This window comes from Mustela lutreola, chromosome 1, assembly GCF_030435805.1.
Source record: "Mustela lutreola isolate mMusLut2 chromosome 1, mMusLut2.pri, whole genome shotgun sequence".
In the NCBI taxonomy this organism is placed as follows: Eukaryota; Metazoa; Chordata; class Mammalia; order Carnivora; family Mustelidae; genus Mustela; species Mustela lutreola.
In genome coordinates this window covers 135,151,636-135,223,509 of record NC_081290.1, presented here as the reverse complement: position 1 = coordinate 135,223,509, position 71,874 = coordinate 135,151,636, and the positions used below count along the sequence as shown (strand labels likewise).

Genomic DNA, 71,874 nt, shown 5'->3' with positions numbered 1-71,874 from the left:
TGCAGCAACCCGTTAGCAGGGGTAGCTGAACCCAAGGGAGTTCTAACTGTGTGCACAGTGGCTCCCAACACGCAGGGCTGCTGGGAGAATGAGTGAACGGCATCCACCATATCTGGCCAACAGAAAATATAGAAGGTGGAGGAAAAAAAACAGTCTGAGGGCAAATCATGCAGGAAGACCAAAATAAAAATAAAACAGGAGCCTCACGTAAATGGCTTAACTAAGTCCACTTACTTCTGGGCACCTGTTGAAACCATGCCCGATAGGTTTAATGAGGTTAAAACTAGCAGGAAATGTAAAACTTGTTTTTCGGAAAACTGTTTCTCCCTAATTATCTATTGCTTCTTTTCAGGCCCCACTAACAAATATACTAGCTGTTTCTGCAGAAGACTGGACTCAAGGTCAACAGACATGATTACAGCCTATGAGCAAGCAAGGCCCCAAATTCCTTAACTCAAGTGGTCTTACCACAGACTAGTCCTAGACTATCTGCTAGTTTAGATCAAGAACTAGCCACCCTAGGCCAGCCTAAGCCAACCTGAACTCAACTACCAAGTCAGTGGCCTGCCTAGATGAGCCTAGAAGTGTCCAACAGTTACCTCTGCTTCATTATAACATTTAACTCTTCATCCTATGAAGAATGCAAACTTTGTTAACACAGCATATGAGGCACGAATAGACATACTCTCTAAGTACACCTGTGCAACCTTATGTCCGCCCTTCCAAAACTTCCCTTTCTAAATATTCATCCTAAACCCTAAATAAAAAGAACCTGCTCACCCCTGTTTGAGTAGTCAGGCTTTGGAAATTATTCCTCATGATCTCTTTATTTGCTGCAAATAAAGATTAATTTGTGTGACAACTCTAAGAGTGTCATCTCTATCGGTCACTGACTAAGGAGTAGACTCCCATTAATCCAGTTACACTAGCAACTTCCTCTCTTAACCCAGTAGATTAAGGGTAGAAATAAATTCGGAGGTCAGAGATCTACCTTCAAAAGCCTGTGGGTTTTGGTAAACTGAGAAGTTATCAGTGACGTTTCTTCCTGGAACGGTGGCACAGAGAATTATCTTCCAGGAAGCAAGTGAGGGAAGCAGGGGACAGTTAGCATAAAGCCATGTTAAGAATTTGGGTTCTTGGGGTGCCTGCCTGACATGGCCGGTTAAGCATCCAACTCTTGGTTTTAGCTCTGGTTGTGAGCTCAGGATCCTAAGATTGAGCCCTGGGGCAGGCTCCACATTCCGCATGGAGTCGGCTTGAGATTCTCTCTCTCCGTCTGCCCCTGCACCGGCCCCCCATGTGTGAAGTCTCTCTAAGAAATAAATAAATCTTAAAAAAAAAAAAGAATTTGGGGAACAGAGAGCAAATAGACATTACAATTCCTCTGCTCCACCACCCATAACCCCTGATTTTCTGATTCATTCATTTTGAGGTGGGGCTCAAGAATTTTTATTTTTATTTTTTAACTTATTTGACAGAGAAAGATCACAAGCAGTCAGAGAGGGGGAAGCAGGCTCCCTGCTGAGCAGAGAGCCCGATGCAGGGCTTGCTCCAGGACCCTGAGACCATGACCTGAGCCGAAGGCAGAGGCTTAACCCACTGAGCCACCCAGGTGCCCAAGAATTTGTATTTTTAATAAATTCCTTTGTGGTCCTGATGCTGTTTTTCCAGAGAGCACACTTTGTGAATCATGGCTGCAGACCACTGCTTGAGGATCCACAGTGTGTCTTCTTCACAGCTTCACCCCCTACTCCACTAGGAATTTTTTAAGAAAGAGAATCCCAAGAAGACTCCCTGCCTGAGGGCGGGGCCCACAATGCTTTATCCCACAATCCCGAGATAACTACCTGATCCGAAATCGAGGGTTGGACACTCAACCGACTGAGCCATCCAGGTGCCCTTAGGGAGGGAGAGAATCTTAAGCAGATGCCACACCCAGCGTGAGCCCTACTCTGGGCTCCATCTCATGACCCTGAGATCAAGACCTGAGCCAAAATCAAGAGTCAGATGCTTAACTGATGGAGCCACCCAGGCGCCCGCGGGATTGTTGTTAATACTTTCACTGAAGATCCAGGTTTCCAAGCCCATTCAGGTTTACTGCTTCTTCTTGCTCTGTTTAATGTTAGGAGAAAATTCTCTGTAGGTTTCTTGGGTTTCTGCACATCTCGTGAGCAGAGGCACTGACTGCCTTTTGGTTCTGGACTATTGTTTCAAGGGTGTATACAGGAGGAAGTGCTTAGGAAGACAGATCTAGAATTGCCCTCCAAAGAGTGAGATATGATTGCTGTATAATATAATAAAAGATGATGCTTTCCTGTGGGGTGAAGTTTGGGCAGGTTTGCTTGCAGCCTGTTAGAGAAGACTGGGAGGTTCCTTGAAGTTGAACTTGAGGTTCCTTGACTGACATGCAAATTCACTGTGTGCACATCATTCATCTAGGTCCATCCCATGGGATGGGGGAGTAAGGGCTGAGGGACACCAATGCTAATGTAAAACTTATCATGAGTAAGAGTGTACTTTGTGTATGAGGGTGGTGTCTTCCATGGGCATCCGTGAAAGAGGGGCAGGCTAACTTGTTAGCTCAAAAATAAGGTGAAATCTCAGATCCTTCATAATTCTGTCTTGTTCTATTTTTAATCTTCATAGATCTTAAAATGTACACTCTCAAAGGTTTCACATTAAACATTTAAAAGGGTTTACTCCCAGGGCTCCTGGCTGGCTTAGTTGGTGGAGCACACAACTCTTGATCTTGGGGTCATGAGTTCGAGTCTCACATCTGGTGCAGAGTCTACTTAAAAAAAAAAAAGTAATGTTTACTCCTCTAGATCTTGATTTTTAAATGTCCTTCACCAATCAAAGGAGGCAGGGTGTCATGGAGAAACAGCCAATTCTAGATGGGTATCAGGCAAGGGGAAGATGTGAATTCTCTTATGTCAGAGCAAGAATGTGCTCTGAGGACTTGTTACAATGTGAGGAATTGTTACAATGACACAAAAGTCAGTGTAAAGGGGCTCAGTTGGCCAAATGTGGAAGACTTTGAGCCTCAGAAACAAAAGTAATGGATTATAACACATTAGATAAAAAAAGAATTTATGAGTCCAAAGGTGACTTTAAAGAGGTAGGGGGAGAGTCAGAGAGGTTAAATTCTTCTTTAGAGAAGAATACCCCAAGTAAATGTAGAGGCACAGAAATTAGAGGACGACCATTTGCTGTGCACAATGCGATCACTAATTCAAGCAAGAATCGTCATTGGTTAGACTTTGAGAAAACATTGTTAGGGAATGGGGTATCCACTCCACAAATTACTTTTAATTATGAAGAGAAAGGGGCCTTCATTATGGAGACATTTGTAGACACCACCTAAACCAAGGGATCAAACTGACCTTATGTGTTCACTAGCGAGATACAGTGGGAAGAACACGACACCAGCTATGCAATATTCCGCCAAAAGTGTTTAAACCTGAATCTAATCATGAGGCAGCAATTAGGTTAATTTAGAGTGTGGAACACTCAACAGGACAACTGGCCTGAGTCTTTATAAATGTCATGAGACAAGGGGTTGCATGGATGGCTCAGTTAAGTGTCCAGTTCTTAATTTCAGCTCAGGTCATGATCTTAGGGCTGGGAGATCAAGCCCCATATCCAGCTCAGTGCTGGGCATGGAGTCTGCCTAAATTCTCGCTCTCCTTCTACCTCAGCCCATCCCCACTGTGCATGCTCTTAAAAAAAAAAAAAAAAAAGGAGGGAGGGTAGGACAGACAAGAACACTGGTTTTTTTGTTTGTTTGTTTTTGTTTTGTTTTATTTATTTTTTAAAAAATATTTTTATTTATTTATTTGACAGACAGAGATCACAAGTAGGCAGAGAGGCAGGCAGAGAGAGAGAGAAGAGGAAGCAGGCTCCCTGCAGAGCAGACAGTCCAATGTGGGGCTCCATCCCAGGACCCTGGGATCATGACCCGAGCCAAAGGCAGAGGCTTTAACCCACTGAGCCACCCGGGAACCCCTGTTTTGTTTTGTTTTAAAGATTCTATTTACTTATCTGTTAGAGAGAGAGAGAGAGAGAGCACAAGCAGGCAGAGCCAGAGATGGAAGCAGGCTCCCCGCCAAGCAAGGAGCCTGATATGGGACTCAATCCCAGGACCTTGGGATCATGACCTGAGTGGAAGGCAGACACTTAACTGACTGAGCCACCCAGGTGTCCCAAGAGCACTGTTTTAGATTAAAAATAATTTGGGGAGTGATGAGGACTTTCAATATTTTGATGATGCTGTTGCTTTCATAGCTTTCCCATGTCAGTCCCCATGAAACTGCATATACTGGCTTGAAGTTTATTCTTTTTTTAAAAAGATTTTATTTGTTTATTTGACAGAGGGAGAGAGACCACAAGTAGAGCGGCAGGCAGAGAGAGTGGGGAAGCAGGCTCTCTGCTGAGCAAAGAGCCCTATGCAGGGCTCGATCCCAGAGCCCTGAGATCATGGGCTGAGTTTAAGGCAGGGGCTTAACCCACTGAGCCACCCAGGTACCCCAATAAACTTATTTTTTAAAAAGTCAAGGAAGTTTTTCTTGATTAAAAAAGACTGAAGCATGGGGCACCTGGGTGGCTCAGTCAGTTAAGCGTCTGCTGCGGTTCAGGTCATTATTTCAGAGTCCTGAGATCAAGTTTCACGTCGGGTTCCCTGCTCATTGGGGAGTCTGCTTCGCTCTCCCTCTGCCCCTTTGCTTGTGCTCCCCTGCCAATAAATAAATAAATAACATCTTAAAAACAATAAGCGCTTTAGCAAAACAAATTAAAGATAAAATAGTTATATAGAGAGAAATAAAGCCATATGGCAAACATGTTCATTGGACCATCTAAGGGATTGGTGTATTGGTGTTAATTGTACTAAAAATTTTTCTACAGGTTTAAAATTTTTTTAAAAAGTGTGTAGAAAAATAGGAGTGTCTGTACCCAGAGGGATAGATTGGTGGAATTAAGTGCAATAGTGAGCTGGAAAAAGCTCAGAGACAGCCACTTAAGAAACAATTATACCCTCTCGTATTGTATATAAATTATCTTCTATAAGAAACTAATTAGGAAATATTTTTAAATTACACAGAACAATCTCCTTCCTATCTTTGCTTGCACTTTCCTCAAAATCAGAATATTGAAAAAGTGTTTACACTATGTCATGTCTGTGGATTGAGTAAAAATATGCCTAAGTTCTAGGCACTTCCATCAGTCTATAAAGCATAACATACTTAAAAAAATAAAAGGAAGTATGATTTTGCGGTCAATAATTGATACCTTCTCATTATGCTCTTGAGTTTGTTTATAATCTACTACTGTCCTTACCTATTTGCTTGTTGTGGGATGCTGATCTAATGCTAATATCATATTAGTATTGTACCTATTACCAGAGTATCATACACACTCTTTTTGTTGTGAGCAACATCACTGTGACTTTCGGCTTAAATTTATTTGGCAAAAGAGGAAACAGTTTCAGAGGAATTAAGCAACTTTTCCTGAGGCACCTGGTCAGTTACTAACAGAGCCAAGATCACACTGATGTGGGCTGGCTGGGTTTGACAGCCCGGAGGGTTGTCTCGTAGGAGCATCCAAGAGGGTCCTAGCTTCATGCAGGATAGAAATCAAGGGCAAGCAGAGACAAAGTGAGAGCAGAGTTTATTAAAGACATATAGAGGGTGGCTCAGTCGGTTAAGCGTCTGCCTTCAGCTCAGATCGTGATTTTGGGGTCCTGGGATTGAGTCCCACATGGGGCTATTTGTTCAGTGGGGAGCCTGCTTCTCCCTCTGCCACACACACACACACTCTTTCTCTCTAATAAGTAAATACAATCTTAAAAAGAAAAAAGATTCTGTCTGTCTCTTTCTCCCTCTGCTCCCCTGTCCCCCTCTCCCTTTCTAAATAAATAAATAAATAAATAAAATCTCTTAAAAAAATAAGAAAAAGACAGAGTATAGATATTGACAGAGTCTCATTTTTTCTGCTTGGGTCCTGGGGGTTTTTATTGAGGGCAGTGGTCTGGTGCACCTGCCTTCTTGGTAATCCAGGAACAAAAACGACTGTTTCGGTGCCCTCCATAAATCACTTATGCCCTGGAACCTGGGATCCTGATGAGTCAGTGGTCTGGGAAAACATTCCTGATTGACCCTTAGATGTTATCTAGTGTGCTAGAAGACACAGAAGAAATCGTTAACTCCTTCATCTTTACAAAAAGAACATATATGATTCGTTCTCTAAGACGTGTGTAAGGCCTGGGGTGTGGGTCCTAGCAAAAATAGAATCCAGAAAAGGAGCAAAAAAAGCAATTTTTCATCGGTCCCTGTAGTTTCGTTGTCTCAACACCAAGGTTCAAACTCATTCTGTTTCTCCTGTATGTGGCGTGTTTCTAATTTTTCCATTTGATAAATACTGCTTGCATGGAAATCTCATACATGATTTTCCTCTTCTTTGACTTTCTTTGGGGACATATTCTCAAATCAGCAATTGCCAGGTCAAGGGGTTAAAAAAAGTTACAGACCTACAAGTATTTTTGAAAGAGACAGACTGTAGTGGCAATGCAGAGAAGTGAGTTGCATCCCTGTGGCCCCAAGTCAGCGTCCTGAGTCTCCCTTTCCCCTTTTCTTTATGGGAGACAGTTCTTTCTACAATACAGAATTCTTGTGAAGCATCCATGGTATGTCTAAATAAAGCACAGAGCACAGAGTCCCTAACCTAGTAATGTACCCAGTACATGTGGTTTTTATTGAAAATGAAAAGGTAGAAAAATACTGGAGGAAACACTGATCTAACAGGAAGGGTATCCTTTCTCCAGAAACTCTCTTTTTCTACCGTGAATACATTTCCCATTTAGGCTTTTGCTCAAAGTTGACTCCAAAGAGTGAAATATCAGTGCCGATATGGGAAAAAAATTTTTTTTTTTTGTTTTCAGATTTATCCATTTACTTGAGAGAGAACGTGAGCAAGCTAGAGAGTGCAAGTGCATATGTGGGGAAGCAGGGAGGGGCAGAGGAAGGGGGAACTAGCAGACTCCCCGCTGAGCAGGGAACCAGACTTGGGACTCTATCCCAGGACCCTGGCATCATGATCTGTGGTGAAATCAAGAGTCGTTGGAGGTTTAACCAAGTAAGCCACTCAGGCGCCCCAATATGGGAACATTATATATATATATATATATATATATATATATATATATATATTCATATTCATATTTATATTTCTCTATCTATCAGAGACAGTGAGAGAGGGAATACAAGCAGGGAGAGGGAGAAGAAGCAGGCTTCCTGCTGAGCGAGAGCCAGATGCTGGGCTCCATCCCAGGACTCTGGGATCACCACCTGAGCTACCCATGTGTCCGCGGGGAGCATTTTTCTTTTTTCTTTTTTTCTTTTCTTTTCTGTTGTCTTCCTTCCTTCCTTCCTTCCAAAAGATTTTATTTATTTATTTGACAGAGATTACAAGTAGGCAGAGAGAGGCAGGCCGGCGGAAAGAGAGAGGGGGAAGCAGGCTCCCTGCTGAACAGACAGCCCCACGTGGGGCTGGATACCAGGACCCCGAGATCACAGCCTGAGCCAAATGCAGAGGCTTAACCCACTGAGCCACCCAGGAGCCCCAGGGGGAGCATTTCAAAGCCCATATGTGAAGTGAACAAAAGAGGCAACGGAGAAGTTACAGAACACTTTTGCTCTCAGTAGTTAAAAGAAGGAATGCACATATACCTAAATGTGCACAGACCACTTCAAGAAAAACCAAGGGCTGGAAACTTTACAGCTCTAGGTCTTGGGCATCTGCTGCATGGTCCACTAGAGGACACGATATCCCCACATTCTTTTTTGAGATCATGTGAAATTTTAGAACCATAGGCCAGTGTGACTGTTCAAGATTTCCAGCAGATGGCGCTAGACTCCATTCAGCGCACAGTTCTGAAGGCCCGAGATTTGGGTTCCGGAAGAACAAAGCCTTACCCTGTCTCCCGAGGGGATGGTCATCCGCACAGAAACAGCGCAAAAAAAACCTGCGTTGCTTTTCTTCTCCCGGAATGGTCGGATGTCTGGTTTCCACGCTGGCTGTTGTCTCTGTGCTCTAGGATTCTAAGGATCCAGCAAAGCGAGCATCTACAGTCCACTGAGTGGAGGGACAAACGGGCGGGCTGATGAAGAGATGACTGGGTCTATGGAGAAGACGGAGGCAAAGCGCACGGCTGTCGGTCAGCTCCTCAGAGGCCACTAGTCGGGTGTCAACTAAAAAGAGCAGTTTTTGCTTGAGATTACCCCATCTCAACACATCCGAATGTTTTTAAAAACCACACACCCAGTTTCTACTAGTACAAAACTGCTATACACCCACCAGACAAATCGGATTCTACCCCTCCCTTTCCAGTACCGGCCAGAGCGTCTCCCCTCCCCCTGACTCTCGACCAGGACCCCAGGAAAGGACACTCCCTGCCGGGTTTTGAAGGGAAATTGAATTACTCCAACCTTCACAGTGATGGGGAGGTGGGTTCTTCCCACAAGGAAGAGGAAACACATCCGCGCTGCAGGGAAGGCGGGGTGGGGGTGGGGGGTACTCAAGCCCGGGCGGGTCACGACGGTGTGAGAGCTGCTCTTCGCGAGCAGAGCTGGAAACCCAAGCAGAACCGAGCAGGTGAGCAGGCCGCTGCAGGTAAGCGGGGCCTCGGGAAGATTTGCAGGCCTGCATGGATGCCAGCGGGGACGACTGCGCCAGCCGAGAGCCAGGGCTGGGAATGGGGTGTCCTGGCAAGGGCACTTGGCCACAGTTTCAGGGTTCACGGAAGTGTTCCTCAGTCATCTGAGTAACAGGGAGTGCAGGTCTCGGGGGCCCCCAGCCTCCGCGGGTTCTGGAATTCCTCCTCCATGGGCCAGAAATGCTGTGCTGGGATCCCGTAGGCTAGACCAGACTCAGACTCACCCTGGGTAAGAGTTGGGGTCATGGGCAGGGATTTAGACTTTATTGGAAGACCCAGAAGCACCTCATTCCCCTGCATTCCTTCTAGGAAGTAAGGAACTCTGGGCTCTGACAGGTTCTGATGATCGAACCGACCTAATCAGGGGGACCTGGGAAACTTTATGTGCACATTGAAGGTTTGGGGGGAGAAAGATGTGATGAGGTCTTTAAAAGACCTTTAAAAGACTTGGCTTGCAGGGTGGATACTCAGTCTCATCCAGAGGAGATGCAATTCTGGAATAGCCGGGAGGGTTGTTCCATCTGTGGCTGTGGCCAGGACCCCACATCTCTGTGTCCCCTACTAGACTGGACAGTGAGTAAGGAGGGGATGGGAGGAAGGTGGGAGTGTGAGCTGCTTCTGAGTGGTGACTCCCCCACTTTGGGCTCTTGTTGCTGAACATTGTATCTGGAGATGGCTATAGGTACAAATATATTATTATGTAAACATCCTTTTTATTATTTTACAGGACTTCAATCCTGTTGTGAGACACTGGACAGATTATATAACCTCCTAGAATCTCTTCTCTTCCATACAACAGAGGCAATAATAGTACTACTTCCTGAGTCATTTTATGTCCTAAGTAGACAGCATGTAGTAGTGAATTAATCAAATACTTAATCAGTGAATTAAGTATTCAGTGAATTAAATAAGTATTTGAGAAGAATCCATGGAAAGTGTTCAGGGAATGGCAAGGAGGCCAGAATGCTGGAGCAGAGAGGACCAGTGATAGAGAATTTGGAGGTGAAGACAAAAATTCGGGGGGAGGAATACATGTTGGGTCCCATAGGTCAACTTTACTGAGTCAAGTGGAAAACCACTGGAGGGTTTGGAGTGGTTTGGAGTGGAGGGATGACATGATCCATACATAGTTTACCAGGAATATCAGCTACTGTGTTGAAAATAGATGGAAAATAGAAAAATAGAAGGGATGCCTGGGTGGCTCAGTCAGTGAAGTGTTTGCCTTCAGCTCAGGTCATGATCCCAGGGTCCTAGGGCCAAACACCGGGTCAAGCTCCCACTCAGTGGCAAGTCTGCTTCTCCCTCTCACACTGTGCTCGCTTGCTCTCTCTCTCTCAAGTAAATAAATTAAAAAATCTTAAAAAAAGAAAGAAAGGAAGAAGCAGAGGAACCATTGGAAGTTACTTCATTAATTTGGGCAAGAAATGATGGAAGGTGCCTCAGAGCACGTGGGTGATTATTGGGAGTGATGAGAAGTGATTGATTTCTGGGTCCATTTTGGCAAGAACCTCTACAGGACTTGGTGATCCTGGGACATAAAAGAAGGATCACGGATGGCATGGATGTGTTTAGCCTGAGTAACTGCTAAAATGGAGAAAGCATTAACAGAAAGGAAGGCTACAGTGGGAGGTAGGTTACATAGGAATAGCAGGAGTTCTGTTGAACAGGTTCGAGGTGGCGATGCCTGTTTGAGGTGTGAGTGGAGATATCAAGGAATGGTTGGATACGGATCTGAAGTTAGGGAAGAGATCCAGGCTAGAGGCGAAATAACAAATGACTTTTTAGGATATGTATATCCCATGCGATATTTCAATTACAACAGTTTGTCCTGCATTTTTCTTTGCTAAATCCGGCAACTCTAGTTGTGGGGTACTTGGGAGGTAGTGATTAGGTTCTCTAGCAAAAGACACTGGAAAAAATGGCCAAAAAAGAAAAAAACTGTTGGTGGTCTGAAAACCAGGACAAGAAGGAGTTTCAGGAACAGAGTCACCAGCTGTGTCGAATGCTGCTGATAGATCAAGTGTGTTGAGGACAGAAAATGACTACTGATTTGAACAAAGTAGATATCATTGGTTAATTTTTGGAAAAGGGTATTCATGGAATTGGGACAAGGTAAACTTACTTTCTAGTGGATTCAAGAGAGAAATGGAAAATAAAGAAAATTTTCACAAGGTTTGTTTTGTTGTTTCTTCTTCTTCTTCTTCTTCTTCTCCTTCTTCTTCTTCTCCTTCTTCTTCTTCTTCTTCTTCTTCTTCTTCTTCTTCTTCTTCTTCTTCTTCTTCTTCTTCTTCTTCTTCTTCTTCTTCTTCTTCTTCTTCTTCAGGCTCATTTCATGACTGTGAGATCAAGACCTGACAAGGTTTGTTTTGTTGTTTCTTCTTCTTCTTCTTCTTCTTCTTCTTCTTCAGGCTCATTTCATGACTGTGAGATCAAGACCTGAGCTGAGATCGAGAATTGGACACTTAACTGACTGAGGCACCCACACACCCCACACAAGGAGTTTCTAGTAAAAAGACCAGAGGAATGAGATGGAACTAGGAGGAATGAAATCTGGAGAGGATTTCCTTAGGGGATGGGAGCCATGACCCCTCATTTATATGCTGATAGGATGATGTAACATAAATTGATACAAGAGGAGAGGAAATAACTGAAGGTAGTGAGTTAGAATAGGGAGGTGGTGAGTGAAGGTACACATACTGCATACACACATTATATATAAAAACAGAAACCTACTCCCCATGCAGACAATGTCCTTATTCCTTGAGAGATCAAAAAAAAGAGGCCAGTATGGGCTACTTTTGCTGTAGGATTTTGGCCTCTCAGGTCCTGACAGACTTCTTTGCTCTCCAGTGCCTTCTATCAGTAGTTTTGTGTATTCTATTTACATTCTCAATGGAAGTGTTAGAACAAAAGTTTCAAACATACTCAGAAATAGATGAATTAATAAATGGACCACCATGAACCCATCGTTGAGCTGCAATAATCGCCAACACTTTGGCATCTTCTGTCATCTGTAGTCCACCCTCTTTCCTCCTTTTCCTCTTAATTATATTGAAGCAAATTCTAGACAATATTCCCCATACGTAACGTCGCATGTATATATTTGAGCTTTATCTTTAAAGAATAGGGACTGTCTTTTTAAAAAAGGTGTCTTATTATCGCACACATACAAAATTAATTAATTCTTTATTTTACTCACATATTTAGTCAGTATTCATATTTGCATGGTTTTCTTGTTGCACTGGATCATTAAAAATAATTTTTTTTAAAGATTTTGTATTTATTTATTTGAGACAGAGCAAGAGAGAGCATGAGCAGGGTGGGAAGTGGGCATGAGAAAAAGGGAAGGGGAGAAGCAGGCTCCCTGCTAAGCAGGGAACCCAACTCGGGGGTTGAATCCCTGGACCCTAGGATCATGACCTGAGCCAAACGCAGAAGCTTAACCGACTGAGCCACGCAGAAGTGCCCCACATCAGGCAATTTTGAGTAACAAAGTATTCTCATTCACAAGACTGTTGTGGGCCGTATTTATTAACAGAGCAGAAGTATATGGTAATGAACCAAAGCTGGCCAGCAAGTCAGTGTTGAATACCTTTCTTCAGTGGGAGTCCTCATCCCTCCCACCCACAGCCAGGTGACAAATCAGGATTAGCAGGACGAGACCCACAACTGGGGAAGTGGGAGAATCACTCAGACTGGTACAGTCTCCGTGGTCCCTCAAAGGACATAACTAATTACAAGATCACCATACTCAACAAAGGCCAGAGCTATAGTATTCCCTTCTGGTATTTATAGTATATTTTTAGTTCCTCCCAGTCCAGATGCAATTTACCAACTAGAGGTCATTTTTGTCATAAGCAGTGTTGCCTGGCAACATAGATGATAGACCACCTTATGAGCTTGCTAAAGAAACAGCTAGGAAGTTACTTAACTTACGCTTTAACTGAAGATCAAATATGTGTGCATAATAGGAAAGAGTTTTATCTTTCAACAAAAATAGCCATTTGAGGGATTGTTGACATAAAGTAACTACAGGTTTTTGTACTGTACAGTTTGGTAAATTTTGACAGGTACACATCCATGAATCCATTACCACATTCAAGATAGTGACTACTTATACACATATCAACCTCAGACATTTTCTCAATTCTCTTTTATAATCTTTCTCTACATTTTACAACCACCCCACCCCATCCCCAATGACAATTAATAGTTCATTCCTTTTTATTGCTGAATACTATTCCATTTTGAGGATATACCACAATTTTTTGATCCAGTCACCCATTTGTTGGCCATTTGAGCTGTTTTTAGTTGCAGCTATTACTTTTATTGTTGTTACTGTCAACAACAAGCAAAATGTATACTTCTATATTTCCCACTGCCTTTTTTTCATTAAAAATTTGTATTTACTTAGAAGCAGTCAGAGTTTGCCACCCCTGCACCTGCACCAGGCAAGGTTAGTGGTTATTGAAAATACCACCAGGACAGGGCTGTCTAAAGACACATTCGGTAGTGTGTTAACTATGCCAAAAGACACTATAGGGCAAACAAATCTTACACAGCCTTAAGTTTCAATTTTTTCTTTGAAAGGACTGAGTTGTATACAGGGGGTTAAATGCTTGATAGACAAGAAAAAAAAAACTGCTCGAGAACCAACTTACCATCATCGTCATCTTCCTCATCTCCCTGGTCTTCCTTCTTTGTCTTGTGTCTTTTCAGCTTGTATGACTCCCTTTTTTGCCATCTCAGGCTTCCCTTGCGTGTAGTGTGCAGCAATATTCTTTTCATTTTTTCCCTCAGCTGAGTGGCCTTTTCGTGAGGCTGCTTGTCATCTGCAGCAGTGCTGCTCCATGTCCTTCCCTGTCTTCTCTGCAACGTCACCAATGGATAGGGCAGGATGTTCTCCTTTGATTTTTAGCTGATGCTCAGAACAGAACAAGGAAAAGGCAGAAGGAGGCCAGTTGGGTGCATTGAGATCCTTGAGCTTCTTTTTGGCTTCCCCTGTAGGAGGCATATAAGTTTTACTTTATCAGGTTGCACCCAGGCAACTTCAACTAATTTCAATAGTGAAGCATCTGCCTTTGGCTCAGGTCATGATCCCGAGGTCCTGGAATTGAGCCCCTCATTGGGCTCCCTGCCCAGTGGGGAGCCTGCTTCTCCCTCTCTCCCTGCTTGTGTTCCCTCTCTCGCTTTCTCTCTGTCAAATAAATAAGTAAGATCTTGAAACAAAAAGCTTTCATTTCTCTTTCATAATGGGCCTTGTCCACCTTTGCCGTGTCTTCAAATTTTGCTTTCTCTTTGGTAGACATGGTCTTCCACCTCTCCAAGCACTTCTAAGAAAACTCTTGAGAGGTTGATAGAAGCATCCAGGTGCTTGTTCTTGTGCTCCTCTCTGCAAGTTTGCACAGATGAATGCATATGATGACATGTTGTTTCTCAGCTTCTTAGGATCTTCTCTGCCCGTAATTAAGTATTTTCCTCAGCGAGGCACAGAATGACCAATGCCCGGCTGGCTCTCACTTACCTCGGGGCCATCTTTGTGGAGCTTAGTGTACTGCAATGGCCATCCTACTGCATTTCTTTCTTTCTTTTCTTTTTAAAAGATTTTTATTTATTTATTTGTTTGACAGAGAGAGATCACAAGTAGGCAGAGCAGCAGGCAGAGAAAGAGAGAGAGAGAGAGAGAGAGAGAGAGAAAGGAGGAAGCAGGCTACCTGTGGAGCAGAGAGCCCAATGCGGGGCTCAATCCCAAGACCCTGGGATCATGGCCTGAGCTGAAGGCAGAGGCTTTAACCCACTGAGCCACCCAGGTGCCCCACTACTGCATTCTTAACTAGAATGTATCTATGGGGAAAGTTCCACCTCATCAAGTTTTTGATTTCAGCTAAGGAGGGATTGTACTGGAAGGATGGCATTAATGCTCAGTGACCTTCAGTTTCAGATGAGTATCTTCTTGCCCATAGGAATGAATTGGTGACGTGGATTATGGTTCTGTCCTGGCCAATGGAATTTCATTGCTCTGCTTCAGTTGGGCTGGGAACTAGAGGCAAGAGGAGGAAGTGCCAGGGTCATCACTACTTGGTATGTACTGTGACTTCTTATCGAAGCTCCCCCTGGGACTTAAGGGGATGAAGCAGTAGTTAAACGTGGGGGCTGTGGCTCCCTAGATGCTACCTGCCAGGAAGGAGGGTGAAGGCTGAGGAGCCCTCTCAGCCTCTCACTTTTCCTACCTCCAGGACAACCAAACATTTCTAAGGGAGTTTCCTCACACAGAAACCCTGACTATAAAATGCCCTGTGCAGCCTCCCTGGCTGAGCTCCAAGCCGAGGCCAGCTGCCCCATCTGCCTGGATTACCTGAGAGACCCAGTGACCACTGACTGTGGGCACAACTTCTGTAGCTCCTGCATCCACCAGCGCTGGGAAGACCTACAGGACATCCTACCCTGTCCCGTCTGCTTCCACCACTGTCCTGACAGGACCTTCAAGAGGAACGTGCAGTTAGGTCATGTGACTGATTTGGTCCAGCAGCTTCCCGCCAGGAGGAGCAAGAGGAGACTGCAGGAAGGGAAAGCCCTGTGTGAGCAGCACGGTCAGCCTCTGTCCCTGTTCTGTGAGAAGGACCTGGAGCTGCTGTGTCCCCGGTGCAAGGTCTCCTCCGGCCACCTGGGCCACCCCCTGACACCCATCGAGTGAGCTGCAGCTGACCACAGGAAGAAGCTCAAATGCTACATCCAACCCTTGAAGAAGCAGGTTGAAGATGATGAGAGGGGGTTAGAAATGCAAGTCTCAGAATCATTTGGATTTCGAATGAAGATAAGAAATTACACTCTGATTTTAAACAGTTTAAGAGGTTTATTTTTTTTTTAAGATTTTATTTATTTATTTATTTTTAAAGATTTTATTTATTTATTTGACAGACAGAGATCACAAGCAGGCAGAGAGGGAGAGAGGAGGAAGCAGGCTCCCTGCCAAGCAGAGAGCCTGACGTGGGACTCGATCCCAGGACCCCGAGATCATGACCCGTGCCAAAGGCAGAGGCCCCAAACCACTGAGCCACCCAGGCGCCCCTATTTATTTATTTATTTTGGAGAGAGAGAGAAAGAGAGAGAGAGAGCGCGCGAGTGAGCACGAGAGGGGAGAAGGCCAGCAGGAGAAGCAGACTCCCTGCTGAGCTGGGAGACTGATGTGGGACTCCATCCCCGGATTCCGGGATCATGATCTGAGCCGAAGGCAGTCAAATTTAAGAGTTTTCTTAAAGAGCGGCTCCTGGGTGGCTCAGTGGGTTGAGTCTCTGCCTTGGACTCAGATCATGATCTCAGGGTCCTGAGATGGATCCCCGCATGGGGCTCTCTGTACAACGAGGAGCCTGCTTCCCCTTCTCTCTCTCTCTGCCTCTCTACTTGTGATCTCTGTCAAATAAATAAAATCTTTAAAAAAAAAGAGTTTTCTTAAAGAGAAGAATTAAAATTACAGATTGAAGAGAAAGCCATTCAAAAGAAACTGAATGAGAACAAAGGAAAATTCTCACAGCATGTGAGCATTCTAAAAGGCCCTTGTTTGAAATAATAGCAGATAGGTGTGTAGTCAGAACAGGAGTTGCTCCCAGGTTTTGAAACTATCTATAATTGGGGCACCTGGGGGGCCCAGTTGTTTAAGCATCTGCCTTCAGCTTAGGTCATGATTCCAGGGTCATTGGATCGAGCCTTGTGTCAGGCTCCTTGCTGGGAGCCTACTTCTCCCTTGCATGCTCCCCTCCTCTCTTGTGCTCTATCCCTCTCTCTCTCAAATAAATAATCTCTTAGAAAAAAAGAAAGTACCTATAACAGGCTCAAAAACCTAAACGAACCAGCCTTCTTTTCATATGAATTCAAGAAAAAATATATTGGTTCGCCTAAATAATATTTTAACCTACAGAAAATTATCAATCCGTTTAAGGCCAGTTTGACCCTAAATATTGAAACTGCTCACCCCAGTATTAGTATCTCAGAAGACAGAAAAAGTGCAACATTAGGAGAGGTGAAAACAAACTTTTCTTACAGTCTCAGCAACTTTACTTTTTTACCAGCTGTCCTGAGTCTCCAGAGGGTTGTTTCTGGCAGGCATTATTGGCAGGTGGAAGTAAGAGGAAATGGTCAATGGGCTGTAGCTGTCTGTAGGAATCTTTTCCCAGAAATGCAGTGACTTCCCCGTCCCCAAATGATGGATGCTAGTAAATCTAGTTCTGTCTGGTCCAATAAAGTCCAAGCGGATTGACATTTTTCTGGACTACGAGTTGGGGAAGGTTTAATTTGAGTAACAGTTCTCATATCTATACTTAACACTGATACATTTAGGGAAGAATTTAGGGCTTATGGTTTTTTTTTTTTTTTTTAATTTAGGGCTTATTTCTATATTGGACCTTACAGTATAGTAACTCATGAATAAAGAAATACCTGGGGACTTTCGCAGGTTGATTATTTTTCTTTCTGTTATTCACACATGCCACTTGGAATGTTAACTATATAATTACTAATTGTTGGAATGATATGATCCCAAGAATTAATGGTAATTTGGGCTTCGGTCGCATGTGGGTTTTACCTTTCTAAAAGTGATTCTGTATTCGCAGGAAATTGCAAAGATAGTGCAGTGTGTTGTGTTAATACCTAAAAGATAGTCATCTCTCAGTGCCTCTCTCTTTCAGTAACTACGATGTATTACTTAGCACGAATACCTCATATAAATGGTGCAGGAAACAAATGTAAAGTGCTTTTGTAATCCCAAAATCAAATATATAAAAATTACAGGTTTTGGGATGCGTGGCTGACTCAGTCCACAGTGCATGTGACTTGATCTCGAGGTTGTGAGTTTGAAGCTCAAGTTGAGGATAGAGTTTACTTAATAAACAAAATTTTTACATTATCTTTTCAAATTTTCATAAGTGCATTTGCAACATTTATAATTTTCCTATGTATTCTCCATTTCTAGAAATTCACCAGTTGATTGAATCAGTATTAAATTCTATGCTTTACAATATATTGAAGAAAATGGTCTTTACTTTTGGTATTGTTATATTTGGAAAGGCCTATTTTTTTATTTTACTTTATGTTACGTTATGTTATGTTATGTCATGTCATTTTACTTTATTTTTTTGAGAAGCCCATTTAATGCCAGAAGGTTTTAGAGCACTTTTTGCAGAACCCAGTGTGTATAGACCTTATCTTACTAATTAGTGGCCAGGATTACAACCTAAGCAAATTTAGAAATACTCTTAAGGTACAAAAGTACCATAGTCAGTTTTTCATTTTGTCTTTGTTTATACAAGGTATTTACAGAATTCTGTTTATTTTGCCTTTTCTTGCATTTTTGAAAACCAGGTTCATATATAACCATATACTTGTATTATATTACATTATGTTAAACTGTCATTTTAGAAAATACTTATATTTGGAATCCTATATGTGTATTGTTTATAAATCTTGGTAATAAAGAGTTTTATTTTGTGGGGGGCCTGGGTCGCTCAGTCTGTTGGGCGTAGGACTCTTGATTTAGGCTTGGTTAGTGAGCTCAGGTTATGGGATGGAGCTCCCTTTCTGGCTCTGTGGTCAACATAGCATCTACTTGTCCTTTGGGGCCACTCCCCCCCCTTCAAAAGAGAGAAAATCTGTGAAAAAATTTCATTTTTTATATTTGTAGTTTATGTCTATAATTTGAGGACGATGCTCAGGAGAGTTTTTGGAACCCCTTTCTCTTCTTTTTTTTTTTTTTTTTTTAAGATTTTATTTATTTGACAGAAAGAGACAGCGGGAGAGGGAACACAAGCAGGGGGAGTAGGAGAGGGGAGAGGGAGAGGCAGGTTGCCCACTGAGCAGGGAGCCCAATGCGGGTCTCTATCCCAGAACCCTGGGACCATGACCTGAGCCAAAGTTGCTTAACAACTGAGGCACTCAGGTGCCCCTGGATCCTTTTCGATGAGGTAGCAGGAAGCCCTACATTGATCAGGACAGTGTGTAGCGCTTACCTCAGCTACTTTTGGCAAGATAAAACATCCTACTTTTTCATGTAAAGTGTGGATCTGAAGGGCACTGCTCTAGTACTCCACCCAGCAATTTAACTCCATCCATCACATGTGTGATCTCTCAGCACTGTCACTGCAACTAGAAAGGGCATTAGAATGACACACTGAGGCTGAAAAACCAACAGCAGGAAGTGACACGCATTTTCAGTTATTCCATTTTCTAAAATTAATTGCAAAAGCCCCACTTATCTGGAAGGTGGCTGGAAAGAATACATTAGTATGAGGTGAAAAGCCATCATTTGCCACAATTCTTGATTCCAATTAGACATCAGTGAAATTCACATTAATAGTGCTAGAATTTGCTGGAATTAAAACTCTCCAATTATAACTTGTGAATAGATTGATGCTGAAACTGGTAATAGTTTTGGCTTCATTTGACAATAACTTCACCCACATTAGAGATGTTTCTTTTTAAGTAAAATAAGCATTAAAACACTTTTCAGTGGGAGAATTATAAAGCATTATTATAATGAAATCCTGGTGAGTCATTAGAAGAGTTGTTGAGAGTAATGTCCAAACACATTGGAATGAGAGGGGAAAAAAAAAATCTCTTAATTGGCCAAGGCTTCTGTGGGTAAGGAGCCCAGGAGCTACTTAAGTGACACGATAAAGGCCAGGGATAAGGTTGAGTTAAAACGCCAGGGGCAGTTCTCCTTTGCCTCATTTTGATAAGCACAAAATTCATTCACCATGGTTAATTAAATAACACAACATACAGTTACCAACCACAGTGTGTGTCTGTGTATACACACAAATTTTATATATATATATATATATATATATATATATATATATAATATACACACACATATATGTGTGTATATATATATATATAATTTTTTAAAGATTTTATTTATTTGAGAGAGGAGCCCGGGGTGGGGAGGGGTAGAGGGAGCAGTACAAGCAGACTCCCTGCTGAGTGGGGAGCCCCGTGTGGGGCTGGGTCCCAGGACCTGGAGATCATTATGACCTGAGCCAAGGGCTGATGTTTAACAGACTGAGCCAACCAGGAGTCTCTTCAGTTAGCACAGTATATTAACTGTGATTCCATAAAGTTCAAACTATATGGACCCTGAAGGCAGGGTCTCCAGCCACAGAGGATGACTCTGAAGTCTTGAAACTGAAAGGCATTTGCTCACTGGATTTCAGAATTGCCTGGAACTAGTAACCCTTAAGAACTTCAGCACAAGTGTGTGTAGCCACAACCCTGGTCTTCTGCCCAGCACATTCTCTCAACAGTGGAGCTCCTAAGTTTAGCTGTTTCTGCAATCTAGATAGGTCAAGCCCTCCCAAATCATCAAATTCTCATTCCTTTTTTTCTTCCCTCAATTTACTTTTTTCCTCTCCATTTTTCTGTAAGCGGCAAGAAGGGAACCAGGTTGTCCCTTCAGTACATTGCTTGGCAATCTCAGCTAAGTATTCAGGTTCATCACTTTCAAGTTAGGCTTTCTCCACAATTGGAGGACACATTCAGCCATGTTTTCCCCTGCTGTATGACAAGAATTAACTTTCCTCAAGTTTAGAATAACATGTTCCTCAAATCCTTTTTTAAAAATTTTAACGTAATTTTTATTTTATTATCATTATTATTAAAAAAATTTTTTTTTAAAGATTTTTGTTAGTTATTTGACAGACAAAGATCACAAGCAGGAAGAGAGGCAGGCAGAGAGAGATGAGCAAACAGGTTCCCTGCCAAGCAGAGAGCCCGATGTGGGGCTCCATCCCAGGACCCCGGGATCATGACCTGAGCCAAAGGCAGAGGCTTTAACCCACTGAGCCACTCAGGCTTGCCATTATTTTTTTAAAATAGACTCCATGCCCAGCATGGAGCCCAACATCAGGCTTGAACTCGTGACCCTGAGGTCAAGACCTGATCTGAGATCAAGAGTTGGACCCTTGGGATGCCTGGGTGGCTCAGTGGGTTAAGCATCTCCCTTTGACTCAGGTCATGATCCCAGAGTCCTGCTCAGCGGGGAGCCTGCTTGCTCTCCCTGCTTGTGTTCTATCTCTCTGACAAATAAGTAAATAAAATCTTAAATAAACAAAAAAAGAGTTTGATTCTTAACCCAGCTGCCCCTTTTAATTTAAATTTTAACCTTTAAGTATTCTCCACACCCAACATGGGGCTCAAACTCAAACCCCAAGATCAAGAATCACACCCTCTACCAATGGAGCCAGCCAGGTACTCCTCCTCAAATCCTTCTGAACTTTCTCCAAAGCAGCTTTAACTTTAATGTTCCCACTAATATTCCTCTTATGAGGAATATATATATATATATATATATATATATATATATATATATTCTCCCTGCTGGGTTGGCTAATCCCATTGTCTGTAATATGAGTTACTGTACAGATTTATACCCCAGGGAAAAACAGTCTTGATGAAATTGACTTAGACAATTGTTCCACATTGTCCTAGAATAGCTGATCTGATTTAAGAGCTGATATCTTTGTATCCTCTTCAAACTGCAACCTCAAAGCAAATGGCTATCAGCATTTACTACTCGGTTGACCCTTTTTCCGTGATTTCATAAGTGATCTGGCAGCAAAGTCACTTGAATACTAGTCTGTGTTTATTTACTTTCTGTTGCTTATTCATTCTGTTCTTGACATTGAGATTGACAAGAATCAGCTGTGACTCTATACCAGTTTTCGGCTTGCCAGGGCTCATGATTCCCCCATTAAAATTCTGTGGTTTTAAAGGGGGATACTAAGGGGGAGGGCATAAACACAGGGGCCCTAAGCAAGATGGTGAGAAGAGGCAGTGACACAGTTTCAAGCTAATGCCCATGGGACTTGCTTGATTGGTTGGGGTTAAGGAGTTAGAGGATTCAAACATGCTTCCAAGGATTTCTGCATTTGCTATTAGTCCAATGGAGGGTCCGCTACTGAGATGTGGAGAGGAGCTTGGTGGTAAATCAAGTGACATTGTTTTCACATTGTTTAAAAAATACTTTTATTTATTTATTTGACAGGCAGAGTCACAAGTAGGCAGAGTGCCTGGAAGAGAGAGAGGAGGAAGCAGGCTCCCCCCTGAGCAGAGAGCCCGATGCAGGGCTTGATCCCAAGACCTTGGGATCATGACCTGAGTCGAAGGCAGAGGCTTTAACCCACTGAGCCACCCAGGCACCCCTGTTTTCACATTTGAGGGCAAATATTTTTAAAGACCCTAGGCAGGGCAGAGTGTGAGTGGCTGGAGCCAAGGCAGTGGGGAATTGCTGTTCTCTAGTCCTGTATTTCCAGCTCCTATGATGGTGCCTGGTTACTAATAATTGCTCAATAAATATCTGAGGTATTTGTTTTTATTTATTTATTTCACATAATCTTTATGGGCAATGTGGGGCTCGAACACGACCCCGAGATCAAGGGGTCTACCAACTGAGCCAGCCAGGAACCCCTACTTGTGGTATTTGTCAAATAATTAGTTAATTATGGAATATATAAATCTCATATACCAAAATGATACATTGCACACCTTACTAATTGATTTTGTCTTCCCGTCTAAGGCCATACCACCCTGAACGCGCCCGATCTCGTCTGATTTTGTCTTCCCGCTGTGACTTATTAGTCCCACATTTCCTCCTCTTTACTATAAGGGTTGATTCAGCTCTTAGCTGTCATTACAACAAAGAAACAGTAAAATCAGGGCGCCTGGGTGGCTCAGTTGTTAAGTGCCTGCCTTCAGCTCTGGTCATGATCCCAGTGTCCTGGGATCAGGTCCCACAATGGGCTCCCTGCTCTGTGGGGAGTCTGTCTCTCCCTCTCCCGCTCCCCCTGCTTGTGTTCCCTCTCTCACTGTCTCTCTCTCTCTTGCTCTCTCTATCAAATAAATAAATACAATTAAAAAAAATAAACATGGGGCGCCTGGGTTTATGGTTCAGTGGGTTAGGCATCTGTTTTCGGCTCAGGTCATGATCTCAGAGTCCTCGGATCGAGTCCCACATCAGGCTCTCTGCTCAGCAGGGAGCCTGCTTTCTCCTCTCTCTCTGCCTACCTCTTTGCCTACTTGTGATCTCTCTCTGTCAAATAAATAAATAAAATCTTAAAAAAAAATTAACAGTAAAATCGTCACTTCTCTGCCAACCACTACCACCTCCCATCTCCAGGATAGATCTTATTTATCCAAAAGAGAATGTATTTACCATGTGAGGGGGAAAAAAAAAAAAAAGCCCGCATTCATGAACCCATATAAAAACATAATTCTTGGGAGTAATATGTAAAATCCACATGATGCACTGAGGAGGACCTGACATCACACATTTCGTATTCCCGCCTAAAATGCTTAACCTACACCTGAAGAACTCATCAGACAGTTCCAACTATGGGATGGTTCACAAAATAAGTAGTTTGAATTCTTCAAAAGTGTCAATATTACAAAAGATAAAGAAAAACTGAAGAACTCTTCCCAATCAAAGGAGAATAAAAATGGCAACTAAATGGAATTTGTGCTCCTATATTGGGTCCTGGATCAGGAAAAAAAATCTGTACAGAGCATTATTGGGACGACTCAGGAAATGTGAATAGGGACTCTATATTCAATTACGATGTAACAGATGGGATCAGTGCTAAATTTCTTATATGGTAACTGCACTCTGGTTGGCCAGGAGCACATCCTTATTTTTAGCACATAATCTATTGAAGTGTTTGTCTTCTCCAATGGTTCATAAAAGAAAAATAAAGCTCTGAATAAACAGAATGATAAAGGAGTGGGGCAAAATAAAAGCAGGCCCATCTACAGGAAGAATATACTATGGTCACTAGACTCCTCTTGTAACATTTCTGTGGATGGAAATCATCCAAAAATGAAAACTATCGGGATGCTTGGGTGGCTCAGTCAGTTAAGCGTCTGCTTTCAGCTCAGGCCATGATCCCAGGGTGCTGGGGTAGAGCCCTGTATCAGCCTCCTTGCTCAGCGGGGAGCCTGCTTCTGCTTCTCCCCCTGCCTGCTGTTCCCCTCTCTTGTGCTCTCCCTCCCTCTCTCTCTGACAAATAAAGAAATAAAATCTTAAAGAAAAAAAGACAAAATTAAAAATATTTTAGGAGTGAAAAAAAATCCCAATCTTCCCTTTAACATGGGAAATACATTCTTTTCCAAGACAACTGTAAGGACAGGTAGGATATTAGGAATTAGCACCATGGCATATATAATATCTGTGCATTGCTATGTCTTGAAAACAACATGCCATACACCTTATTTCTTCTGTGTTCATGTTGAGATTTCTGGTTTTTAGAATTTTTTTAAAAAGATTTTATTTATTTAATTGACAGAGAGAGACACAGCGAGAGAGGAAACACAAGCAGGGGGAGTGGGAGAGGGAGAAGCAGGCTTCCTGCTGAGCAGGGAGCCTGATGCCGGGCTTAATCCTAGGATCCTGAGATCATGACCTGAGCTGAAGGCAGATGCTTAACGGCTGGGCCACCCAGGTGCCCTGGGTTTTTAAAATTTTTTAAATTTATTTATTTGAAAGAGAGAGAGAGAGAGCATGAGCAAGTAGTAGGGGAGGAAGGAGAGGGAGAAGCAGGCTCCTGGCTCATCAGGGAGCCTTATGCAGGGCTTGATCCCAGCCCTGAGCTAAAGGTAGATGTTTAATGGACTGAACCACCCAGGTGCCCGAGACTTGTGTTTTAGTGACAAATAACAACTTGGTTTCCATAAAACCTAAAATTATTGGTTTTCCATTCTTGCTTATAGTTTTGAATATTCTATTGGTGTGTAAAGTTGGTAGCAATTTAGAAAATTGCAGTGAAATAGTTTTTGGCTGTATGAGTGCCATAAATAAGCACACATAATATTTAATACTTTAAAAAGGATAAAACAAAAGCAAAATAAACAAGTGGGACTATGTCCAACTAAAAGAAAGCTTCTGTATGGCAAAGGAAACAACAAAATGAAAGGCAACCTATCGAATGGGAGAAAACATTTGCAAATCATATATCTGTTAAGGAGTTAATATCTAAAATATATAATAAAGTCACAAACTCAATCTGATTTAAAAAATGGGCAGAGGAACTGAATAGACATGTTTCAAAGAAGATATCCAAATGGACGTGAAAAAATGCTCAACATCAGTAATCATCAGGGAAATGCAAATTGAAACCATGTGAGATGGAGTCACCTGGGCAGCTCAGTTGGTTAGTGTCCAACTCTTCGTTTCCTCTCAGGTTGAGGTCTCAGGGTGGTGAGACTGATCCCTGAGCAGGCTCCTCACCCAGCCCAGAGTCTGATTAAGACTTTCGCTCCCTCTTCCTCCTCTCCTCTGCACTTTCTCTCAAATAGATAAAGAAATCTTTAAACAAACAAACCACAATGAGGTATCACCTCACACCTGTTAGCATGGTTATCAAGAAGATAAAAAGTGTTGGTAAGGATGTGGAGTAAAGAGAACTATGTGCACTATTGGTGGGAAGGTAAATTGGCTGCAGCCACCGTGGAAAACAGTATGGAGGTTCTTCCCCAAATTAAAAATAGATCTATGTGATCTAGTCATTAAATTCCTCGGTATTTATTTATCTGAAGGAAATGAAATCACATTCTTTTTTTTTTTTTTTTTTAAAGATTTTATTTATTTATTTATTTGACAGAGAGAGAGATCACAAGTAGGCGGAGAGTCAGGCAGAGAGAGAGAGAGAGAGAAGCAGGCTCCCGCTGAGCAAAGAGCCCGATGCGGGGCTCGATCCCAGGACCCTGAGATCATGACCTGAGCCGAAGGCAGCGGCTTAATCCACTGAGCCACCCAGGCGCCCCTGAAATCACATTCTTGAGGAGACATCTGCACTCCCACTTCCATTGTAGCACGATTTACAACAGCTGACACATGGAAAGAACTTAAGTGTCCATCAACAGGTAAAAAGATAAAGACAATGTGATATGTATGCATATATATATGTAACACACACACACACACACACACTGAAATATTCATCCAACAAAGGGGAAGGAAATCCTGTCATTTGCAACAACATGGTTAGATTTTGAGGGTATTATGCTTAATGAAATATGTCAGACAGGGAGCACCTGGGTGGCTCAGTATGTTAAGTGTCTGCCTTTGGCTTGGGTCATGATCCTAGGCTCCTGAGATCGAGCCCTACTTTGGGCTGCCTGCTGAGCAGGGAGCCTGCCATCATCTCCCTCTCCCTCTTCCTCTGCCCCTCCTGTCCCCACCTATGCTCTCTGTCAAATAAATAAAATCTTAAAAAAAAAATAAAACGAAATATGTGAGACAAAGACAAATATTGCATGATCTCACTTATTTGTGGAATCTAAACAAAGCAATACAATACAAAACAAAACAAAACAAAAACCCCTCTAGTTACAGACAATAGATTGGCAATTGCTAGAAGTGGGAGGGGTGGGCAAAATGGATAAATGTGATCAAGAGGTAAACTGGGACGCCTGGGTGGCTCAGCTGGTTAAGCGGCTGCCTTCGGCTCAGGTCATGATCCCAGCGTCTTGGGATCGAGTCCCACATTGGGCTCCTTGCTCAGCAGGGAGCCTGCTTCTCCCTCTGCCTCTGCCTACCACTCTGTCTGCTTGTGCTCACTCTTGCTCCTCTCTCTCTCTCTGACAAATAAATAAATAATCTTAAAAAAAAAAAAAGGTACAAACTTCCAGTTATAGGATAAACAAGTCCTGGGGATAATATATAGTAAGATGACTATAGTTAACTGTATTTTTTAAAAAAGATTTTATTTATTTATTTGACAGAGAGAGAGATCACAAGTAGGCAGAGAGGCAGGCAGAGAGAGAGAGAGGAGGGGAAGCAGGCTCCCTGCTTAGCAGGGAGCCTGATGCAGGTCTTGATCTCAGGACCCTGAGATCATGACCTGAGCCGAAGGCAGAGGCTTAACCCACTGAGCCACCCAGGTGCCCCATATAGTTAACTGTATTGTAAATTTGAAAGTTACTAAAGCAGTAAATCTGAAAAGCTCTCATCTCACACACATTTGTAACCATGTGTACTGATGGATGTTGACTAAAACTTACTGTGGTAATCACTGCAATATATAAATATATCAAATCATTACGTTGTATACTGAAAATGAGTACAATATTACATTCCAATTATATCTCCATAAAAAAATATAAAAAGCACAAGTCTAAGTTGTAAAAATAAAAGCAAACTCATGAAATAATATATATAAGATCATCCCATCTCATTTATATGCATATACATATATACATACATATAATACAGATATATACATATAATACATATAATATAGATACATACATATAATATAGAAATATAGTTACATATTTAAATGTATAAAAACAAAAGATAAGGGGCCTGGCTGGCTCAGTCAGAGGAATATATAACTCTTGATCTTGAGATTATGAATTCAAGTTTACTTTGGGTTTAGAGTTTACTAAAAATAATAAAAGTAAAAAAAATGCAGAAACATACAGGAAAGATAATAGGAGCTAACATTGGGGAAGATTACCCAATATTGTTTTGATCTTATACATTTCTGTATCATTTGATTTTTTAAATATGCATACTTCAGTCTATGGTAAATTAAAAAAAATTTTTTTTAAGGTATTATATTAACAAACTGACTTCCCACTCCATATGTATAGGATATCATTTCCACAGTTTTTGGTGCTCAGGAGAATGTTACTGAAACTCATTTAATTTTCTTGGTTGCTTCATTTTCGTTTGGCTGGTTGTGTGGGGGACCTTGCCAGCTCATTATATATGGTAATTCAGGAAAGGCTGATCTCTTAACTTTTAGTTTTCCCCTTTATCTTCATCCTCGGCTTGCAGTCTCTCCCACCCAGGCACTCACACCAGTATACTTGATAAACTATTTTAAATATGCATGAATCCTGGTGAAATACAAAGTATTAATTTGTGTCACTATGGCTGCTTGGTGGCTACTGATTTTTACTGCTATGCTTGGTTTATCTATACATATCATTTAGGAATCATCCACGTATATTGTGGGGAGAGGCTTTTTTTTTTAATATTTTATTTATTTATTTGACAGGCAGAGATCACAAGCAGGCAGGGAAGCAGGCAGAGAGAGAGGGGGAAGCAGGCTCCCCACCGAGCAGGGAGCCCAATGCGGAGCTCAATCCCAGGACCCTGAGATCATGACCTGAGCCGAAGGCAGAGGCTTAACCTACTGAGCCACCCAGGCGCCCCGGGGAGAGGCTTTTTAAAAATTTGAAATACAGGCCTATTAATGATTTTCTTTTTTAAGAGATTTTATTTTTAAGTGATCTCTACACCCAAAGTGGGGCTTGAATCCACAACTCTGAGACCAAGAGTTGTGCACTCAGCCAACTGAGTCAGCCAGGTGCCCCTAGGCCTATTATTTGTTTTTACAGTACAAAACATAAAACATATTTTGTTGTCTATGATCTATCAGTATTCACGAATGACAATGTTTCATTTTAAGTGGCCGATTTAATCATTTTTCCTGGTTTAGCAGCATAATACGGTTAAACCACAAGCAATGAATTCTTGCTGATTTTTAACATACAGAATCCTATGTTCGAATGCAGAAAATGATCTATTTTCCCTACAAAATTATTTTAGAAGCACTTTCTATTCATTTCCCATACTAGCCCTTGGAGCACTGACATGAGAGACACAGTCAAATGTAGAATGCCTATATGGGTGGTGATGGAGTGATTGTTAAGAAAGGACACAGGTCACTGGCACCTGGGTGCCTGAGTTGGTTGACCATCTGCCCTCCGCTCAGGTCAAGGTTCCAGTGTCCTGAAGTCCAGCCCAGCATTAGGCTCCCTGCTCAGTGAGTCGCCTGTTTCTTCTTCTCCCTCTGACTTTCCCCCTGCTTGTGCTTTCTCTCTCTCTCTCTCTCAAATAAATAAATAAAATCTTAAAAAACAAACAAAAAAGGTCACAGGTCTCTCGAAACAGGAGGCAGGGTAGGGTGCAGGCTGTAACCTCAGGCTTATGCTCCTTGGGAAGGAAATGCACCCCCAGGGGGTTCACTGGAAGTGCCCGTCATTGCCCCTGTGGGTAGGGGTTGGGGTAGGATACATGGTAGCTGTGCTCTAGGATTCTGAGTTAGCCTTGCCTGGGTTCTCACCCCTCTCCATCTCTTAACCTCTCTGGTCCTCAATGTTCCCATCTTTAAATTGGGAACCATAACTGCTGTAAGGGTTATGTGAGACTCAGAAACGTGTTTGGTTTGAGCAAGGACACATGTCATTTATTTCAGGTCACAGGCTGGGCTTCCTCCAGTGGCCACCATTCCCAGAGCAGCTTCTCTCCCGGCCTCTGCCTCACGGCCCACTATGGGGAACCGTAGTCACTGTGTGGAGGAAGCCCCTGCGATTCCATTCACTTTAGGTGAGGGCTAGCCACCCACCACCCAGCAAACACCCATGAGCTTCGGACTTACTCCCCCAGGCAGCTGTGAGAAATGTGGAGGGGCTGCGCGCCCTGTGGGAAGTGCTGGGTGGAGGTGCTGGCCTCAGACCAGGGCAAGTGCATGCTGCAAGACAAGGACTTGGGGGCGCCTGGGTGGCTCAGTGGGTTGAGCCGCTGCCTTCGGCTCAGGTCATGATCTCAGGGTCCTGGGATCGAGTCCCACATCGGGCTCTCTGCTCAGCAGGGAGCCTGCTTCCTCCTCTCTCTCTGCCTGCCTCTCTGCCTACTTGTGATCTCTGTCTGTCAAATAAATAAATAAAATCTTAAAAAAAAAAAAATTAAAAAAAAAAAAAAAAGACAAGGACTTGGTTGTTGACTGGAACAACGGAAGCAGTTACCCACATAGGGACTAATGGGGCTGGCTTTCTCACCTTGGCTCCGCTTTTGAAAAAGGCAGTTTCGGCCACAAGAGCGTCCAAAGCACAGGCTCAGACTCTGAGGGTTCTCAGGAGCTGCAGACCCGAAAGCTGCTCCTGCAGGATGCTCCACAGTCCTCGTGCTGCACAGTGCTGGACGGACGTACTGCGAGGACAGGGTGCCACTCAACACCTGAATTACATGCCTGGGTGGGGGGAGGGTGGCAGGCGGGGGAATGAACTGGCCTCATTAATCTTTCAGATTCAGTTTCCTCATCAGCCAAAATGGGATTGGGGAGGACTGCAAAGGCACAAGTGAGATTATGTGTGTTAACACAGCCCTCTCCACCTGGTCTGATTCAATCACGGAAGATGCCCTCCCCACCAAACAGCACCTTGAAACTGCCTCACCCGTACCCTGGCCCCACCATTCCTCCGTGGAGGAGGAGCGAGCAGACTGATGGGCGGGCCCCTAATAGCTCCACCCACCAAACGGTGTATATATGGGGTGGTCACACACCGTTATGGGCAGTGGCTTCTTATGTGCAGTGGTTTCGGCCGCCCCTGAGTGTGAGCTTCTTGGGTGCTAGCCTCACAGACCCGTCCAGAGTCGCCTGTCCCAGGTAAGCAGGGAGTTGGGACAATGTAGGGACTGGGAGAGAGGGCTGGAGAGTGGTACAAGCTGTAGTCCCCTGAGCTCCTGCTGGGCCAGAAATCGCACCCTGCAAGGGAATCTCATCTTGGGTTTGGTTTCTTTCTTTCTTTCTTTCTTTTTTTTTTTTTTTTAAAGATTTTATTTATTTATTTATTTGACAGAGAGAAATCACAAGTAGATGGAGAGGCAGGCAGAGAGAGAGGGAAGCAGGCTCCCCGCTGAGCAGAGAGCCCGATGTGGGACTCGATCCCAGGACCCTGGGATCATGACCTGAGCCGAAGGCAGCGGCTTAACCCACTGAGCCACCCAGGCGCCGCGGGTTTGGTTTCTTTTAACTGACTGAGCCACCCAGGCCTCCCTTATTTTGGTTTCTCTTAAAAGACGTGCCATTTCTGATGGTTACCAGTCCCTCAGTCAGCCTTGTCCCAAGTCACCTAAAAATACTGATAGTTCTTACGTTGTCTTATCCTAGAAGCAGAAAACAGGTAGACAACCATCTGTATATGACAAAGCTCCCAGAGGGGCTGATCTGAAGCGGCATGTAGAATCCTCTTGCGGGAGGTCTCAGTGAGGGGCAGATTACCTGTAGGTGGGGAGTGGAGGGAATAGTGCTATGAGGCCAAGATCTCTGGTGCTCAGGTCCTGTGCAAGCTTGATCTTCCTTAATCTAAATACCTGCCTGCTTACAGATGCTCAGAGGGTATAAACGAGTTGCCCCAAAACACTCAGTTTTTAACGGAGACCCAGAAACCTGGCCAAGTTTAGTCTTTCAACAGCTTTAGCCAAGAATTGAGGAGATACTTGGTGATACAGTCATGGTGGTCATAGCATGGAGGTTATGGTTCTGTAGGGAATGCAGATCTCCAGGACCTGTGTGAATTTACAACAGTCATGGACTTAAAAGATGAATTCGTGATACTATCCTTACTGTTTTGTGACACCGTGTTAGGAGAGGTGACCCATCACAGAGTCAGGAAGGTCGGATCAAGAGGAAGTGACAAATGAATGGAGAGCTGGTGGCCGCATAGGAGACAACTAAGGGTTCTGCAGGTACAAGGGTGGTGGGGCCAGAGGGAGTTCATCCTGCTGGAAAAGGGAAGGCAGGTGACAGCTGTGGAGAGCTTGGTGGTTGGAGAAGCTGGAGCTGAGGGCAAGGATGTGGCCTTCCAGATGGGAGGGTCCTCCTGTGGGAGACAGTAATGATTAGATCCGAATGCATGGAGAGCAGATGCATGGAGGCCCAAATGGGTGCTGGACTCAGTCAGAGATAGGTTCTGAGGGTCCTGAGTCTGGAAAGTCTGGGGTAACATTAGTTGCCTTGGTCACCTTCTATGTGACCAAGGAACATTTTGTTGCTAGGAACATTTCCTCCTTCTCTGTAAATGCTCTCTGACTTACAAAAGATCTTGTGGTCTCCTTCTGGCTCCACTACCCTCTGTTTTCAGTCTTTCAAATCTTTGCCAATCTCATGAGATGCAAAGAATAATCTCTCTTGTTTTTCATTCTCATGTCTCTAAATTACTGAAACGATCTGCTTCAATTTCATGATTGGCCATTTGTTTATCTTCTTTGGCCATTTTTATATCCAGATTATTCATATGTTTGTTTGAATTACTTGGTATAAGAGCTATTTATATGTTTTGGGGGAAAAAAAGATTATTACCAGCACCCCAGAAATATTTCCAATGTTTTTCCCAATTACTAGCCTATCTCTCCTCCTCAAATACTTCGATTATGCTGAGGTCTAACACCATTAAGTCATTTTTCCTACACATAGTCTATATTATTTTGTGACTGGTTTTTCTTCACACAACATATCTCTGTGGCTCATCAAAGTTTTGGGGTGAAGAGGAGTTAGTGCCTTCCCATTATTGATTAATGTTCCATTGTATGAATACACCACAATTTATTCATGCATTCTAATGTCAGATACTGGAATTATTTGAAGTTTGGGCTTGTGAAAAATGTTGTCATGAACCTCCATGTAGGTCTGTTGGTGCATGTATTTTGAAGCTGTTCTGGTTCATACTTCCAATGGTTATACAGCCTGAGTAGAGTAATTGGGTCCCAAGGTATGTGTAAGTTCCAAGTTGGTTACAATGCAAAACAGTTTTCTCAAGTGATTATACCAACTCACATGCTCACCACCTGTGTATGGGTGTTTTAGTGACAGCACAGATCATATTTTAATACCTTGAAATTCATTTTGGGAACTCTGACAATCAAGCAGAGATTGCCTTAAACCCATCAGGGTTTAAATCAGCGATTAAATTGATTAAATCAATGTATTGCTTTAAATTGATGATTAAATCAATGGACTTTTTAAGGGGTGTTCCATACATGACTCTCTAGTGGGTAACACTTTACTGATACCAACTTAAAGTGTGGAGTATTTACTAGGACACGTCCTCTGTGGGGTGCCCTTTAGTCCACATTTGTTCCCTCAACCCTGAGAGTTGGCCTCAGCCTTTCAGCCTATATTTCAGAATCAGTAACTGCTACTCAGGGAAAACTCCATGCCCTCTTCTGGGAATCTTGTCCCCACCAATCTTCACTAGTTGGTAACTCATCAGTGGTTATGGAGGGCAGTTGTGTATATATGTGTGTGTTTCTTAGTATTTTCTCACATTGAATTCCTGATCTCCAATTTCATTCTATGCATCTTGTCAAAGTCACAGCTTTCTGACTTGGCAGGATCCTCAGAGTAAATCTAATCTAGTCCAAACCACTTATGTACACAGTTGGATGAATCCTGCAGTTGAGATGCTTAAGTGAAAAGTAAATTTTGACATATTATGAATTCAGTGCTGTGGTTTAAGAAATATCTGTGTTTTATTTATTTATTTTAAAGAACTTATTTATTTCTTTGATAGAGAGAGACACAGAGAGAGAGGGAACACAAGCAGGGGGAATGGGAGAGGGAGAAGCAGGTTTCCCACCGAGCAGGGAGTCTGATGTGGGATTCAATCCCAGGACTCTAGGATCATGACCCAGGCTGAAGGCAGACGCTTACCAAGTGAGCCACCCAGGCATCCCAGAAATATCTGTGTTTTAAACCAAAAAAATACCTGGTTCTTTTATTGGATCTTTGACAAGATTGAAATGATTGAGGTTGGGATTTGTATCCTTATTTACTTGATTCTCTTAGAGATGAGGATGTCATTTATTTCCCCCAGATCCCCCAGATAACGAGTAAGGGGAAATCCTACTCAGGATGGATGCTCAATTTGCAAAGCCTTTAACTTTCTGCAATGCCATGCAGCTCCCTGTGTTGGTGTGGGTGTAGGTAGAATCCTGGGGGTGGAGAGAAGAATTGGTGGCTGCCTCAAATGTGGCAGTGAGCAGGGCTACAAATACGGTATATTTTTTTTTACATGAAACAGTATTTTCTCCTCTCCAGGGATGAAGAGGCACTTTAAAGTTGTGTCTACATTCTGACCAAGAGAATTGCATAACTTGGCTTCTCATCCTCCAAACTGCCAACGGCAGCTGGTTGCCCACTAACCTGTGACTGGCTGCAGTTTCCCTGGGCACCTATCTTTGTATTTGAGGCCATTTGCCTTAAAGGAGTGAAACGTTCAAGATAGGAAGGAACAGCAAGATCTGATAGTGTGTCTGAGGCTTCTCAGTGGAAAGAGCCTTCAAAGTCCCAGCTCTTGAAGAAAACCCACCTCAGTCCAGGTCTTCCTTCACAGCCCAATGGCAGTCCCAGCAGCCCTGGCAGGGCTCCAGGCAGAAGCCAACTGTCCCGTCTGTCTGGATTACCTCAGAGACCCCGTCACCACCGAATGTGGACACAACTTCTGTCGCTGCTGCATCCAGCAGTCCTGGGCTGATCTCAAGGACAGGTTCCCATGCCCTGTGTGCCGTCACGCGTGCCAGGAGAGGCACTTGAGGAGCAACACCCAGCTGGGAAGGATGATTGACATTGCCAAGCTCCTCCATGTCACTACCACCAAGAAGAGGAAGCTGGAAGAGGAACATCTGTGTGAGAAGCACAACCAGGTCCTGACCCTCTTTTGTGAGGAGGACCTTGAGGTGTTGTGTCCCACGTGCACACAGCCCCCTGACCACCAGGGCCACTTGGTGAGGCCCGTGGAGGAGGCCGCCTCTCATCACAGGCAGAGGCTCAGCCATTACATCAGGCAGCTGAAGAGGCAGGTGGCAGATGTTCAGAAACTAGTAGCCACCCAAGATCGAAAACTCTTAGAACTGAGAGAGATGGTGCAGTACCAGAGTCAGAAATTAACCTCTGAGTTTGAGCACCTGAACGAATGTATAGACCGTGAGCAAGAGGCTGTTCTGGCACGGCTAGCGGAAGAAGAGAGAGACATTCAGCAAAAACTCTGTGTGAACATCACCACCCTTTCAGACCATGTTTTCACTGTCCGACGCCTCCTAAACCAGGTGGCAGAGAGGAGTGTGATGTCGGAGGTGAAGCTGCTGACAGGTGTCAGGAGGATCCAGGACAGGTGTGCAGGCCTAAAGCCCCCAGCTCTCTATTCTTTCCAGTTAAGGACTGAAGGATGTAGTCTCCCTCCACAGTACTTGGCTCTGCAGAAAGTTATACAGAAGTTTAGACAAGAGGTTACTCTGGATCCTGAGACTGCACACCCGAATCTGCTTGTCTCTGAGGATAAAAAGTCAGTGACATTTGTGAGGAGAAAGCCAGGCATTCCTCAGAATCCAAAGAGATTTCTGGTCGTGCTGGGATCCCAGGGCTTCGATGGTGGCCGACATTACTGGGAGGTGCAGGTCGGTAACAAGCGGGAGTGGGCAGTGGGGCTCTGTAAGGACCCCCTTTCCAAAAAGGGCAAGCGGCCCCCTTCAGGAGGGCACAGTTGCTGGACAATTCGGCTGCAGGACGGTGGCTATGTCGCACAAGGGGCCGCTCCTGTCACTCTTGCACTGAAGGAAAAGCCCAAAGGGGTTGGCATTTATCTGGACTATGAGTTGGGGGAAATTTCCTTTTACAGTTTGAACGACAGGTCTCATATCCATTCTTTTATGGATACATTTTCTGAAGTGCTGAAGCCTTACTTCTGTGTGGGGCATGACTCCAAACCTCTCACGATCTGTGCAGTGAGGGATTATGAACTGTGACTTGGCTTCATTTTCTGTCTGTAACTTACGGACAGTGGGTGGAATATTTTACAACTGTCAGTGAATGTGGTGCCAATTTTTTTAATACTTTTGTGACTTAAATACATTTTCTTGTTTTGTTTTCTTTTTTAAAAAATTTTGTTTGAATAGCCAAAGAAATGTGGGGATTAACTGTTTCTGGAATTCTAAGATCAAAGTATATACATTATAGTTTTATAGCTCCAATAGATTTTTGGGGCACATTTATGTATTTACATGTACATATATTGTATTAGACTTATTACATATTTTGTACACTTATAGTGTAGTCCCATATGTAAGTGCCATTTATATGCCAGGCAGGAGAAAAGACATAATTGTAGGGAGGCGATTCTCAGTGGGTCTGTCCTGTTTCTGGGTGGTAATAAGGTACTGACTGCTCCACATTATATGGTCAATGATGTTCTTATGGGGGACAGCCTTGGAAGATAGAGATGGTGTTTCCATCCAGACTATGTGAGTAATAAATCTCTTCAGATCTTTCTGGTGTGTGTGGTGTCATCAGTCCATACAGCGAACAAAATTTTGGGTGAGGGTCCACCCTGGCTATACAAACCTGATCTTGAGGTTGGTGTTCTGAGCAGACTTCTAGAAATGTTAACTAACTTCTTCAGGGGTTTTCTCCTCTTTCTTTCTTTTTCTCTTTCTTTCTCCCTTTCTTCCTTCCTCCCTCCCTCCCTCCCGCTTCCTTTCTTTCTTTCTTTCTCTCTCTCTTTCTATCTGCTGCTCAAAGAAATCATGCACTTAGAGCATTTATGCCTTTACTTGCAAATCAGCGCACCTTTAATGGGGTCTCCTCCAAGAAAAGGCTCTAGAATGCAAGTCAGAAAGAAGGAAGAAAGACTGGAATCAGGGAAAGGAAATGAAGCAGTAGAACAGAGGGCCACAATTTGACCTAATTGGCAAGTTGAAATTTACTAAAAGAATCTATAGAACAGGTGCCTGGGTGGCTCAGTAAGTTAAGCGTCTGACTTCGGCTCGGGTTGTGATCCCTGGGTTCTGGGATTTGACCCGCATCAGACTCCCTGCTGAGCAGGGAGCCTGCTTCTCCCTCTGCCCCTCCCCATCCGACATGCTTCCTGTCTTGCTCACTCTCTGAAATAAAAGTAAAATCTTTTAAAAAGATCTATAGTACAGGCAAAATAAAAGGGTGAGAGTCTATTTTGTGCCTCCATAACCTAGATGCTGATTTAGTGGGATCCTACTAGAATGTTAATGATGCTACGGAAAATAAAAGAGACATCAAAGAGGTATGCCTCATCTTAGCTATCAGAATGGTTGCCTTGCCTAAATTCCCCGTGGTCACAACCACATGTTCTCCTAACATGCCTAACAGAAGGCATGGATGAGCTGACCCAGTGAGTAGTAAAATTAAATCATTGACACAAATTGGCTTCACAAAATGGACCCAGATGAATGCCCTACCCCAATAGATCATATGACTAAACATTAGTTGAAACAGCATTCAAGAATTGAAATATATTATTGAAGATCTATGTAGAGTACAGGTTATCCCTACAGCGTCTCTGTTTAACATGCAGATTTTGCTATCTTTAACTTGAGAAGAATGGATAGCACCTCACAGTGAATCCCTATAACCTTAATGCTGTGGTCCCACCCAGTGTTGTCATAATTGAATTCCATCCAATCAACAACTGGTAAATATCTGGCTATTATAGATTCGGCCAGTATATTAGATTTAGGGTTTATTTCAACAGCTTCCCAGCCATAACTTTCCTTCACCTCCAAAGGGCTATTATACACCTCTACCCAGCAATTCTAGCTACCTCAATAGTTTTGTCTTGGCTTATAATCTTTGAGGCAAGATTTTTACTACATTCAACTTTCTCTAAATCTTAAATGATTTATATTTACGACAAACTCCTCCAGAGATCTCTGACTACAGTCTTGGTTAATTTCTTGAGAGTTACTTGGTAATGTGAGGGCACTTCTATCCCTGACACTGTCAAGGAATAGCTATGGACAGGGGCATCTCAGTGGCGGACAGTGGGCATCCAGCTCCTGGTTTTGGCTGAGGTCCTGGTCTCAGGCTCATGGGATCCTGTGCTCAGCTCAAGTCTGCTTGCGATTCTCTTTCCCTTTCCCTGTGCACCTCCCACTCATGCTCTCTCTTTCTCTCTCAAATAAATAAAATCTTAAAAAGAAAGAAAGAGCTATTGAAACCTATCTCAAAAAGCCACAACATGAAAACAAGTCCAACATCTTTTAGGCTTTTTTTGGGTTCTGGATGCAACTTATTCCTCATCTGTAAATTTTGCTTAAGGCCATTTATACTGTTACTTACAAATCAGCCCACCTTTAAGGAGGCTGCTTCCAAGAATCTGTCTAAATAGGAATACATCAGGCATTCCTATTAGTGCCCCCAGAGACATCATTGTAGAGGCTGCAGCACCTTCCTCTCATGCTTGCTGGGACTCTGGACCAGCATGATGGCCATAAGCTGCATCTGGGCTCTCAGTGCAAGATCCTCAGCTCTATTCTGTAAGCCATTGTTAGACACAGAAAATCCAACTTGCAATTTTTCAACTTTATGACAGTGTGAAAGTGATACACATTCAATAGAAACTTGCACTTCAAGGGCACCTGGGTGGCTCAGTTGGTTAAGCAATCGAATCTTGGTTTCAGCTCAGGTTGTGATCTCAGGGTTGTGAGATCGAGCCCTACATGGGGCTCTGCGCTTTGTGTGGAGTCATTTGGGATTCTCCCTCCGTCTCCCAGTGCCGCTCCCCTTCTTCTGTCTTTAAAATAAATAAACAAATCTTAAACAAAACAAAACAAAACAAAAAACAACCAAAACCCTGTACTTTGAATTTTGAATTTCGATCTTTTCCTGGGCTAGCAACATGTGGTATGCTACTCTCTCATGATGCTGGGCTGTGGCAGCAAGCTGTAGCTCCCAGTCAGCCACGTGCCCATGAGGGTGAACAACCAATACATTTAGAGCCATTGCTTTTCAGTACAGGATACAATGAAATATTCAATACTTTAGTATGAAATAAGCTTTGTGTTAGATGATTTTGCCCAACTGAGGCTAATGTAAGTGTTCTGAGACTATTTCAGGTAGACTAGGCTAAGCTATGCTGTTTGGTAGGTTATTTTGCAACATTATTAAAATATTTTCAATTTTTGATGGGTTTATTGAAAAATGACCCCATCATGAGTCATGGAAGATCTGTACTAAGACTTCCTGGAAACAGAGGCTCTCCTAGGCCTTAAGTCTAAACCTGCAAGACTCATCTGGCCAGTATGCCTTGGATCATGGGTACAGCATCCTGCTCACTCAGCATGGCTACTGAGGCCTTGCTAGAGGATAGAGCCACACTTGGGCCCTCTGGCATCTCGCCTGCCTTCTCCGTTCTCAGTCCCTTGCCATATGCCACGGTGGGAAGGAGGGACTTGTAAGTGCATGGTATAAGATAGTGGGTTTTTGTCCCTCCCCCCCCTTTTTTTTTTAAGATTTTATTATTTGCCAGAGAAAGAGATCACAAGGAAGCAGAGAGGCAGGCGGGGTTGGGGGGTGGGTGGGAAGCAGGCTCCCCGCTGAGCAGAGCCCAACGCGAGCGAGCTCGATCCCAGGACTGTGAGATCATGACCTGAGTTAAAGGCAGAGGCTTAATCCATTGAGCCACCCAGGAGCCCCTGTCCCTCTTTTTTCTATAGTTATCTATGCATTAGTTTGCTTGGGTTACTGTAACAAAATACTGTAGACTGGGTGGCTGAAATAACAAAAGCTTATTTTTCTCACAGTTCTTTATTTTCTCACATAATTCTGTCCACAACAGTCTAACATTTTGTCACTCCCCATTTTTCACAGGGAACATGAGGGTATCTATGATAAATCCTGTGAAATTATAAATAAAACCTTCTATAAGAATAAAAAAGTACACTACTGGTTCTGCAAAATCTACCATAAATATAATCTATCACATTTGGCTTTAGATTGAAGAAGTAGTAAATGCTTAAAAAAAAAAAAAAGAAAAGAAAAGAAACCTAGTCTATGTAGGTGGACATTAAATATGTCTAGATATATTTAAGGATTAAAAAACCCCATGTACAGAACACTACACATAGCATGTTCATGTAAAAATAAACAAAAAAATTCTTCTCTTTCATATGTGGATATAAATGGATGTTCCTGCAAAGATATAGGACAAACAAGAATGGTAATATTTGAGAGGTGCCAGGAGCCCTGGTGGCCTAGGATAAGAGAGCAATTTGTTTCTTTAGTGTACTCAACAAGTAAATTTTTTACTGAATTCATCTATATTTTTCATTTTAATAAGTTCATAACAAATAAACCTATATGGTGGTCATTGGAAAATTACTAGCTTTTGTTTTGCTGCTTAAAGAAAAACCTTTCTTATTGCTTGAGTAGACAGTCATCTTCATTGAAGAAGTCCACGAAACATATAGCTTACATCTCTCCCATTCTCTGAACTGTTCTCACAAGGTGGGGACTCCAGATGGGATCTTTGCATTCCAGACTTCCGGTTTAGTTCCTTACATGCAGCGAGAGCTCATAAAAAGTCTCATGCATGAGTTATTAAATGAGATGCCTAACTGGGATTTATGAGACCAAGGTTAGATATGCAGATCTGTCAGTTTTCAGTCTTTGTGTGAATCAAGTCACCAGGAGCAATGGGTAGAACATATCAAGAGTTTTCTGTCTGTCCAAACCAAAACATTTTGCTTACTATTTAGCACACAGAGAAGCCAGGATCTGCTGCCATTTCCACACTGCTCTCTTGCCTATGAAAGCAGTGTGATAGAGGGTCTAGCTATCCAGGGGGCCCTGTTATGCCTGGAAGCCTGGAGATGAGGAACCAAAGAGGTCAACTGAGAAAAGAGCCGGAAGAGAAACTTGGGAATCACCCACTTCAGAAAAGTAATCTGTGTAACAGACTGAGAAGGTGCAGTCTGAGACCAAATTGCAGGATACAAGATCAGGGCTCAAATGCTTAGAAATCAGTTGTAGTTCTATACACTAGCAATGAACAATTCTACAGAGAAATTAAAGAAATAATTCCAGTTACAGTAGCCTTAAAAAGAATAGGGGCACCTGGGTGGCTCAGTCCATTACGCTTCCAATTCTTGGTTTCAGCTCAGGTCATGGTCTCATGGGTGGTGAAATGGATCCCTGTGTCAGGCTTCCTGCTCAGCTTGGACGTCTGCTTGGGGATTCTCTTCCTCTGCCCCTCCTCCCACTTGCATGTGTGTGCTCTCTTTCTTTTTCTCAACTAAATAAATAAATCTTTAAAAAAATAATAAAACACTCAGGGATAATTTTAGCCAAGGAGATTCAAAATTTATACAGTGAAAGTTATAAAATACTGCTGAAAGAAATGACCAAAGACTGAAATAAATGGAAGTATATCTGATGTTCAGGATGGGAAGCCTGAATGTTGTTAAGATAGTAATACTGTCCAAAGCAATATATGGATTCAATGCAATCCTTGTCAAAACCCCAATGGCTTTTAACTGAAATGGAAAATCTTACACTTTATATGGTATTGCCAGAGCCCCCTAATATATTGCCAAAATGATATTGAAAAAGAACAAAATAGAAAGCAAAATACAAGATAAAGATGTTGTTTGTCAAATTTGACCAGGCTATGCTTCTCTAATATGTAAACCCTGACCTCTCAATGACATAGCACCACAAAGTTTATGTCTGGTTCTTATGATGTCCAGGACTGAAACTGTGGCTCCACTGAGTGAGTCCAAGATCCATACCCTCTGACCTTGGTTTTTTTTTTTTTTTTTAAGTTTATTTATTTATTTGACAGACAGAGAGTACAAGTAGACAGAGATGCAGGCAGAGGGAGAGGGAGAAGCAGGCTCTCTGCTGAGCAGGGAGCCTGATGTGGGGCTTGATCCCAGAATCCTGGGATCATGACCTGAGTCGGAGGCAGGCAGTCAACCAACTGCATCACCCAGGCACCCTTATGCTCTGACTTGTGGCAGCACCATTGGAGAGTTGTCTTAGAGAGGTCAAGAGAGCACTATGACCTGTTTCCAAGGAGGATGATGACTTGCTCCCAAGATTACAGCATGGAAAAGTAAGGGAGGAGATATAACTATACAGAGTAGAGAAGCTTACAAACACTAGGAAGATGATCAAGGTTCCCATCATCAGCGATGTGCCATGTTGATACCAAGTACCCTTGATATGATGTGATAAGAATGGCATGTCAGCCCTATGGTCTTCCCTAAATCCACTGCTCTAGTCCAACTATAAGAATAGAAAATGAACTGAAACTGAGGTACATTTCCCCCAAATACCTGATACAATATTCCTCAAAACTGTCCAAGAAAGTCTAAGAAGCTCACAGACCAGAGGAACCTAAGGTTACAGATGATTAAATAATGTGGTATCAGAGATGGGATCCTGGAACAGAAAAAGGGCAGCAGGGAAAAACTCATAAAAATCTGCATAAAATGTGAAGTTTAATTAATAATGTATCAATAGTGGTTCATTTATTGTGACAAAGGTACTAGAGTAATGTAGGGAAACTGAGTATGGAGTACATGAGTACTCTCTGTAGTATCCGTGCAACCTTGCTTAACATCTAAAATTATGCAAAAACAAAAAAATTACTTAAATATATGAAGGAGAGAGCATTGTGATGGCCTTGGCTCTTCATACCAGGCAGAAAGTAGCACTCATCATGTCTGCACTTACTTTGTTGATTAGAACTAGTAACACAGCCCCACTTATTTGCAAAGCGATTGGGATCACTGGGAGTCATCTTGGAGGTAGGCTATCACACCCTGTGGAAGAAAAAGAGAAAGAAAAAGGAAAGGAACTGGGACGCCTGGGTGGCTCAGTTGGTTAAGCAGCTGCCTTCGGCTCAGGTCATGATCCCAGCGTCCTGGGATCGAGTCCCACATCGGGCTCCTTGCTCCATGGGGAGCCTGCTTCTCCCTCTGACTCTGCCTTCCACTCTGTCTGCCTGTGCTCGCTTTCGCTCGCGCTCTATCTCTGACAAATAAATAAATAAAATCTTTAAAAAAAAAAAAAGAAAGAAAAAGGAAAGGAAGGAAGCAAATAGTCTGTGGGGAGTTCCTCATATGAAGTGCACTCAGTCTGGCCAGATTGGGGATGGGTGGCAGAAAACTAACAAACCAACCAAACACCCTGGTCTCTTAAGAATGCAAAGACATCTAGTCCACAGGACAACTCTGCGCCTCAAACCCCCTCCAGCTCCTACTGCCTCAGGTGCTACAGGGGGCATCAGCTCTTAAGAGTCTGGAAGGCAAGGGGTGGCCAGCCAAGTTGTGACTGGCAATGGTCATCGGGGGCTTCCGGGCCTCGGCTCCCAGTGTGACAGGAGGAGGAGGTCAATCTTGGTTTTGGAGACCACCAGCAAGACAAGGTGCCAGAAAGAGGGAAAGACATCATGTGTGAACAGAGAAGCTATCCTCTTCTCCCAAGACCCAGCGCCCAGGGACCTGACTGTGTAGGGTCTGCTGAGTGAGCACGGGGTTCCCCGAGAGGACGTGTCGGTTGTCCTGCAGAGCTCTCACTGAGATACACTACCCTCGCTGTTCCTGTTTCCTTACAGACCTAATGATGACTGTCCTGTCCAACCGCTGTCGCTCTTGCATCCATCAGTTATAGAAACTAAATCCTTCCTCTTCCTGGCTTATCTGCCCCTCACTCTGCCAACCCAGGGAGCAGCCAAGCAAGTGCAAATCAGAAGTAGCACAAGGAAAAGACAGGAAGAGAGATACTATCAGGTTCCCACCCCTTTTTTTGTGAAGGACCTAAAGCATTTATGTCTGCACTGTAGTCTCCCACTGGGCTCACATGTTCCATAGAACAAGATGCCTCAAAGAAAAAGCAATAGCCATGTAAAGGAGAAAAACTTTATAGCTAGAGAAGATAGCTGAGTATTAGAGGGAGAGATTAGATTCTGGTTTTGAGCAATGGATGCTCTTATCAGAAAGTAACTAGCTACAGCCTAGAAAGCCTTAAAGTACAAAGAATAAGATACTAGACACAAATTAATTGATAACAAAACTTTCAGACCATGCTTTCATACTCACATCTCTAATATATTGAGATAGAAGATTTGCAATTACTAATTAATTAATATTGAAAGTATCCACAACAGGGTGCACATTTTGGCAGCACATACACTAAAACTAGGAGGATATGGAGATTAGCATGGCCCCCATGCAAGGATGACAGGTAAATTCATGAAGCGTTCTATTTTCTGTGTAGTTCCCCAGCATCCTGCCCGTCTTTGAAGATTAGGACACACACACTCACACACACACATTCACAACAGATATTAAATGATACAAATTCCAGGGTTTTTTCATTTTAATTAAAGAATGATGATTACAGACTTTCATCACAACATATGGCTCAGAAAACATTATCAATTTAAGATAAATCTGATTCTAGATCCTATAACAGTACAATCTGATCTTACCATTTTTAAGGAGAGAGGAGACATTGGGATTTCAAAAGACACTACAGAATTACAGTCCAAAATAGATCCTGTCACGATGGCATTACTAGGTGGAAGAGACGAAAGACAAAACCAAACAGGATATAGATGTTGCTAAGAATCCCAGGAAAAGAGGAAGATGCCATTGTGACAGGATTCAGGCTATAGAATTCAGTTACAGAACTGGGATAGCTTTGCTGCAGGGCTTCCAGTAGTTACAGGAGCAATTCTTTTTCCACAAAAGTAAAATTCAGTAGGACTGGCATTCTTCTGAACTATGAAATTTGCACAGTTTAATTTTATAATTTGAATGCCTAGTCTTATATCTATTCAAGTGATATTTTACCAAAATACACCTTATGTCATACTGGGTATGATTCCTAATCTCTTACAATCTGTATATGAGACTGACGCGCTACCTACTGCGCTAACGAGGCACCTTCTTACAATCTGTATAAGTAATAGATTATGAACAATGAACTATTTAAAAACTATTGTGCATTCTGCTTTATTTTCTTATTTTACATATATAGGAGAGTAAGTACATGTAGTATAACTCAACCAGTGTGCAGTCTTTAAAATTCTGAATTCTGTGTTTACCACTTGTAAGTGGAAGAAAGATTTTTGTGTGTGTGATTTTTTTAAAGTGACATCTTTAAGGTGTAGAAAGAAAAAAGCGTGTGAACTCGTAGTTTTATACTTAATGAAAATACTCCTCAAAAGTGATAATGAAATGCCTACAAAAGTAAAACTGAGGGAATTCATTGCTATTCTTATACTACAAGGAATGGTAATCAAAGTTCTTCAGAACAAGCCAGAAATGTGTATTTATACAAAGAAATGAAGTACATCAAAAATGGAATCAATGAAGGTATTAGCTCTAAAAGATGACTGCTGCTTACAGCAATAATACTAACAAATGTATTAGTCTGTTTCTAGCATATATGTATGACCCTAAAAGCATAAAGGATTAACGAGAGAAGTTGATAATATACTTTTATAGGGGCTATCCCTTTCCCTTCCTGAAAAGGAAATGTTAATATTATTTGAAGATGACCTCAGATTATTTTATTTATTTAAAAAATTTAAAAAAAATTTTAAAGATTTTGTTTATTTATTTGATAGACAGAGATCACAAGTAGACAGAGAGAGGCAGGCAGAGAGAGAGGGAGAAGCAGGCTCCCCGCTGAGCAGAGAGCCCAATGCAGGGCTCGATCCCAGGACCCTGAGATCAAGACCTGAGCTGAAAGCAGAGGCTCTAACCCACTGAGCCACATGTACACTATAAACCACAGGGGGAACAAATCAAAAGCAAGCAGAAGAATATAATAAAAACGATTATTTTTTTAGAAATTGCAAATGAAATGTGTAAGTTCAGAAACTGAGTTCACCATTTATAAATACACTAAAACATAGTCAATGCAAATACAGATTAATAATAGGTACTTTTATTTAAAAAAAAAAAAAAACAAAATAACTTTTCTAAAAGGTCATGGCAAATGAGTGACTTGTTTCATCCAGAATATTTCATTGGTTGAAAGTAGGAAAATGAACCTTTTCCTTGATGTTGAAGCAAAAATTCTGAAGACAGGTCATTGTTAGAAGAATGCCAACTCCAGGATGCGGAGAAAGGGGAACCCTCCTACACTGTTGGTGGGAATGCAAGCTGGTGCAACCTCTCTGGAAAACAACATGGAGGTTCCTTAAAATGTTGAAAATAGAACTACCCTATGACCCAGCAATAGCACTACTGGGTATTTACCCTAAAGATACAAACATAGTGATCCGAAGGGGCACGTGCACCTGAATGTTTATAGTAGCAATGTCCACTATAGCCAAACTATGGAAAGAACCTAGATGCTCATCAACAGATGAATGGATAAAGAAGATGTGGTATATATACACAATGGAATACTATGCAGCCAACAAAAGAAATGAAATCTTGCCATTTGCGACAACGTGGATGGAACTAGAGCGTAACATGCTTAGCGAAATAAGTCAAGCGGAGAAAGACAACTATTGTATGATCTCCTTGATATGAGGAAGTGTTGATGCAACATGGGGGCTTAAGAGGGTAGGAGAAGAATAAATGAAACAAGATGGGATTGGGAGGGAGACAAACCATAAGTGACTCTTAATTTCACAAAGCAAACTGAGGGTTGCTGGGGGGAGGGGGGTTTGGGAGAAGGGGGGTGGGACTATGGACATTGGGGAGGGTATGTGCTTTGGTGAGTGCTGTGAAGTGTGTAAACCTGGCGATTCACAGACCTGTACCCTTGGGGATAAAAATATATTATATGTTTATAAAAAATAAAAAATTAAAAAAAAAAAGAAGAATGCCAACTGATGCTTCCTTCTGCTGTTCTTGAATTTTTTTTTAAATTTTTAAATTTTCTTATAAACATATAATGTATTTTTATCCCCAGGGGTACAGGTCTGTGAACTACCAGGTTTACACACTTCGCAGCACTCACCAAAGCACATACCCTCCCCAATGTCCATAATCCCACTCCCTTCTCCCAAACCCCCTCCCCCCAGCAACCCTCAATTTGTTTTGTGAGATTAAGAGTCACTTATGGTTTGCCTCCCTCCCGATCCCATCTTGCTTCATTTTTTCTTTTCCTACCCCCCAAACCCCCGACGTTACATCTCCACTTCCTCCTATCAGGGAGATCATATGATAGTTTTCTTTCTCCGCTTGACTTATTTCACTAAGCATGATACCCTCTAGTTCCATCCACCTCATCACAATGGCAAGATTTCATTTCTTTTGATGGCTGCATAGTATTCAATTGTGTATATATACCACATCTTCTTTATCCATTCATCTGTTGATGGACATCTAGGTTCTTTCCATAGTTTGGCTATTGTGGACATTGCTACTATAAACATTCGGGTGCACGTGCCCCTTCGGATCACTATGTTTGTATCTTTAGGGTAAATACCCAGTAGTGCAATTGCTAGGTAATAGGGTAGCTCTGTTTTTAACTTTTTGAGGACCCTCCATGCTGTTTTCCAGAGCGGTTGCACCAGCTTGCATTCCCACCAACAGTGTAGGAGGGTTCCCCTTTCTCCACATCCTCACCAGCATCTTAAAGTAGTAATAATCAGCTTCGGATTCAGAATACATGCCAGATCATCATTGACCTGTTCTTGAATTTTAAAACACTCCAGTGATGGCTGAATCTTCCCTATTATATATATTTAAAAAAAAATCTGAATGCCTAAGGCTATTCTTGTAACTGCAATATAATGATCTCCTCCCTGTTAATGAGCCATCTCTTCTAAAAAGAATTTTATACATAATTTGATCAAATTGGGGTCAGTGGGGTCAGTGCACAAATTTCAAAAGATAGCTTCCTCCTGTGGAGACAGCAGGTCCGAGGCTGGGGGTGCACTCAGCAGGACTGTGAACAGGCTCCTCGTGTGTGGGCTGGACAGCATGTGTCTGGGGGCTCATGGTCACGGTTGGGGCTTCTGCGTGAGTCAATCACATAAAAGCTGAACGCAGAAGCACAGACCCAGAATGCTCTCTTAACCAAATTATTACATAACTAACATTCCAAGGCACATCTACGTTTAGTTTCATCTTCAAATACGAATAAACACTTATATTCCAGAATATTCTCTGTATTTGACATACTTTAGAGCCTGCAGTTAAAAACTGCTTAGCCAGGATTTCTTGAACTCCACCTCCTATTTACAGATTTCATTAAATAGCCACAAAAGTTGTTCTGTTGAATTAAAGTAATTTTTAACTAAAATACAGTACCTGATTTGTCGTTTTTACGTAACTGAATAAAAAGCCTATGTAATAAAATTTGTTTACATCTCCTCTGCCATTCTAGTGAAACAAATTAGTAACCCCCAACTTAAAAAAAAAACAAAACTTTACAGTTATGAATTAAACCCTAATCGTCCTCTTTCATCATGGGTAAGACAGGCTCTTCTTAAGGGGCCTGTGGGAACCCTTCAGTGATGTGGGGCCTACAGGCCTGGGAATAAGGTACCTGGGTGACTTAAGTCGGTTTAGGGCTTGCCTTTGGCTCCGGTCATGATCTCAGGGTTCTGGGATCAAGCCCCACATCAGGATATCTGCTCAGCGGGGAGTCCACTTCTCTGTCTCCCTCTGTGCTCTCTTTTAAGTAAATAAATAAAATCTTTATTTAAAAATTTTAAATTTTAAGAAGATTTTTATTTATTTATTTATTTGACACAGAGAGAGAGAGAGATCACAAGTAGGCAGAGAGGCAGGCAGAGAGAGAAGGAGAAGCAGGCTTCCTGCTGAGCAGAGAGCCCGATGCGGGGCTCCATCCCAGGTCCCTGAGATCATGACTGGAGCTGAAGGCAGAGGCTTAACCCACTGAGCCACCCAGGTGCCCCAAATCTTTTTTTTTTTTTTAAACTATTAAAAAAATATTTTGAATAATAGATCAATAAAGCTGAAAGGGACTAATTAAAGTGAAAATTAAAAACAATGGAAGACCATCCACAAACCTAAAGCTGATTTTTTGAAAAGATAAAAATCAAGAGGCAATAAATTGGTAATGAGTACAAATACATCAACTTAGCTTAGGATTTAAAATGTATGTTCTTTCCACTACCACTGCCTTATTTTGAGTGATGGGGAAGGTTTAGAAAAGGGACAATCAGGAACAAGCAGGATGATGTCATGAAAATGGGCAAAAGAATATTATAGAGATGACTTCCTAGATGACCATGTTGGTGGAGGAATATTAAGGAACCAGGAACTGGCAGGGACAGAGCAGGGCAGGGATGCTGGGAGTACACTACTGATTTTTCTTTTTCTTTTTTTTTTTTTTTAAAGATTTTATTTATTTGACAGACAGAGATCACAAGTAGGCAGAGAGGCAGGCAGAGAGAGAGAGAGAGAGAGAATCAGGCTTCCTGTGGAGCAGAGAGCCCGATGCAGGGCTCGATCCCAGGACCCTGAGATCATGACCCGAGCCGAAGGCAGCAGCCCAAACCACTGAGCCACCCAGGCGCCCCTGATTTTTCAATCAATAAATTCTTTTCTCACAGAAATGATTCTATGCTTTTGAATTGGGGCTGGCTTTCTTGGTTAAGGAAGCAGTGAGCTGTGCTTTCGAGAAGGGTAAAGGGGGAAAGACTGAGCTGTGACTGGCTGCGGGGTATGGGACTCCCGTGATTGCTCATTGCAATTATTGTTAATGGCAAAGACTTAATGGTATGTCAAAAGCGGCCATTTGAGAGGTGTACCACTGAAACGCAAAGCAAGACAGTTTTGGGTTTTTGTCTTTTCTGCTTGGAATGAAACATCAATGCTTTATTCATAATGAAGAATTTACTCACTAAAGCTAGAATGAGACTACTACTAACCACCTCCACCACTGGTCCAAGCACCATTTCTTCTTTCCTGGATTATCCCAACAACCTCCTCATTTCTCTTCTTGGTTCTAAACTTGCTCCCTCCAAGCTATCCTCAACACAGCAGCCGAGTGATTCTTAAAACATAAATGTGCCGCTTTTCTGCTCAAAACCAACCATTGACTTCCTATCTCATTTAGTGGCCTTAGAATCATGTTCCACACAACATACTATTCAGGCCCATGCTGCTTCTTGATCTTATTTCTTATTATTCTCCCACGTATTTACTGTGCTCTAGTCATCCTGAATTCCTCGCTATTCCTACAGGCCAGTTACAATCTCTCCTGAAGGATTTGCACCGGCTATTCCTTCTGCTCTCTGTCAAATAAACAAATAAAATCTTTAAAATAAAATAAAATGCTCCACAGAAACGATGTGCTAAAGTATGACTTTTAATCAATACTGTATACATAGTTAGTCTGTTTCTCTAACCAGGAATTCACATCCAAGGATGGTCAGGTGGCGTTCTAATGGCAAACTCAAGCTCCAAGTGCTACCATATTGCTACATTTTATCTTAGTCCTTTTTTTGTTGTTGTAGGTTTCAGCATTTTATTTTTTTAAAAGATTTTACTTACTTATTTGAGAGAGAGAGAGAGCATAAGCAGAGAGATCAGCAGAGGGAGAAGGAGAAGCAGACTCCCCTCTGAGCAGGGAGCTCAACGAAGGAGGGCTCAATCCCAGGACCCCGGGACCCAAGGCAGATGTTTAACTGACTGAGGCACCCAGGCGCCCTCTAGAACACATTTGAGATAGTCATTTACTTAGCAGGCGGACTCTGCACATTCATATAGCCTTGTTGGTAAACCAGTGTTCCCAGCATTCTGTTTAGGTGTTCTGATCTTGCACCAATGGTTCACCTGAAGCAAACACAATTCCATAAAGCCAGAATTCATCTAACATTATACTTACTGTGAGGTCACCAGTGTCCTTAGAATCAATGGCCAGATAGTTTGGGAATTCCAGGCTCATTTTTCATTGGGTATAGACTACAGTGTTCCCTAGCATTATTGTCCTATCCATGCAAGAGTGTGAATAACTCCAATCTTTCAGTCAAATCATATATGTCCAATACCACTAATTTCATCAAACTCACCCCATTTTTTATGTCCATTATAACCCATTAGTTTAATTATAGCTTTTATAGCTTCAGAATATATGAGAGATGAAGATACCTGAAGCAAATATATATCTATATCTATATATCTATATCTATATCTGAAGCAATGTTGCAGCACTTGGAGCTTGAGTTTGCTCTTGGAATGCCACCTGACCATCCTTGAATGTGAATTCTTGATTAGAGAAACTAACTCTGTATGCAGTATTGTCATGCTTTAGCACATTGTTTCTGTTGATGCATTTTATTTTATTTTAAGGAGGGAGAGAGAGAGAACCAGAGAGCACAATCAGGGGAAATGGCAGAGGGAGAGGGAGAAACAGGCTCTACTGAGTAGGGAGCCTGATGTGGGGCTCAATCCCAGGACCCTGGGATCATCCCCTGAGCTGAAGGCAGATGCTTAACCGACTGAGCCACCCAGGCACCCTGTTAATGCATTTTCAAACACATGTCAGACATTCTAACAGTATATTTCACAACAAAAAATGCTAGAAATATGTAACAATAAATTATTTCAAAACCAGAAACTGAGAAACTTTGTTAAATACCAGGCTAGACTAAACATACTTTCATACTTGAAAATCTCGAAAAGTGGTGCCTGGCTGGCTCACTTGGTGGAGAATGCAACTCTTGATCTTGAAGTTGTGAGTTTTTAAGCCCTATGTTGGGTATAGAGATTACTTAAAAATGAAATATTTATTAAAAAACATTTATTTATTTGACACAGACAGAGAGAGCACAAACAGGGGGAGTGTCAGGCAGAGGAAGAGAGAGAAGCAGGCTCCCCGAGGAGCAAGGAGCCCAATGTGGGACTCAATCCCAGGACCCTGGGATCATGACCTGAGCCGAAGGTAGATGCCCAACCTACTGAGCCACCCAGGTGCCTCTAAAATAAAATCCTTTTTAAAGTCTCAAAAAATTTATTTCCCATGGACCACTATTAGGAAGCTACTGAAGGGCCTTGTCAATGAAAAACAACCTTCAAATGGAAAACTATATGGGAAACATAAAAATCAACTCAAGAGATGCCAAGGGCATTCCCAAGATGTTATATGAGCAGCTGGCTTCGTGAACCAGTCTGCATTAGAAGTCACAGGGCTCCTTGAGAGTAGTTGGCACAATCAAAGTGGTAGAAAGCTAAGGATGTTAAAATTGAGAAATTTGGAGAACTGTAGGGACAGTTTGGGGATGAACTAAGGATAAGGACATGGGAAACAAAGGCAATGAGAAATAGAACTGTTTTAACTATGACAAAGCAAAGTTGTAGAGAAACAAAATATTATTTCATAATATATGGCTAAGAGGTAAATGGCACTAACATAGTCAAAATATTGTAAACATCAGAAAACATTCTGTAGAAAATGAAGAATGCTATTAGGAGAGGACCAAAGAGTGACAACTGCTCTAAATTCTCATCTTCCAAAGTAAGACATTAAATGATAATATCAAAAACTGAAAAATACATAAGTACTATTGTTAGCCTGTTATTTAGTGATTATAAACACCCTAAGAACAAGAGTTGAGAAGTGGTGGCCTCTGAGAAGCTGGCAATAGTGGCTGTAAAATAATCTTGTAAGCAATACGAATAATTGAAACATTAAAACTAGATTTAAAAATAAAGATGAGTCAAATCCCTTCTGTAAAGGAAATCAGATGAGCTCTTTTTTTATATTAAGATTATTTATTTATTTATTTTACAGAAAGAGACACACACACACAGCAAGAGAGGGAACACAACCTGAGCCCAAGGCAGATGCTTAATGACTAAGGCATTCAGGCGCCCCCAGGTGAGCTATTCAAGTACAAAATGATTCGCTTGGAGAACCTAGGTGGCGCAGCCCTTAAACGTCTGCCTTTGGCTCACGTCATGATCCCAGGGGCGAGGGAGTGAGCCCTACATTGGGCTCCCTTCTCAGCAGGAAGCCTGCTTCTCCCTATCCTACTAACCCTGCTAGTGTTCCCTTTCTCGCTCTGTCAAATAAATAAAATGCTTAGCTGAGCTGAGCTTGATAGGAGGAAGGGGAGACTACGCCTGTAGTCTTGGTATTACTGAGGGTGGCAGCTGGGAACATTGTCTTTAATCAACCCTATAATGCAGATTGTTTTTCTGTTTTAAAGATAAGGAAACTGGTTCTAAAAACCTAACAAGTTTGAAGAACTTCAAAGCCCTTTTGGTGTATCTAGTATATGTGCTTCCTCCAGAGACCACGTAACTCTTCAGTGCAATCTCCAGTCCATGAAACACACTCGTCAGGTCAGTCACAAAATTTAATGGCTTCTTGAGATATGAAGTCAGTGCAGGTCTCTCATTTACTCAAGGTCTCATTTACTCTTACCTGAACCATCTCACAGGGAACCCAAAAGTATTCTTGGGCTACTATGTGAACTAGAAGGGTTTTCATGGAAATGAAGCTACAGATGCAAACTTGCTTAATATTCAATATTCTGCTGAGTAATCTTGATGTCAGGAATACCCCATGAAAGTCATGTGAGATAGAATGTTTAGTTTTCTCTAAGGCATCCCACTGGTGGGTGTTGTAGTAGCTTTAGAGACTTAAAAGAGATGTAAAGACATACATGGATTAGGCAATTCAATAAACGTGTCAGTTTTCTCAAACTTGATTTATAGCTTCAATACAATTTCAAACAAATCAAAATCTCCAAGTTATGGTGTGTATTTTTTTTAAAAGATTTTATTTATTTGACAGAGAAAGAGAGACCACAAGTAGGCAGAGAGGCAGGCAGAGAGGGGGGAAGCAGGCTCCCTGCTGAGCAGAGACCGACGTGGGTCTCAATCCCTGGACCCTGAGATCATGACCTGAGCCAAAGGCAGAGACATAACCCACTGAGCCACCCAGGAGCCCCAAGTTATGGTGTTTAATATGGCAAGCTAAAATTTGTATGGAAGAGGCCATGAATTGTCAAGGTAACTTGAAGAGATGAAAACTGTCACCAGATACTAAGAATGAGAGAGCTGCAAGAGTTGAGTATGGTATTGGGATAGACCAAGGACAGACCAACAGACCAGCAGAACATATTCAATGTGGATGCAAATAAGCTGGGGAAATTATGGACCTCTCAATAAATGGTGTTGTTACCATTAGTCATCCATACATTATGTATAGTTAATAAGCAGGACCCATCACCAAAACAGAATCAACTTCCAAGTAGATGATTAGGTGTACATATAGATTATTTAATGGCCCTGGAGTATAGCAGGGGAAGATTTCCTGAAGAAACCAAACCTCTGGGGCACCTGGGTGGCTTAGTTAGGCATCTACCTTTGGCTCAAGTCATGATCCCACAGTCCTGGGATGGGGTCCCTCGTCAGGCTCCAAGCTCAGCAGAACATTTGCTTCTCCCTTTCCCTCTGCCCCTATTCATGCTTACTCTCTAATAAATAACATCTTTAAAAAGAATTCAAACCTCAAGAAGAAAGACTGAATCAAACTTAACTAAGACACAGTAAGAGTGAGATAAATTTTGAAGATACCTGCAGTGAATGTAATTGCTACAGGACTAAAATCCAGGAAAATATAAAGAGCTCTTATAAGTCAGTTAAGACACACTAACAGGAAAACAGGGTGGGGGGTTAACAGGTATTTTACAGAAGAAAAACTAATGATTATTAAACTACAAAAATATACTCTATTAGAGATCATGGGAATAATTAAGACTGGAGATAACATTTAACATACTGCAATTAGTAAAAAAAAAGTATGTGTATATATATAATTTAAATCAAGTACTCTTGAGGCAGAGCAATGAAAACATTTATACACTGTTGGGGGGGGGGGAGTATAAATTGGCACAACACTCTGGAAAATAATTTGCTATTATACAATAAAGATGAAAGTTTAGTAGTAACTCACTCCCCAAAGAAACCAGATGCGTAATTTTCATAGCAGTTGTTTGTTGAAAGTTTCAAACTGAGTATCTATCAGAAGTAGAACGAAAACGAAGTACAACTTTAAGCAAAAACATGACAAATCAATTTCATGAACATGTTGAATGAAAAATATTCAAGACATGATTAATCAACTTTATGTAAAACTCAAATATATGTGAAACTAGAAAGTACACTTATGAGCTTTGAATAATGTACAGAATTGAATAACTATATTGTTGCACCTGAAATTAACAGTGTGAACCATACATGTTGTAATTAACTATGTTAATTTAAAAAACATGTGGAACAAATTAACATATTGTTTGCGGATATAAACATACACAGTAAAAGGTCAGGAAACAACAGACTATCAAATTAAAAATAGCAGAGGTAACTAGACAGGACCGGGAAGTGAAGAGGTTGGAATTGAAAAGGAGAATAAAGGAAACCTCAAAGGTGTTGGTAATGTTCTATTAACATTAGGGCCAAGGATACATGAGTTTTTTCTCATTATGTTCAATAGTCTTATTTTGTTAAAAGTATAAATATGTATAAATTGTACATTATTTACAGAAGATGAACTAAATAACATCAGTGGGGAAAAGATCAAAGAATACTGCATTGCCAGTATTAAGTAATTTTATGTAAAGACTGAGGGGTATCCTAAGTAATAAAAAAAGGGAGGGAGGAACATGGGGGTACAGAGTAACAGGGTGATGGGCATTAGGAACACATGATGTAATGAGTCCTCTCTAATGGTGTTATAAACAACTGATGAACAACTAAACTCTACCTCTGAAACTAACAATACTCTGAATTTAAATAAAACAGAAAAAGGTATGAAAATCATTGAGGAAATAGGAGCAGTAAAATGATGGGTAAAACCAATCATAAAATGCTAAGAATGAGCATTGTGCTGGAGGTCCTAGTCTGTGCAATGGGGGGGGGGGGGGAAGATAAAAAAAGGAAAAGGACTTAGATTGTCAAGCAACTAAAATGTCTATTTGAAGATAACAAAATCATCTTTGTAGAAAACCCAGTGGACTGTACTTGGGCATAAATCTGACAGGATGTTGTATCATGTATACTGAAAACTACAAACATTGCAGAGAGAAGTTATAGTCAAATAAATGGGTATATCGATTAGAAGCCTCAACATTGTCGATGTGAATTTTATGCAAATTGATCTAGATTCAATACAACTTCAATCAAAGGCTCAACAGTGTTTCTTTGTTGTTGATACAGGTCTATATTTTATGTTATCTACTGAGAAATTAAATTTTCAGAATAGAGAACGCCTAAGAAAGAAAACCTACAGGGCTCAAGCAATTAAGCATCGGACTTTGCCTCAAGCATGACCTGAGTCCTTGGTCTGCACCTAGTAGGAAATGTGCTGTCCCTTACCCTCTGCCTGTCCCCCACCCCCAGCTCATGCTCAAGTAACAAACTCTGAAAAAGAATGAAAAAACGAACCTAGAAGATTTAACCAAAAGGGATTCCGAGAAAGCAGTCCCTAAAATGAAATGAAGGATGGTAGCTTAAGATAGCTACAGGTCCAGTGTCCAAACAGGAATAGAGGATTTTTTTTTCTTTTCTACTCCTATGTTCCTTCGCATTCTTTTTATTATTAACACAGATTGTTTCAGGGGTACAGGTCTGTGATTCATCCGGCTTATACAACACACAGCGCTCACGACACATTCCGCAATGTCTACCCGTGCTCCACCCCAGCAACACTGTGTCCTAAGATTAAGAGTCTCTTATGGGGGGCGCTTGGATGGCTCAGTCGGTTGGGCCTCTGTCTTCAGCTCCGGGTCATGGTCTCAGAGTCCTGGTATCGAGTCCGGCATCGAGTCCTGCATCGGGCTCTCTACTCGGAGGGGAGCCTGCTTCTCCCCTCTCTCTGCTTACTTATGACCTGTCAAATAAAATCTTAAAAAGTCTCTTATGGTTTGTCTCTCTCTCTGGTTTCTTCTTTTCTCCCGTTCCCCTATGATCCTCTGCCTTGTTTCTTAAATTCTGCATTATCAGAGGAAAGATGATTTACTGTGTTTACCTAATGTAATAATAAGTATATGCTGCATGTATATGGTGGGGGTATTACCTCATTTTCTGTAATACCAAGTCAACACACAAGATAAAAAGAACAAAACATGTTAGAGAAAATACTGAGGTAAACAGAATAAAGTGCAAAGGGGCTGCCTTTACAGAGCCCATAGTCCTGGAATGGTCACGTCTGACTTTCATAAAGTGTCTGTGTATTTGTGTGTGTGTGTATTTATATATATATATATATATATATATATATGCGCAAAATATGTATGCAATACAGAAAAAAATATGGACTTTTATTGACAATTACTCTCCAACTGATCCCGTAATGTTCCTATAGAACAGGTACTATAACCACATTTTTAAACATTTTTTTCATTTAAATTTAATTAAACAAATGTATTACTGGTTTCAGAGGTACAGACCTGATTCATCTGTCTTATATAATACCCAGTGCTCACTACACCATGTGCCCTCCTTATTATCAATCACCCAGTTACCCCATCCCTCCACTCCCCTCCCACAACCGTTTGTTCCTATGATTTTAAGACTCCTATGACTTGTCTCCTTCTCTGGTTTCATCTTGTTTTTCCTCTCTTCCCCTATGATCCTCTGACTTGTTCCTCAAATTCCACTCCTCAGTGAGATGTATGATTACTATCTTTCTCTAATTGACTTATTTCGCTTACCACAATACCCTCTAGTTCCATCCACTTTGTTCCAAATGGCAAGATTTCATTCTTTTTTAAAAAATCTCATTCTTTTTGTTGGCTGATTCATAGTCCATCACACACACATACAGACACACACTTATCCATTCATCTGTTGATGGGACATCTGGGCTCTTTCCATAGTTCAGCTATTGCAGACACTGCTATGAACACTGGGGTGCAGGTGTCCCCTTTCTGTATCTTTGGGGTAAATACCCAGTAGTACAATTGTTGCCTCACAGAGTAGCTCTATTTTCAACTTTTTGGGGACCCTCTATACTGTATTCCAGAGTGGCTGCACCAACTTGCATTCCCACCAACGATGTAGGAGGGTTCCCCTTTCGCTATATCCTTGCCAACATCTGTCATTTCCTGACTTAATTTTAGCCATTCTGACTGGTGTGAGGCAGTATCTCATTGCAGTTTTGTTTTGTATTTCACTGATGGCTAAGTGATGTTGAGACCATTTTCACATGAAATTGCTGCTGGCCACGTGGATGTCTTCTGCCATTTCTTGTTCGGACTATTTGTTGAGTGTTGAGTTTGGTTAAGTTCTTTACAGATTTTGTATACCAGCCCTTTATCTGATCATGTTATTTGCAAATACTTTCTCCCATTCTGTGTCTTTCGGTTTTGCTGTTTCCTTTGCTGTGGAAAAGCTTTTCATCTTCATGAAGTCCGAATAGCTCATTTTTGCCTTTGTTTCCCTTGCCTTTGGAGATGTGTCTAGCAAGAAGTTGCTGCAGCTGAGGTTGAAGAGGTTACTGCCTGTGTTCTCCTCTAGGATTTTGATGGGTTCCTGTCTCACACTGAGGTCTTTCATTTTGAGTCTACTTTTATGTATGGTATAAGGAAATGGTACAGTTTTACTCTTCTGCCTGTGACTGTCCAATTTTCCCAACACCATTTGTTTAAGAGTTTTTCCCACTGGATGTTCTTTCCTGCTTTGTTGAAGATAAGCTGACCACAGAGTTGAGGCTACATTTCTGGGCTCTCTATTCTGTTCCGCTGATCTATGTGTCTATTCCTGTGCCAGTACCATACTGCCTTGATGATTACATCTTTGTAACAGTTTAAGTCTGGAATTGTGATGCCACCAATTTTGGTTTTCTTTTTTAACATTCCTTTGGCTATCTGGGGTCTTTCCTGGTTCCATACAAATTTTAGGATTGTTTGTTCCAGCTCTGTGATAAAAGTTGATGGTATAAAAAAAAAAAAGAGTTGATGGTATTCTGACAGGGATTTAATTACACTGAATGTATAGATTGCCCCAGGTAGCACAGACATTTTAACAACATTTGTTCTTCCAATCCCTTATCATGGAACATTTTCCCACTTCTTTGTGTCTTCTTCAATTTCTTTTGAGTGTTGCGTAGTTTTCTGAGTAAAGATCCTTTATCTCTATGGTTAGGTCTATTCCTAAGAATCTTATGGCTTCCGGTGCAACTGCAAATGGCCATTAACTCCTTAATTTTTCTTTCTTCTGTCTCATTATAACCACATTTAAAAGAAAAAGTAAACTCTACCCGCAACATGGGGCTCAAACTCACAACCTGAGATCAAGAACTGCAAGTAGTACTGGCTGAGCCAGTACCCTATAATTAGATTTTTTAAGAAGCGGCTGAAATGAAAATAAAATCATTCTGGTTGTTTAAAGGGAAAACTAAAAGTAAAACAAAACTAAAGCAAAAAGTCAACAACAAAAATCACAACAGAACTGTTGAGACTACATTCATTGGCTTAGTTTTATCTACCACTTGAAACAAACAAACAACAAAAATAAGAGTTTTACAATAATTCATCATTCAGAATCTGTCACTGTACAGATTTTAAGAGGTTTTGAGTCAGTTCCAGTATAGAAATAAGGCCAAAGTGTTTCTGTAAAATAATAGTTAAAAATATAGAGAAGGGATCTATCACTCAAATTATAAAAAGAAATCTCACACAATTCACAGTCTAAAAAAACGCCAATTTTTCTAGGTATTACTTTTGGCAGAAGATTAATTTTTTTAGGACCCAATGCAATATAATTACTCTGACTACATCGTCCAACACCCCATAATCCATCCTGTGCTAAAATTGGTTGCTTCTGATTCTTTCTCCTTCTGGGAAGAGAGTCTTTACAGACACCCACGATCCATTCAGGCTTATCTTTCACTTTCACCTCCCAATACTGCCTGCCAGAATTATAACCCCTAGAACCCAGAATAGCTGGAGAGAGATAGAACCTCCTTGGGTTATGAGGTAAGTTATGCCTTTTATTTCCATACTGGACAGTTTTTCTATCTTCGGAGACAATAAGCTTACGATGTGCTGTTTCAGGATCGAGAATTAGATCCACCTGAAATCTGTTGATAATTTTATTTAGGCCAGAATATTGTGGAGCAAGATGGTAACCATATTCCTTTAACTGGAATGAAAAAGGCTCAGGGGCCTTTAAGGTTTTATACCTATGGTAGATGCTTTTAACATCTGTCAGTAATTCCAGCTCTGATTTAGTAGATTTACCCTCTATCTCCTTTGATAGATGTTTTAATGTGGAAAGATGACTTGAAAATGTTGTTAGGTTTTCATTTAGTTTTGTTAAAATATCCATTTCATCATCTTGTAATTGCTGAAGAACAATCTCTTGCTCATTTTTGAGAAACAACAAAATTTGTTCAAATTCAGACTTTATTTCTTCTCTCCTACACTGTACCTTCTTCTTCAGTTCCAATGATTTTCTGCTTTGCATAGTTATCACCTTTTCTACTTGTTCTACTCTCTCCTTCCATGGTTGAATGCAATTCTGCAATCTTTTCCTATGATAAGGAGCAGCCTTCTCTATGGGCCAAATATAGTGACTCCGGTGATCAGTGGAGAAACTACACTGTGGACATAAAACTTCTAGGTCCTTCTGACAGAAAAATGTCAAAACCTGATTATGTTTTTCACATATAAGCTTCTCTTCCTTCCTCTTCCTCTTGCTTCTTCTTACACGAAGTAGCTTAGCAATTTCAATCAAATTGCTCAATTGGGGATTGCTTGTGAATTTCCTTTCTGGAGAGCAGTGACGGCAAAAGGGGCAGGGGAAAGTACCATTTAGATCCTTCCAGAACATACTGATGCAGGAGAGACAGAAGTTGTGCCCACAGTTGATGGTCACTGGCTCTTTCAAGTAGTCTAGACAGATGGGACAGCTAGCCCCTGTTTGGAGGTCTGCCAGGGCCGTCATAAACTCCATTGAGCCGTGAGTAAAGGTGAAAGGTATGTCCTTTAGTAAAGCTTGGCTCTCTATCGCTCAAGATCCAGCTAAGGAACAGTGGAGGATATCCTCCCACAGACCTTGAAAACTGACCAGCTTCCAGTTTCACTGGATTGGCATGTTAATGATAGTCCATATAAACCTGTTTATCCCACTGCCCCTTAGCTCTAGAGTCTTTTGCCAAGAATACTCCACAGGCTGCAGTCTATTGCATACTAGAACGTATCAGCTGGGCTGCTGTTCTTCCCACTCAATGCTATAAAGTCAGGCTTAATGACTTTCCTTTTCAAGAAAGCAGCTGTAGCAGCCCTGAAACAGATAATACATTATATGTTAATAAAAAAGCAAGCAAGCAAGCAAGCATGTACCTCTAGGTCCAAGACTAGGAATCTTTCCTATGGATGAGAAAGACATTCAGTTAAAAATATGACACCACAATCATCAATGTATTAAAACAGTCACACAAGACTCATCAGTAAATGCTAAAATCATTGAAAAAACAAAACAAAACAGGAATTCATAGTTATAGTCATTCATCTCACATATTTCAACAACAGCAACAAAACCTGTAAGATAGCCTTGCCAAAAAAAAATTCCATCTCAAAAAAAAAAAAAAAATTCCATCTCAATCCAGTCATAAGAAAACAAGTAGTCTAACTTAAATAGGGGGGGCATTCTACAAGACAATCAGTATGTATTCTTCAAAATGTAAATGTCATGAAAAACAAAAAAGTTTCAGAAATATGACAGACAAAAATATAATACACAATACCTGATTGAATCTGGGATCTTAAAAGATAAACTAAAAGAATATTTCCGGGATAAATGGGAGAATTTTAGTTATGAACTACATTTCATATTCTATCAGTATTAAATCGTGTTAACATATTAATTTACCATAGATAAGAAGTAAAAACATCCTTGTTCTTAGGCAATATATACTTCGGTAAGCAGGGACACCATCTTGATGGTGGCAACTTACTTTCAGAAGTCTCAGTAATTTTAAGATGTGTAACAAAAAGTTAGAAACTGGTGCATCTAAGCAAAAGGTTTATCTAAAGGTTTTAAATGTTCGAAATAAAAGAGTTAGGGAGAGGGGCACCTGCGTGGCTCAGACAGTTAAGTAACAGCCTTTCATCTCACGGTCCTGAGATTGAGCTCCATTTTGGGCTTCCTGCTCAGTGGGAAGTCTATTTCTCCCTCTCCCTGTGCTGCTCTCCAGTTTGTACACTCTCTTGCTTGTGCTCTCTCTCAAATAAACAAAATCTGGAAAAAAAAAAAAAAAAAAAAAGAAAGAAAGAAAGAAAGGAAGGAAGGAAGGAAGGAAGGAAGGAAGGATGGATGGAAGGAAGAAAAGGTAGTGAGAAAATTTCCCGGCTTGTTTTTAAGATACCTAACACACCTGGAGCGCCTGAGTGACTCAGTCAGTTAAGCATCTGCCTTCAGCTCGGGTCATGGGATCGAGCCTTGCATTGGGCTCCCTGCTCAGCGGGAACCCTTCATCTCCCTCTGCCTGCCTCTTTCCCTCCCTTCTTCTCCCCCCACAGTAAGTAAAATCTTTAAAGAAAAAAGTCTATTACATTTGAATCCTGGTTCAGCTACTTAGTGTATACTTCAGGAAAACCCATGTAACTTTTTAAAATCCCATTTCTTTGATCTATAAAAATGGGGATTATAACATTTATTTACTTCCTTATTTATTTATGTTTTCCTTATTTGACAGAGAGCATGCACAAGCAGGGGGAGTGGCATGCAGAGAGAGAGGGAGAAGCAGGCTCTCCACTGTGCAGGGAGCCCGATGCAGGGCTCAATCCCAAGGACCCTGAGATGATGACCCATGCCAAACCCAGACGCTTAACTCAGGTTCCCCTATAACCCCCTTTTAAATAAGAAGATCACATAAATGGCAGCCAACATGTCTACTATTCTTGGCCAATAAACTATTTATTAAAGATTTTATTTTTCACATTATCCCAACATTCAACGTGGGGCTTGAACCTACAACCTCGAGAGATTAAAAGTCACATGCTCCACCTACTAAATCCGCCAGGTGCCCCACCTTTCTATTTTACATTTCTTTCAACCTGGATCCAAACAAGGCCGACATGTTACATTTACTTATTAGCACCCTTAAGTAACTTTCAATCTAGAATAGTGTCTTCTGCCTCTACCTTTGTTCTGGTGGACTATCCCAAGTTCCACATTACCTACTGGTTTTTGCTATATAATTTTAACTTATCCCTCATACCATCACTGTTTAAACGATTAAACCTTTCCTCTCAGTTAAACCTGTCAATAACTCACCAACAGTCAAGACAAAGCACTCCCCTTGGCTTACCATTCAGAGCCCTTCACCCTTCATACCTTATTATCTTCGTCTTCACCTGCCTATGGTCCCTGAAAGTAGTTTTTTTTTTCTTTTCTTTTCTTTAAAACAGAGATGTTATGTTCTCCTTCCTACTTAAATGACTCAGCTGGTTATACATTACCTTTTCCTCCCTTCTTTCCTTGGGACTAAGTTCTGCTCCTTTTGGAGACTCCAAGACAAATTTTCTCTAAGACGGTTTAGTATGTGTTAGGCACTAAGCTAGGATCTTTCATGTAGTCACTGATTCAATTAAACTCTCCGAACAACTCTATAAATTAGGAGCTACTATTATCCTCAATTAGAGTTGTAAAAAACGAGTCTGCAATAATCTGAGTACACTCATACAACATTGCATTAATTGGCACGATAATCACAAAGCTGTACTGTCCCTCCTTCACACTCCCACAGAATCCTATGCATCCCTCTACATCTATTTCAAAGCAACTTATATTTTTCATATTTGATATAGTCACAATTCTTCACATTTGATAACATATTCAAACACTTAGGAGGAAGGACAGGGCTTTACTGATTCTAACACTATCACAGCAAAAAGATAACACACATCAAGAAGCAGCAATACCATATAGAACTGGGTCTTCATCTAACTCTGCCACTTAACTAGCTGTATGCCCTTGGCCAAATTAGTTTCTCTGAACTTCAGTTTTCTTTTCACAAAGAAAGAAATAATAATTATCTATAATTGTAATTATTAAACATGAAAATAAAATTAACGCACATGTCACAGTGCCTGCCATTTAACAAAGGTGCAATAAAAAGTATTATAAGACAGCTCATAAAATCTCAAAAGCTCTCAGAAATCTTGCTCAAATCACATATTTCTACTACACATACAGGCATACCTTATTTTATCATGCTTTACAGGACTGTACTTTTCATATACCGAGGCTTTTTTGGTTTTAACAAATTGTGGTTGAACAGATTAAGAGTTAGTAGCTGCTTGGGGTGCCTGGTTGGCTCAGTGGGTTAGAGCCTCTGCCTTCAGCTCAGATTCTGGTCCTGGGATGGAGCCCAAATCGGGCTCTCTGCTCAGCAGGGAGCCTGCTTCCTCCTCTCTCTGTCAGCCTCTCTGCCTACTTGTAATCTCTGTCTGTCAAATAAATAAATAAATAGATCTTTATAAAAAAGAGTTAGTAGCTGCTTATGGACAAGGAGAAAAAAGTCGTTTCTTGAGATGCAACCCCTCCTGGTAAAGGTGCTATGAAGACTGTTGAAATGGATTTAGACTATGCCATAAACTCAGTTGACAAAGCAGTAGCAAGGTTTGAGGATAGACTCCCAATTTTTGAATAATTTCTACTGTGACTACAATGCTATCAAACAGTATTACATGTCAACAGAGAAATCATTCATGAAAGAAGAGTCAAAGTGGCAATTTCTACTGTCTCATTTTAAGAAACTGCCACAGCCACCTCAACCTTCAGTAACCACCACCCTGATCAGTCACCAGCCATCAAACAGAAGATCCTCCACCAGCAAAAAGATTATAACGCACTGGAAGTTCAAATGATGGTTAGCATTTTTATCATTAAATTATTTAAAGTATGTACACTGTTATTTTTAGACAGAAGGTTATTGCACACTAAAGTATAGGGCAAACATAACTTTTATATGCAATGAGAAACAAAATTCGTTTGACTTGCTTTCTGACAGTGATCTTGAACTGATCCCACAGTACATCTCTGAGTCGTGTGCGTGCACCAGTGTAGGCACGTAATATAAAAAGTACTGATATTAAACCTAAAAGCTGTTATGTCTCATATAGCTTCTAAGTCCTTCATGACTGGTAAAGGAATTAGCTTCTACCAGGTTCACTATAATAACGTGATGTAGGAAATTTTCTTGCACTGATTTTGGAGGCACAGGAGAGGAGCTTCAGAATTTTAAAATGAACTTTTAATTCTATATTAAAATACATTCAATTTGTAATAAATTCCAATAACACAGAACTACATAAATAAAGCATAGTCTCTTCCAAGCTACTCTTCCTACTTGTCCACACTATGTTATACCTAATGACTAAGGCTTCAGTGACTTCTCATTCTTGCCTAATACTTTCAAAATGGAGGGCACCTGAGTGGCTCAGCTCAGTTGGTTAATCATCTATCTGCCTTTGGCTCAGGTCATGATCCCAGGGTCCTTGGATGGAGCCCCACATCAGGCTCCCTGCAGGGAGCCTACTTCTCCCCCCTGAGTGTGCACTCTCTCTTGCTCTCTGATAAATAAATAAATAAAATCTTGAAAAACAAAAAACCAACTTTCAAAATAGGTACTTTTTTTATTTTATTTTTTTATTTTTTTTTTTAAAGATTTTATTTATTTATTTGATACAGAGAGAGAGATCACAAGTAGGCAGAGAGGCAGGCAGAGAGAGAGGAAGGGAAGCAGGCTCTCTGCTGAGCAGAGAGCCCGATGCGGGGCTCGATCCCAGGACTCTGGGATCACGACCTGAGCCGAAGGCAGAGGCTTTAACCCACTGAGCCACCCAGGCGCCCCTAGGTACTTTTTTTAAAAAAAGTTTTTTATTTAAGTAATCTCTACATCACACGTGGGGCTCAAATTCACAACCCCGAGATGAAGAACTGCAGGCTCCTGAGCCCCCAAAACAGGTACTTCTGAGTAAACTAAGATGTGGAATCCATTGGGTTCAGGGTGAGGCTGCATAGAATGGTCAGAGATTAGAAAATGGGCTGAAGAAGTTTTAAGAATCTTGCCCAATAAACAGCATACTGAATTGCAAAGGATAATGGGAAAATAAAAATCAAGAAAAAATATGTAACTTTTTAAAAAAGTATGTGCAAAAAAAGAGGACTCAGTAGGGTTCAAGAACATAAAATAGATACTCACTCCAGGAATCACTGTGCCCCACTTTTTCCAAGTGCACACACTGGTCAGTTTTCCCTACTTTCCAGAGTAAAGCCATTAATAGACTAGAAAGCCAAAAGAACCAGCTTTGTGGGAGCAGACTGCTACCACCCCAGTTAACTCTCCTTTTCTCTCTTCCCCCTATAGTATGAGTCTCCTTTCTCCTCCAAAACAGAATGGTGTTTCCAATCAATTCCCTAACTCTGTAACTATACTGATCTTTCCAAATATAAATATAATCCTTTTATCTTCCACTTAAAACATTCCACTAGTTCTTTATTACTCTAAGAAAGTAGCTCTCAAAGCTTAGATAGCATCAAGATTACCCAAACACCTTTGTAAAAGACTACTGGGCCAAATTCCTGGTTTCTGATTCAGTTGGTGGGTTTTATTTTTCTAAGTTCCCAGATGATGTTGCTGCTCAAGGGACCACAGTTTGTGAACTGCTGCTTTAAGAAAAATAAAGCTTTAAGACCCATCAAGATCTGGTCCTAGCCTGTTTGCTTAGCTCCCCACCCAATCATACATCGTAATTCTGATTTGATTCTACAATAATTTTTGAAATTCCTTAGCAGGTATGTCCAACTCTTTCTGCCAGACTGTGCGCTTCTTGGTGGGAAAGTGTCTCCAGCTTTATTTTTATTCTTGGGCAATACAATGGGTGCTCAAAAAGTATTTAATAAATAAAGAGAACCTGTGGTAGATTTCTAGCTCTCAGTTTCAACCACCATCACCTTGAAGGACTCTTAACATGCCTGAGCCTAAACCAGCTCATCTCAAGAGTGAAATGGTTCATTCCCAATGGTAAGATCTCTGTGAGAGTGAAAGGATATTTCAATTGGCCAGGAGGTGTACGCACTGTGGAGTAGTGGGTTTTTAAACGGTGGCTACCACTCCATCCTCTTTTTTTTTTTAAAGGTTTTATTTATTTATTTGACAGAGAGGAATCACAAGTAGGCAGAGAGGCAGGCAGAGAGAGAGGAGGAAGCAGGCTCCCTACTGAGCAGAGAGACCGATGCGGGACTCGATCCCAGGACCCTGAGATCATGACCCGAGCCGAAGGCAGCGGCTTAACCCACTGAGCCACCCAGGCGCCCCCCACTCCATCCTCTTAACTTCCCATCTCGCCTCCCTCCTCTCTTCCACCAAAGACGATATTCTTTGGCAATAATCCAGCGTTTTCACAATTCTCGTTCCAACCAACATCATCTTGAAAATTTCACTGAAACAGGGCTACCACTCCCATCCTGATTCCACACGTCTGAGAATCAGGAGCTGACGTTTTCACAAGACCCTCGCCACACTGAGGAGACCCAGTCTTAGACAAGCTATGACCCCGAGGTCTAGCGCCCAGCAGATGCTGAGGAGGCCCTTGCTCAGCTGAACCTCACGACACCCCACTCGGCTTACCTGGAACCGATGACGCACTCAGCACCTCTCAGACCAGAAACGCTGCGCTCCAGAGCCCGCTTCAGCCTTCAACAGAGAGCCCTCATCTGCGTGAATGGGCGGGTTCTCGCCAGAAGCGCACCCGCGACCGTTGCGGCGATTGGCTATCCCTCCGGAAGTGGGTAGGGAATCGCCCGCTCAGGCTCACTGTCCCTGAGTGGCCAAGGAGACTGGGAAGAGCTTTCAAGCGTTACTGAGGGCGTTTCCTTCAGTCATCAAGCAGCTGTTGTCATCAACTGATTTTTCCCAGTGGCAACCTTTTGTATAGTCTTACAATTTTTACTCCTGTGAGCAATTTGAGGATCACAGTAAGATGTCAGGTTGGTTTTAAAAGAACGCCTTCCTCGTCTCAGACACGAAGGGAAGGCAGAGTTCTAGGCAGACTTGGTCACTTTGGGATGGCAGGTGAGGACAGAGTAAGCTTTGAAGTGAAAGAGAAGCAGTCGCCTGAATGGATCAATTTGCATCTCTGTGGGTTAGTGGGTGGGTCCGTCCCACCCTGTAGAACTATGCCCCACCTCAACTCTGACTCTCCCAAAGTCCCTTCTGAGGAAGTGATATTTAAGGTGAAATTCAAGGCGTGGATTTGAGTTACTTCTTGTAAGTCTTTAATGCTGAAGGAAGAGCCAGTGAGGAGGCTGGTAACTGTAAAGAACTTGGTGAATGAAAGATTCTGTACCCTTGGCTGGCACCTCAGGGGGGAAGTAGGGAGGGGTATGAAGTAGAAAAGATGGAAAATGGCTTTTGGGAAGCCGAAGAGCTAGGCCACAATAGCTGCTGCAATACTTTTCAGGCAAAATGGAGAATTTTCATCTTTATAAAGTCACGACGGTTTCATAGTGTAAAGAAAAGCCAGTGAAGCTTTTTCTTTCTTTCTTTCTTTCTTTCTTTCTTTCTTTCTTTCTTTCTTTCTTTCTTTCTTTCTAAAAGTAATCCCTACACACAATATGAAACCTGAAATTAGGAGTTTTACACTTTACTGAGGGAACCACCGAGGCGCCCTCTCCAGTGAGGCATTTTAAACCCTTACCATGATACAATAAAATTTGAATTTTGAAAGGAGAATTGGCTACAATTCAGTGACTTAAGAATTTTGGGAAGTGGTGAGTGGTGGGAAGTAAAATACGGGTGTGAAGGCTCGGTCATGAAACGTCTGCCTTTGGCTCACGTTATGATCCCAGGGTCCTGGGATTGAGCCTGGCATCAGGCTCCCTGCTCAGTGGGGAACCAGCCTCTCCCTCTCCCACTCCCACTGCTTGTGTTCCCTCTCTCACTGTCTCTCTCTCGCTCCGTCAAATAAATAAAATCTTAAAAAAAAAATACAGGTGTGAATTAGAGATTCCTCACCAAATATTGTTAGCGGTGCTTCCTAAGCCTTTTGAATTGCTGGTGGCGAGAGCTTACCCTCTTTTCCTTTGTTCTTTTATTGTGGGATGAGCACATGGTTTTAATTTAAATACAGCGAGATAGAAAATTTGAGTTATTTCCTATCACCAGTTCATGATGTAAAAAATTATTTATGATATTGGTATGACACCGAATCCTAAAAGGCTGGCCATGCTTTGTAAGGTACATCATAATCCAACCAGACAGGGCCAGCCTACCTGCTATATGCTAATTAAGGAGTTGATTGTTAGGCATTGGATTCTTCTCAACGCATTGCTTTTAAGAATTATTTAAGGGGGGGTGCCTGGGTGGCTCAGTGGGTTAAAGCCTCTGCCTTCGGTTCAGGTCATGATCCCAGGGTCCTGGGATCGAGCCCCGCATCGGGCTCTCTGCTCAGCAGGGAGCCTGCTTCCTCCTCTCTCTCTCTCTGCCTGCCTCTCTGCCTACTTGTGATCTCTGTCTGTCAAATAAATAAATAAAATCTTTAAAAAAAAAAAAAAAAAGAATTATTTAAGGGGTGGCTGGGTGGCTCAGTCGGTTAAGCATCTGCTTTCCATTTAGGTCATGATCCCAGAATCCAGATATCAAGCCCTGCATCGGTCTCCCTTTTGAGCAGGGAGCTTGCTTCTCCCTCTGCCTGCTGCTCCCCCAGTTTGTGCGCTCTCTCTCTCTCTGTCAAATAAAATAAATAAATTTTAAAAAACAATTATTTAACATCCCACAAGACTAGTTCAGAAGCAATCTGGCCTTCACCCTTAATCTTCCTGTGTAAGGACTGAAACTCTTCCTAGTTGATCAGTGATCTGGTTTCTCAGCCAAAGATGATTTTTCATGCTTGTTATTCTCTGGATGCTTTGTATTCTTGGTCTCTGGCTGCTCCATCTTGTTTTAGCAACTTGCTCTTCCTCTGCCTGCCCTCATGCGTGTAAGTAAAGGCCTGTAAGGGCCCGTGACAAAGTTTTACTATGTAGTATGAAACATATATATGTATGTGTATATGTATGGGTACACATACGTGTATTTGTTTGCTTCTGCATGTAGAGAGGAAAAAGTGATGGTTAAGGTTTGGCTTTGGAACCAGGCTCGCAGGAATGTAAAACCAAGCACTGCTTTGTGTAACCTTTGGCAGTTTATCTTTTTGTACCTGTTTCTCATCTAGCACACAGAAAATGGGGGTCGGGCGGTAACAATATGTAGAGAATAGGATGTTTCACTCATGTCAAGCAATGACACAAACAGTCAGGGGTGTTGTAGCTGCCAGATAGCACTGAGACCAGCAGCAGTTGATGACACCCCAGAACTGATAAGCAGAAGCAAAGGAGGTTTGCAGGGGCCCAAGATTAATTAAATTCCTTTAAAAGGGGAAGATTTTGGCAGCAAACTGTCAGACTCTTCAGACATTGACCCCTCTATGTCTGGCCACTTAAAAAAAGGCAGCTGCCACCAAAGGCTCTGCCTGACTGATCTCTGAACAGAACCGAGATCCTTCACTGCTTGAACATAATAAGCAGTAAGTGCCAAAAGCTGACCTGGACCAGATCCAAGACTTACCTCAACCGCACACCCACAGACTGACTTCCCGTTTGGTTCGTTAACTTCCTACCCTCTGTCTTGTTTGTTGTGTGACTTGTGTTGGGCTTTGTATGCCGTGTTAGTAGACAAATTAGTGCATGGTGAAATGTCATGGAGTTTGGAATCCTCAACCTGCTTTACAATTTTGTTAACCTTGCTTTATGACTGAATAAAGCTGACATTGTGGAAAGACACAAATGTTTGTGTCTTTATAGCATACTCATGACAGTACAATTTGACTTCTTGGAAACTAAATAAGATTTTTTTTTAAAGATTTTATTTATTTATTTGACAGATAGAGATCACAACTAGGCAGAGAGGTGGGCAGAAAGAGAGGGGGAAGCAGGCTCTCGCAGAAAGCCTGATGTGGGGCTCAGTCCCAGGGCCCTGAGATCATGACCTGAGCTGAAGGCAGAAGCTTAACCCACTGAGCCACCCAGGTGCCCTAACTAAGTGAGATTTTTATGAGCTAAAGCACTAACATCTGACATGGCAAATGTAGTGTTAAAACACACACACACACACACACACACACACACACACGGCATCTGGGGTGGTTCAGTCGGGTAAGTATTTGCCTTCGGCTCTCATCATGATCTCCAGGCTGGGGATTGAGTCCTATGTTAGGCTTTCTGTTCAGCAGGAAGTCTGCTTCTCCCTCTGCCCCCTACACTTGTTCTCCTTCTTGCTCTCAAATGAATGAATAAAATCTTAAATACATGCACACACTATATAAATTCATCTGAAAATGCCTATTTTGGTTTCCCTGAGAGCAGAAATGAGATTTAGAAGCAGCAGATATAAGTGGTCCATTTTGTTTTCTTTCATTTGTAAAGCTCTTTCTTTTTTCTTTCCTCTTCTTCTTCTTCTTCTTCTTCTTCTTCTTTTTTTTTTTTTTTTTCTTTCTTTGAACTAAGTGGCTTTATTGGGGGAAAAATCTGGATTACAATGGATTTAAGAGTTGGCATTGGGGCCTTTTGTCTTGCCAAAGGCGGGCACAACATTAACAGAGTGCCAGTCGTCCTGGATCTGCCGCTTAGCTCTGCCTGTCTTCTTTCTCTCCTGCTTGGTCACCTTGGGAGTCTTCCTTCTTCCTTTCCCAATGCAGGCCAGAGAACCATGGACTTCGTCTCCAGGCATGCAGTGGGCTTCTTCAGGTGGTCAGAGCCGCCACTTCACACTGATCGAGGGTAGCCTCAGCCTCTAGGGGTAGGCCTGCCAGGAGCACAACCTGATCTTCTGCAGTGATATCCTCCAGCAAGGCTACATGAACCTTAATCTGGGCGACCATCTCTTGTCCAGTCACCTCCAGGGTGTGTCACTTTTGGGCACGGACAGAGAGTTGCATGTTCATGACTGAACCACAGCCACTGCAGCCACCACCTTGAAGATGGAGTTGAGAAAGAGCTGTATCATTTGTAAAGTTAAAAAACAAAAACAGAAACAAACAAAAAAACTAAACTAAACTAAAATATATGGGCCTGGGGTGCCTGGGTGGCTCAGTGAGTTAAGCCCCTGTCTTTGGCTCAGGTCATGATCCCAGGGTCCTGGGATCGAGCCCCGAATCGGGCTCTCTGCTCAGCGGGGAGCCTGCCTCCTTCCCTCTCTCTCTGCCTGCCTCTCTGCCTACTTGTGATTTCCATCTGTCAAATAAGTAAAAAAATCTTTTAATAAAAAAATAAATAGTTAAAGCCAACAGAATGATTTCCAAATTTCCTTGAAAGCGCAGAAGGACAGTTGAGAAGGAATTAATCCAAACTTTGTTGAATTAAGTATGAATCACATCGATGGACACACAGGACTCTGGCTAGGTAAGCTGAAGTAGTGACCACCACAGCGATCTGTCTCCAAGAGGGGGCAAAAATCTACACACTAGAAAATTTGCTCCAGTTTTCAGTGGCAGGTCAGGAAACTACTTTTTATTCCATGTTATTATAAAATATGTGGCTTTGATAATTTAAAACTCCTTTTATATCCTAATACTTAAGAACA

At 41.9% G+C, this 71,874-nt stretch overlaps 3 protein-coding genes, 2 non-coding genes and 2 pseudogenes across 5 annotated transcripts; 3 read left to right on the top strand and 4 right to left on the bottom strand.

Annotated features, from left to right (window-relative positions):
• Positions 1–8,803: 8,803 nt before the first annotated feature.
• On the bottom strand, positions 8,804–14,242 carry LOC131825355 (high mobility group protein B1-like; annotated as a pseudogene).
• A 754-nt stretch (positions 14,243–14,996) lies between these two features.
• Positions 14,997–15,401, top strand: LOC131825298 (putative tripartite motif-containing protein 61). The gene has a single exon (XM_059164608.1). It carries the CDS (start codon positions 14,997–14,999, stop codon positions 15,399–15,401), a length of 405 nt encoding a protein of 134 aa, XP_059020591.1.
• An 18,477-nt stretch (positions 15,402–33,878) lies between these two features.
• On the top strand, positions 33,879–35,282 carry TRIM75 (tripartite motif containing 75). Its single transcript, XM_059164493.1, has one exon. The coding sequence runs from the start codon at positions 33,879–33,881 to the stop codon at positions 35,280–35,282; it is 1,404 nt and encodes a 467-aa protein (XP_059020476.1).
• Positions 35,283–43,460: 8,178 nt separating this feature from the next.
• On the top strand, positions 43,461–43,564 carry LOC131822972 (U6 spliceosomal RNA). The gene has a single exon (XR_009350427.1). It is a non-coding gene; the product is annotated as a U6 spliceosomal RNA (small nuclear RNA).
• Positions 43,565–46,885: 3,321 nt separating this feature from the next.
• LOC131823012 (small nucleolar RNA SNORD45) lies at positions 46,886–46,949 on the bottom strand. The gene has a single exon (XR_009350461.1). It is a non-coding gene; the product is annotated as a small nucleolar RNA SNORD45 (small nucleolar RNA).
• An 11,829-nt stretch (positions 46,950–58,778) lies between these two features.
• TRIM61 (tripartite motif containing 61) lies at positions 58,779–66,986 on the bottom strand. The gene is made up of 2 exons (XM_059155270.1): positions 66,886–66,986; positions 58,779–60,530 (listed from the first exon to the last, which is right to left on the bottom strand). Exon 2 carries the CDS (start codon positions 60,198–60,200, stop codon positions 58,779–58,781), a length of 1,422 nt encoding a protein of 473 aa, XP_059011253.1. The 5' UTR covers positions 60,201–60,530; positions 66,886–66,986.
• Positions 66,987–70,751: 3,765 nt separating this feature from the next.
• LOC131819861 (ubiquitin-like protein FUBI) lies at positions 70,752–71,236 on the bottom strand (annotated as a pseudogene).
• Between the last annotated feature and the right edge of the window lie 638 nt (positions 71,237–71,874).

Bases quoted from the DNA above. Each gene is read 5' to 3' on its own strand.
- LOC131825298 (XM_059164608.1), top strand. From the start codon at position 14,997: ATGCCCTGTGCAGCCTCCCTGGCTGAGCTCCAAGCCGAGGCCAGCTGC.
- TRIM75 (XM_059164493.1), top strand. From the start codon at position 33,879: ATGGCAGTCCCAGCAGCCCTGGCAGGGCTCCAGGCAGAAGCCAACTGT.
- TRIM61 (XM_059155270.1), bottom strand. From the start codon at position 60,200: ATGGAGTTTATGACGGCCCTGGCAGACCTCCAAACAGGGGCTAGCTGT.